Genomic DNA, 70,376 nt, shown 5'->3' with positions numbered 1-70,376 from the left:
TTGTTAGTGTATTTTGTTAGTTTTTTTCTGTTGTATGTTTTGCTCAAAGTGCCAGTAATCCTTGTGTTTGATATAGAGTGTATACACTATTAGGGCAATTCCGCGGTTAGTAACGTTACATTTGAACAAATTTAGATATTTGTTTTTACTACAAAATTACCATTTATTCATTTCAAGTCAAAATTATGTCAAAAACATATTCATCCTACCCATGTTTATGATACAGAAAAGAATGAATACAATCCAAGAAATATTAGAATTGCTATGGCAACTTAAAGGGCTGGTTAGTAACGTTACGAAAAAAGGACATGACAAAAAAATCAATGTCTTGTAACAAAAAGTGTGCAAAAATTCAAGTTACTTCAAACAAAGTGTTGCATTAATTTCAATTATTGCATCATGACAAATGTTCATGCAAATTTTTTTAGCAATTCCACCGATAATTTTTTAGTTAGACCCCCAAAAGCATGGTTAGTAACGTTACGGTTAGTAACGTTACATTTGTCCGGAGTAATTCCGCAGGTCATTTCATCCTTTTGTAATTGACAAAATGTCACATGACTTCTGGAGTATTTAAATGTATTCATCTTTTACCCTTTAGCAAAGCTTTGAGGAAAAAAATTCAAAGGAACCCACTGTAATTTGCATTTAAGTGAATTTCAGCATCCCCAGTCCCACATGTACATTTTAGATGATGGTTTTAGATCTCGCAAAATCAATGAATACGAAAAATAAAATCTACTGAATTTGAAAGACCTTAATGATTGATGAACATCCATGGCATTAGTTGATACCTAAATCAAGGAGTAAGATAAAGAGGCACATTTCAGTCAGTCCGCACCGCGAGCGAAAACGCACGTATTTATTCAAGTCGTATGCACGGCTGAGCGGTGCTTGCATACGTAATGAGCAGATACATGGTCATGAATAAATCCGTGTAGAACGAGTATTTCTTGTCAGTTTTCGACACTTTTAATATCGACAGAAAGAGGAAACATTAGCAAATATGCTCATGATCAAAATAAAACGGAAAAGAAGAATATAGAATATCAAAATCTCTCTCGAATTCGGTATTGTATTCAAAAATATTCCTTCACGTTTGACGGCAAAAAACTAACATGAAATCTTTCATGCCCCTCTAAAATATGGTGAAGACTATGTCCGCTAAAGTATATAGTATCACAATAAGGGCAAGTTTTCTCATCTTCATTTCAATACGGGTCAGGAACTAGCAAAATTCAGAGACATGTCTAGCGTCGAGTTTAAAAAGATTATCCTCGCGTTCACACCGGAATTCCGGGTCTGTGATTGGTCGAAATCTGTCGCAAGACGCGGCGTGTCGCATTGCGTAGTATCCATTGGCTGCTGACTCAATGCTGTGAGTTCAAAAATTATGTATCAGATAAAAGTGTCATTGATATGAGTAATAGCTGAATAGTGTACAACTGAGTAGGAGGTAATTTGAAAATGAGAGCCTATATCAGTGTTATGAAATCCATGATTTTTTTAAATGTTAGGTTCCAGATTGTGATCGAATTTTCACTCTCTATACAAAACTTGAACTTTACACAGGAACCAATGATGTGTATGTGAGTGTGCACTTACAATGACCCTGAACAATGGACCTGGCTACCATCTGTCCCGAGCTCTGCTGCAAGGCACATGAATGCTTTATCAATTATTCATGTGGATTGCCCTGAGTACTGCTAGTCTGAATTCTTGACACAGGGTGAAATGCATGCACATGAAAGAAGTAAGCACATGTTTCCATGTGCTTGCACACACCACATTTCAGAATGAACAAAGACTAGCTGCGATAGTGGAATTCCTCATGAAGCATTCCAATCCTGGTCATTGTCCACGACCATTGTCTGGGTATCAACAACACACTCCACGCGTGTTCATTCACTACCCCACTTCCGGTAAGAAAACATAATTTGCCTTGTTTTCAACAAGAAAATTCACAACCTTAAGAATGGTGCCCCTCTTCGTTTTTTAAATGATCATACTCGCTCAAGTTTCACGATTGTGAAATCGAAGAAATTACGGAGATCTATTTTCAATACCAGTCAGGAACTAGCAAAACATCAAACTATGATCTAAAAGCTTCTTGAACACTGGCAAAATAATCGTTTACTTTGATGCTAAAATGGACTACTATATTGAGATAAAAAATAGGGAAATTAGGTATCAAATTAATGAGCATTATCAGCTCTATAACCTACCCAACCATCCTGGGTCAAACAATGCACTGCGAAAGCTATGAAAGCTGTTGTTGCGACCTCTGCAAAAACTGTCGCAAAGTATCGCGAAATCTCGTCAGTCTCAAGGGCACAAACTGCACAAACGTGATTCTGAATAAAATTGTCGTTCGTGACTCATTATCGCACGCGCTGCGGACTGACTGATTTCTTTTATCCATGTCATGTCCACCTAACTGCGGAATTGCCCATTAAGTAGCTTGTAGAGACATATTGCTGTTTCCTTCACTGCCCCCTCCTCGTTCATCTATCCCCAGCCTGACAAAGTCTGCATCCAGAGGTTATTCAAGCCAGTCAGTGAGGAGGGAGAACCACTCACACTCCGTGCCTTGCTAGCTCACAGTGTACCGGACTTTTTTGGGGAAGGTGGTAAGTACTGACTCCTGATGTTTTCCTCAACTTTTACCTCCTCAGCAGAAGGTAGTGAAAAACTGTTGTGTCTCCAGACATGGTGACAGTTAAGTTTTCTGTTGACATATTGCCAGCCAAATCACGCTTTTGTTGTGGTTTCAATGGGAAGTACAGAAAAAAAGAAAAAGAAAAAAGAACTATGCTTAGAGTGACATTGGAAGAACAAAAGAAATAAGCAATGTTGGTATCAAATGTGTTATTGTGTCTGCTACATTCGCTTGTGTTGAGTTTTGTCACCAGTCAGCTCAGAACACACACACTCACGAACACGCAACAGTATGGCTTTGGTGGTTGAATTCTTCTTTGGAGGACAGGCAACATTTTGTCTTCAGATTTTCAGTCATGTAAATTATTGATTGCTAGGTGCAAAAGTGTAATAGATGCTTATGTATGTGTACAAAATAACACTGATACAAATATGGGTATATGAGAATAGTACCAATTATGAATGAAGAAAGTACAGTAATCAGTTGTCTCACGATGTGCAAACGTTCTTCATTCATTCTTCACCACGATGAACCTCTTCCAATCTATAGTACCAATTATGTTGTGGAATAAGAAAAAAAAAGAAGAAATCAGAAATACTTCCATGATGACTTTCCAGACAATTTTTTTTTGGCTTTAATGTGTGATTCAAATTGCAGAATTGCAGTTTTCTTTCATTATATTGAAATATCATTATAGCCAAATAGTAAAGTATGCAAAGATGTATAGATAATTTTGAGACCTGAATATTTACTTCGTTGTAACAAAAATGTCATTATAACCATGTTTGTTACAACAGGAGTACACTGCTTCACATCCATAATTTCCTTCAACTCCATGATTTTCTTGAGTGCAGATAATAAGGACTACAAGGTGCTTATCCATGGCATTGAGACGCCGCGGGACACACCGGTGCAGTGGCTTAGTGAACACCTGAGCTATCCGGACAATTTCCTTCACATGTGCATTCTGCCTACGCAACCTGAGAACGAGATTTGAGGATGTCTTTCCAAAATGCTTTCCGATGCAATATGCATGAATTGGACTCCAAAGAGAGAGGATGAATTTATGTTGGTGGTTGTCTGTCTTAGCTGATTTTTTTTTTTTTTTTTTTTTTTGGCGACTCCTGATTTGCACACAAGGGAATATGCAGTTGAATTCTGTTGTTCAGAAAAATCCAATACATTATTGCATCAGTCTTAGCAGTATTTCTAGATATGTATGTTTTGTATTGAGCATGCTTGTCTATGACCCACCTCACATGTAACAAGCCTGTTGTAAAAACACACAGCATGATACTATCTACGACTGCGAGAGGATTTCATGAGCAAAAGAGTCAGTATTTACTCGTAGCGCTATTCCATGACAAGATTAAAAACCGGGAAAAAAAGAACAATTGTATTGCTTGTTTCACAATATGTGCCAGAAGGATTTGCCACCAAGTGCACATCTTGTAAACATTGATACACACAATCATGTTCCACACATTGCACTCTCATCTCACACAAAGAATGGGAAATATATGTGACCCGCTACAACAAAAGGATTCGAAAGTCGGGGAAGGACAATTTTCTGAAAATGGCATGACATTATTCCCTTACCCTTCTACTTTAATTTCATATATAGCACAACACATAAAAGTACTCGGTTGTGGAGATATCGATGATTTTAATAGTACATGTCAAGTAGTTGAGGAAATCAGAGTTTCGAGAAAAACGGCTTCAAAGTTTTCCTTCCGACGCTTTCATGATCAAGGGGAGGCAAGACAGTTTTCACCACTTGACAATAGAAGACATGCTCCTAGCGACTTCCGTGATGTTCATTCAGGCCTGTCGCCAGCGGTCTACGCACAACCAATCAGTAATAAAGATGCCACGCACTGACCAATAAGGTCACTCCCTCGTTGCTAGGGGCAGAGTTTAGCTGCGGCGCTAAATCCAAATGTTCGGACTTGTTTCTGTTACGTTGAAAGTCGGAAAATCATGGCCCAGAAAAATGCTGATTTCTTGCCTTTCCTTTGATCATTTAGCTTCAAAATTTCGGCAGATGATAGACAAAACATTAAGCTACAAAATTATGCCAAAAACAGAAATCCGATTGTTTCGACCGATTTTGATGATGTGACCTCAAACTCGACTTTCTCGGCTCCGCCGTTAGCGACTTTAGGATCCTTTTGTTGTAGCGGGTCATATTTGTACCATGGTATTACAGAATCAACAAGTACCACTCGCTGCACACCAGGTACTCTACACAAGAGCAGTTGGAGGCAATATGGCATATCTGTCATTATTTATGTGCAGTGATAGGAAGGGTTTTACCCAAACTCTGTTGTAAACACAAGTTTCATATTACAATTGGATTTGCCTGTCTTTGCAAAGGTACCTGAATTTGAGGTGGGTATGTTTAGTATTGTACAGAGTGTTGCCTGACATGTGCTGCAGCTGGGGGCTTTCCATCATCTAGTGAAAACATTTTGAGTTATTGTCATTTGAGGGTTGTTCTTATTGAATATGCTCTATTAAAACTGCTTTCAACCTGCAATACCAAAGCAGCTATTTAAGCAGAGCTAGATACCAATCATGATTATTTTGTAGCCACTCGATGAAAGTACAGTGTTGATGTAAATGCTGGTAAAGAATGGGATATCAGACTCCTATTGTTATCATGTTTGGGTGGATAGTGAAACAAGGAAGGATGGCTCTTCTGGAGTCTAAAGATGATAACATTTCATGAAATGACGTGTTATAGACCAATCATTTATCTATCGGAAATCACCAGCACCGTTTCCTTGCAAAGGCCACCATTTGTTTGTTTTCCATCGCCTGCCATTTGGATCATGTAAAAGAAAGTCATCGCTTTTTTGAGGTTGATAGAAAAGATCTGTAGTGCTATGTCAACCTCCCTTAATCCAAGGAGAAAGATTTTTTCATCAGTTTTGGCTCTTTTTAATCTGCCTTTTAAGGAATGGCGTGTCACCTACACAATGTAAGCAGTGTCTGACTTATGCCAAATGGTGTATCAAGGGTGGATGTTTAAGGCCTCAGTACAGGATAAAACACAGATCTCACAGCTCTATTTTTTTTTTTTTTTTTACATGTATGCATACTGTATCTATTGATAGGTCCAGAAATGTTTAGCAGTGCTGCAACATGTGAAAAGAGTATTATGTATACACTGTACATACATACAATGTACGTCTTCATGTAATCACATGCAAATTACCATATTTCTCTCATTAACACTACCTCCTCAGCTGTCCATAATGTTGGTTACCATCTTCCATCTAGAAGTGATCTTTGAAAGAGCTAGTAAAAAATGCCAAAAGGGGTCTGGTTACAGAATGGCAGTGGTGCAGATTGCCAGGAGATGTAAATACTTGATAGATGTACTAGCAGTGCAATTGCAAACATATTGGGCTGTACATGTTTCCAGTCAAATACAAAATGTACATCAAAACTGCTAAATGTTGAAAAGTCACCAGCAAATGTGAGGATATCATCTCTCACTTGTCTTTAGCAAGATGTACATCAATAGTGGTACATGTGTCTTCTTATTCTTATGAACTCCATGGGGACAAGTGGAATTCTAATTATGTTGTTTTTGTTTTATATTTGTCTTATATTTGTTTTTGTATTTTCTGCAGAGGAGTGTGGCTGCCGTCTGTAAAAAGCACACTGTATGGCAGTTGTCTGGTGCAGTGCACTCCCGATATAACGAACACGGTTAAAATGAAATTCTTGTTTCAATGAAGTAAAAAATCAGGTCGCAAAATTATCCTCTGTATACCTTTATATACACTACTGTTTGGGTATGACAAAATCTTGATATAAAACCGCTGGTCCCTGATCACTTTGTTATAACGGGAGTGCACTGTACAGGGGAACCTTGTTATAATGAGCTGCCTGGGACCATTGAAATGCCCTCCTTATACACTGTATTGGGTATCTTGTTATATTTAGGATACAAACAAGAATATAAAGGAAATTGGGCAAGCAAACTTACCTCGTTATGTCGGGTATTTCATTCTATCCAACCTCCTTATAACAAGATTCCACTGTACAATGTACAAAGAAATTTGCCATATCAGAGTTCTCTACTTTGAATAAATGGTATTTAACTTCGGATTCAATGCAATAGTGTTATCTACTTTGTCATGTACAGCAGGTGGCTTAGTAACATGACCAACACAGCCGCGTTGAATGAGCCTGTATCCTGTGTGTATTTATGAGCATTATACATGATGTATGTATATAACGACATGAAAAAAGAAAAGAAAAAAGAAATAAGCAAATATATAGAGGTGTATTGATATAACAAGCACTCACAACAAAATAATGAGGCTTCACCTTTCATTTCATGATTGTCATGTTGTCTGATTGATACATTTATTGCCATTTCCATGTATTTCTTTTTGTTTTATTCCCTCTTACTTTCATCTTTCCATTTCTGTCCCCGCGTTCACATTAGACCCCACGATCTTATCTTTTTCACGACTGACCGTGCACACTGCTATCTCTACTATCCACAAGCTGCAGGGGCAATTGAGCTAGGGGTGAGCTCTGCCACTCGAAACCAGACATCGCGCATGCGCACATTTGGTGTATACAGCTGGATGCTTTCAATTACGCCCCAAGGTCGCTCTCCCCTCCACATCTCGTCCCTGGACGCAACTTGCTTCGTGGGGACGAGGGGACAAGTCCTAGCAAGCGTTCACATTATGGTTTTCGAGGAGAAAGTCCCACAGCACGGGACTTTCCCCGCATCACGGGGACTAATGTGAATGCAGGGTGTAATTACTGCCACTGAGTAGCATGGTACTTATGAAATGTGCTTGTGGAACAGTGAAAGAGAACATATCATTCATTCATTCTTCTTCAAGGAGCAACATAAAAAAAATCCTGGAGGACTTGTATCTCCTTTGTTTTAAAAAAGTATCAAAAGATTAAATTTCTCAAAACAGACAAAGGCATAATACTGTATTCAACGAAACCATTTACATTTGTTTGACTATAGGTAATGCCCCATTGGAATACATTATTGAAAAGCTGAATATTAAAAATTTGTTAGTTTTCCCTCGATAATATACAGAAAGGAAATATAAACATAAAGCCATCTTAGAATTATTAATTGTTAAAAAAGAAAGAAGTTAAATTTAGGAAAGAGATTATTGGCAGACAACACGAGTGTGATCCTTTTCGAATGGCCGAGTCTGAGTACAGAATCATAGGTAGATTGTAACACATATGGCAGCTGCGTCATCCTTAGTTACTGGTCAGTATTCACCATTCTTTTACATTATATTGTACTAACCCATGCCATGTGACACAATGTGGCAAACACGCTCTTCGTTCAATATTGCTGTGATTCAGAGTAGCACAATGATCACTGCTTCCATGAATGATGACAACATGCAAACTTCATTCAGACATGGCCTGCTATACTAGAAACTGGTACCGTACTGGGAAACCTGTTGTAACAAGCTCGCTTTATTTGAGGTGCTGCTTTTGATGTGGTGAATTTGGCAGTCCCGACTTTCCATTACAGAATTTCGCTGGTCACTTTTTTCAGTACCAGTTATAACGAAGTAAACTTGGCAGTCCAAGCGGGGCTTCCCTGTACATGAATTTTTTTTTCTCCATACTTGGAAGTACCACAGTAAGAAACAATAAAAACACCTTGAATCATCTACTGTGTAAACTCATTCCTGATCTCAGAGATAGACTGTCATTGATATACACACATAAATTCCTGTATGAAGAAGTGGATATAATAAAGTCAATACAACCCGCGATAATTCTGAAGTTCTAAACTTCCCAGAAGTACAGTTTCAACAGTTTATTTTTAATGTCATGCAGGCATTGCGCAGATATTGCATAAAGGTAAAACAGTTCTGGTGCACCTGCAGAATCGTAAAATTTCGCTCCAAAATGTACACGAACTGCGTGTAAATTGTCTGAAATAGGGCCGAGTTGTCCAAGACCAAGCTTGTTAGCCTGGATCCTTCTGGAATAAAAGTCGGTAAAAAACTCCAAAACAACTCATCATCCCGGCAAATCGCATCAGCCAGGTAAGTTTCTTGGCAGATTCTTTCAATAAATTACAAGCAAATACATGCATGAAATGGTGCAAGACGGGTTCTCAAACCCTTGCCAGAACTATGTTTTCACTTTAATTTCTGGCTAATTGTAAGATCATGGAAAGCTCATCTTTGGCTCAAATCTCTCACACACCATTTGTTCAAAGGAAGGTGTCTCCCACACTATTTTACATATTTTTCTGGTGCTACACAGTCATAATTGCACACAATAACATTTTCAATGTTCAGCTCAGCTTTATGATAGTGTCACTGCAAGGGAAGAGGTTGATATGACAGGATCCCCCCCCCCCCCCCAGTAAAAAGAATAACTCAAACAACCTTGATGAATAAGAAGCCCTAGAAAGGCAAAACATGCACAGTTGTGCAGTATGGCCCCACTGCATAAGTAGTTTCAATCAATAGCAGATCTGTTTTATGCACTAGGGTCCTTATGTAATGAATTTTAATGCTTGTATATTTTGCATGCCGTTATCTTCCTGCATTTTTCTCTAATTTGTACAGATTAGATAAAAGTCTGCTGCAGTAATATCAATGGCCCCCAAATTGCTACATTTATAAACGATCCTAAAATTGGCAACAAATGTGAGAGTGTAAAAATTTCTCTCAAAGTGGCAATTTTTTCTGATTTGGGGGAGATTTAATGAATTAAGTCAGTTCCATCTACTCTTTCTCCAATACAGGATATGCATTAAAGGTAGGGAATCCCATTTGCATGCCTTAAATGAAGAGTTGTATAAACACAGTGGTATGTTGAAGAGAGTATCATTTTAGAAACTCCCATAAAGTATTGAAAGTGGAAGGTAACATTTAGTACATTTTTATTGACCGTTAGATTTTGAATTGAATTCTTTTCGGGGCTCACCGTAAATTCCAGTACATTACTAGGCTACCTTTGCAGACCCATGCACTGCATGTGTGTCCATCATGTATATTTTGTGAATAAAGTTCATCAAAACATTTCTATATACATTCTTGCCACACACTCTATATGTTATTACGTCAGCTCTTATACTTTTAGATTTGTGTTTATAGATAAAAAATACAGAAGACTGCAACAAAAAGGCTTAAGTGTGGCTGACACACAGAACTACTGAGTAGTTGAGTTTTGTGCATTATTCAAATTGTAGATAACTGTTGACTTCCAAATTTCTAAGCAGTGGCCTAAACAAGTCCCCTGAGGTTCATATCTAATGTTTTGCTGCATTTTGGGAGTTCTGTAAAAGGTATCCCCTACCTTTAAATTACAAAGTTGCTAATTCAATGAGGAAAATATGATAATTTCTGCAGTATAATTACCCCATGGCTTGATAGGTTAAAGGTCACAGCAAGACATAGTTTGGTAATACAATTGTATGTGTCCATGGCCATATAAGGGATAGCACACAGAAAGTACATACAAGTAAACAGTACATCAATTACCCCCAGATACACCGTGCTGGGTAAGATAAACAAGCCAGTATTTTGATTTGTGGTGCAAGAGTAGAAAGTGAAATGCAAGTCCACATACCAGCGTACAATACCACCAACAGTCCCACATGTGTTCACCTGAGTTAGTTTTCTGTGTCGAGTGCTTACAGATAAATGGTGATTGATGACTGCCACCTAATGATAATGGCCAGATATAGTTGCCATGATCAATTCCAAATCATGAACACTCATTTTAAGTGTCTGACTTGCATAATTAAAGCTTTGTAAGCATCTCAATATAATATAAAAATATAATTATGATCTCTGACTGAAATTTGATTTGACATGAGATCATTGCCCTTCCTTTTCCATGTCAAGTTTTAGCTTGGCCAGAGCCGCGAGTCGCGCATCCCTCCACTTCCGACGTTCCTCCAGTTTATCCAGCGGCATGAGGGCATTCATCTCAGCCACAATCTGCTCTACACCCTTGCCGCTGTAGGTTGGATTTGGCCCAATAGTTGAGAGGACCTCACGCATGCTTGGAGCATAGCGATCCATGTAGCTTTGCATACCTTTGAATTGGAGAAAACACATATTTTACAGTTACTCACTAGATGAAGTTACTGATGAAAATTTTTGTTTTTTAGCTCAGTAACCTTTGATCTCGAAGAATATGGCAAAAAATCTCTTCAGTCCATCTAGCATACCTTGGCCAGCAATGAGAAATTTCATGCAAAGGTTTTCTAGAGTTGTGTTAACAAGTTATGGGTAGGTTGGACAAAATGGACAGACAACCCAAAAAGTAATCAACAAAACTAGAAAGAAACAAAACTCTCCACTCCGATGCTTTTTGTTGATGATGAATCTTTAATATAAGGTCAAAAGAAATAAATATTCTACTCTAACATACATGAGTTTGATGAAAGTTGACTATAACATCAATATATATATATATATATATATATATATATATATATATATATATATAATATACAGTCAACCTTGCCTAAGTCGAATCTGTTTGGACTGAAGAAATAGCTTTGACTCATAGAAAATTTGACCTAGTGTATGAGGCATTAAAATCAATAGAACATAAAGAGAAGAGGACTTGAAAAGACATTCGACTTGGGCAATTATTCGACGTACTGTATGTGAGGTCAACTTAAGCAAGGTTAACTGTATGTATGCAATGGAAGCGCAATACTAAAACATATCACAGAAATTTGTTTTACCAGAACTGACCAAAACAGCATTCATGCTTGCAAATATGCGAGTGTATATCTATCTCCACCAAGTCATGACAGATTATGTAAGGAAATGTCATATTTGCAGGGACAAATAGGATTTTAACCTTTGCTGTGGTCTGTTCATCGATTGGCAGAAATGTTTGGAAACTAACTACCAATGAATAGATGTAATCTAATCACTCTCATCCACACTGTGTCACCATAGCCTTCATGTTGGACTGGGGTGCATTGCCAGTGGCGGATCCAGAGGGGGGGTGCAACCGGCGCACGCCCCCCCCCCCATTCATTAATTTTTGTTAAAAACAAAGAAAATAAAAAGAAAAAAATGAAATGAAACCCAGAAGTGGCACCAGAAATATTAGTCACACCCCCCCCCCCCCCCTCCTTTACAGAATTCCTGGATCTGCCCCTGATTGCTACTCCTGAGTTGGCTTGCTAACTTAACAACTATGCCAAGTTTGAATGGATCACTGAGTGCTGATGAAAAACCTTAGCAAGTTATTAAAGCTGAGTGCCTGAGCACGAAAAGGGTTATGGACACACACATATATACCTTTAATACTGGTGTTCAGAAAAAGCTCACAGACAGAACAGAAAATAAGAGTACTTAAAACAAGAATACTACCATCTTACACACATACAAAAACACACACATACCACATGTAAAACAGAAGGAAACAAGTTGTAGTACTTACCGTCTGCATTGAGGTGCATGACTCCCAAGGGGCCAAGGAAGGCATAGCGGAGACCAAGTCCCTCACTCATCACCTTATCCACATCTTCAGCTGACAGCACTCCATCCTAGTGCATCATAGAAAAGATTGAAGGCAACATATGAATCTTTGGGCAAGAATTCTAACAGGTCGGTCTTACACAGTTACGAGACATGCTTGTACAGTGCACTCCCATTATTACGAACACGGTTATAACGAAATTCTAGTTAAAACGAAGTCAAAATTCAGGCCACAACATTATTCACTATATGTATTTTTATTGTTTATTTGTTCGGTTATAACGAAATTTTGATGTAACGAAAGAAAACTGCCGGTCCCAAGGACTTCGTTATAACGGGAGTCCACTGTACTTTTACTGCAAAGAGATTCCAAAGAATTCCCCAACAGATACACAAGACTGCACGTGAAAAGTATTTGCACTTGTAAAATTTGGTTTATGATTGCTTTTGTTTACAATTTTTGTTTTAGTGAGTTAAGTGTTTTGTAGTTATCAATGTCTTAATACTTTCAGCATGTTGTCTTTACACATTTCTGAAATCACTAATGCCATGAATATACATTGTATCTAGATAGACTGCCAGAGACTATGAATAGCTTGCTGCATGGGGTTATGAAGCATTTACAAGATCTTTAGATTGTTAGAAATCCAGAACAACATCCACTCTGTCCCTGTGTTTGTACCATCACACACTTGAGATGGCATTTGACTGACTGGGACAGAGATTTCCTACCTCGACCAGTCTCCACGTCTCAGCGATGAGGCAGTACTGGATTCGGTTGATGGCAAAACCGGGGACCTCCTTCTTCAGGGTCACTGGTGCCTGTCCCAGACTGCTCAGGATGGCCCTGGTCCGGTCAACGATTGACTGGTCAGTCCAGGGGGCAGGGATAACCTCCACAAGAGGTGCATAGTAGGGAGGGTTGATCTGGAAAGAAAAGGCAATGTGGAGCATGCATCTCCATTTATTACACCATCATTTGCAACTTACCTCTTTCAGTGGGCAGAGGGAATATTACCCTTGACATGTCAGTAATAAGTGGAAGGAATGTGTACTTTTCAGTAAAGAATTACATTCTGTTGAATTCTTTTTGTGTTTTTGTATCACTGTCCTTCTGTGACATCAAAAATTTTTGCAGTCTTCCTATCCAGCAATGACAGTACTGAAACTTTCCAACCTTTGAACAGATTGTCTGATTTTCCTCAAATTTCACTAGTGTTTTTTCACTAATATTTCTGCATTCATTCAATCCACATATGTGTTTCAGTTTCATTCCCCTATAGATTGTAAGAGAAAAAACTAATTTTCCTAGAAATGTTTCTGCAAAGTTGGTAGAAATCAAACCATGAGTTGTTGGTTTTTTTTTTTTTTGGTTTGTTTTGTTTTTGTTTTTGTTTTTTTTTTGGGGGGTGATAAACAAGACTACAAATTACAATGATGTAATTGCTCATCACACAATGGATGAAAAGCAATAACAGCAGCTTACTGGAGCATTATTGTGCAATTAACGGAAAAGAGCGAGAGCCACTCACAGGGTGGGAGACGATGCACTGATTGCGGCGCTTCAAACCCTCAGTGAACTTGGACGGCAGGATACAGGAGGTAGAGCTACTGAGGATGGTGTTGTCTCCAACACACTCCTCCATCTGACTGAACACCTTCTTCTTGACCTCGATGTCTTCGAAAACACATTCCTGGTGGAATAAGACACAAAGCCACTTTGCTTACCGAAAATGTTTGTTTCAGACTACTTTCTTACCATTCATTACCTGGTGGTATGCAACATAAGTGGTATATTTGAGCATTACAAAAGTAATTTCTTCCTTTTGATTATGTGGGCATTCTGGCAAGGACTATTAAACAGACATGAAATAGGCAAGTGATGATTTTCATTATATGCACTCATCAATGAATTTCAACAGTCCAAGACAAGCAAGTAAGTGAGTTTATAGTAACTTGAATTTGGGGAGATTGTAAGCCTGGCAGGTTCTGACAAGTTGATTACTTTTGCCCATAAATGTGAGCCAAAGAAGAAAGGTGATTATAGAGTATTACAGTCCATTCTCTATACATTCATCCATTAATCTATGTTTATTATGAACATCACTAGAAAACAGTAAACACTCCTGAAAGAAGTGTAAGTACTTATGACGATATGCAGCACACAATTAGTACCCAATAGGATGAACGGTTGGTACATTGTAGGCAAAAATAATATATGGCACTAGTAATTCATCAATAAAATGTTTTAACACTATCAATAACAATTATCTGTAAACTCGAGTCCTTGAATCTCGAGGATTGACCCCTGCTACATATTGTTTTCAGGCTTTGCATGTTATGCATCTTCTTCAACATATTCTAACTCCCTTGTAGTACATATCAACCTAAAAGATGGATGACACGCATGCACAATCCACAATTACATAATCTTCCAGCCCTATGGGCCCTAGCCTGTAATGTCCTTACTGAATTACCTGGACAAAGGTGGCTTCTGCTAGGGCCTCTGGCATACTGCTACTCCCCTTGATAAGGGCAAACTGTTCCTCTGGCGACAGACTTCCCCGCAGCATGCCCGACTTGGACAAGTCCTCCAGCCGACCCTTGATGACGGTCAGGGCATCCTCCACCTGGAATAGCAAAGACAGTGATACAGTGATACTCCAACATTACCTGGGTGTTTTCTAGATGCATGCCTTTGAAGGGTGGAGTGACTTTCACAAATAATACCCAGCCACATGAGTGAGGAAATACATTCAAAATATCGTCTGCCCTGACTCAGCAAATATGTGTAGTTGGGAAAAGGAAGAACAAAGAAATAAAAATCTTTTCAAGATGTTTGAAGGAATTAAGAATTTACATTCTCGGTGAGATTAAACTTTTCCAGTCCTTTTTAATTTGTTTTGATATTGGGGGGGGGGGGTGTTGTTGTTGTTGTTGTTGTTGTAGCTTGACTGAATGCTATTAATGAATTCAAATAAACAATCTAAGAAAAAATACACTTCTCATGGCTTATTATTTCCTTTGATATTCTGTTTTGTTTGGGGGAGCAATAGCTTGAATAAGGCATTTCAACTGTACTAACATTCAATAGGTAACAATTTCAGCTATCCTGCACAGCTGTTTGTCCTATACATCCTGCACCTACATTCCTTGTGTCTATACAATAATATCAGAGGCATCCATCATGATCAAGCCATAATTTTAAATGGTAGTCTCCTATAGTTTCTAGCAGAAAACCAGTATTTCCCTTTGTGAACAAATTATATCAAACATGTTCACAAAATTACACTGCTTAGAAATTGGCAATGTGAGCAAGATTAAAATTGCATTCTTTAGTACATAGTGCTTTAGTGTGCTTGTTTATGCTACTGAGTGTTCAAAAAATGCACAAATTACACTCAAATGATACTTCACATAGTGGATACAAACTCTGAATCATAGCATTATGTATGTGTAAATGTTGTTCTCAGAATCAGAATGCATAAAATCATCTTAAAAATCCATGTCTTTATCAAATAATCAAATTACAATGTATGTTACCATATATTGCAAGAAAAATCTTACCTGAGATGGCTTGATATCATAGACAGTGACCTGATATCCTCCACTTGCAAATATCATGGCCCAGCTTCTTCCAATCAAGCCGCTAATGAATAAAGTTACAAACACACAAACAGGGAAAATTACATGAAGACATCAAGGATAAACTGGATGTTATTCCAACATCGATGACCTCCAGATATTGATCACATTCCCATTTCTTCTTCTTTTTTCTTCTTAGAGAATAATGGGTTCTCGTTTGATTTAAAAGGTAGGGGTGGAGCACAACTTACAAGCACCATTGGAAAGCTAGTTAACTTGTGCTTTAAAATGCTAACCTCATTCTGTACTGGTTGCAGCAATTACTCTCTGCTACCCCCTTGACTTTCACCAAAAATGATGTGCTTAATCTGAGATGAAAAGTAAAACTTATCAGACAGGACTCTAATTGTCTCAATGTCTTTCAAGTTGTCCCGCATTCATTGCACAGCCTGGGTGTTAACTGCGACCAGCCCAAACGCTAATCATTGGGCTCCCACAGTATAATTGTGTACAAGGAGCACCCCTGGTTACCTAGGTGTGTGATATACAGCATTCACCAAAGGGGGCAGTTGGAGTTAACACTGGGGAGCCGGATATGGGAGCTGGAAAACACAAGTGACAGTCTTGTAGTAGCTCTTGCATCAATTTTCCCCAGTATCTGTCTTGCTGGGTGGGCTTTGGGTTACAGTGAAGTGCCCTAGTTGGCGTGGGCGTGGCCCTAATTTGTTTGTCTTTCTGTCATCTATTCATGCTTTCATTCCCTTGTCTGTAACAACAGAGCAAGCTGCAACTACCCACACCATGTTGATCAGCTGTGGTCATAAAATAGATGCATGAACATATGCACTCTAAGTCTCACACCTGTTTACAAATTCCCACGGACATGTGGTGGAAATGATATTGGATAAAATGATCTTATAAAAATCATTTTTATTTTTAAAGGACAAGTCTACCTTCGATAGACATTAACTGCGAAGCCCCAACGTGCAGCGTTAGGGCTGTGCCGTTTTCGCATTCAGATCGAGGAGTTGTACAAAACGGTGCCGTTTCGGCGCTATATTTCCTTAATTTTTCAACAAAAACTACAGTAGGAATACTTACATGGGTCGATTAAACCTAAATGATTAATTTCGGCGACTGTTTGATGCATTTCATCGCTTATGATGCAGAAAATGTTGTCTTATAACGCGAATATCTTCAGCTCACCGATGCTCACTGAAACTCACAATCACTCGCACAGGCGCACAGCATGCATGCAGTGCAGTGCATTGACAGCATGCGTAATGCGTACTAATGGATATAGCAGCAAGTCTCTCCACTGTTGCACTAGGGCAGGCCGCTTATCACTCCTAAAAAATGTAGAAAATTTTGCAGTTTCAGATAAATGGGTGAGAAAAACCAAGTTGAAAAGGTAATGTATATTTCATTTTTTATTGTCACTGTGTTTATGATAGAAATTTAGCCGTGCTTTATTTGTGAAGTCGCCGTGAATGTGGCAATGGAATTATTCGTGATTTTTGCTCCCGCTCAACTGTGAGGTAGCCGCCAGGACCGTGCCTTGCGGCGCGGTCTCTGGGGCTACATAGACATGTGCTGAAATGTATTATCAATGAACATTATAGCCTGACCAGACGATGTGCGATTGCATTTTCACAGCGACTAGATCTAGACGTCTGTGTATCGGTGCAGTTAAAATGAGAGGTCTTGTTTTGTTTTTTTCAACAAACTTCATTCACATGTACTCAAAGGAAGACAAGATTTTCACCTCTCAAAAAGACAACTCTCAAAAAAGATACACATTTTGAATTTAGAATCGTTGACACACAGGCTGGCAAATGCTACATATCACTCACTGGGTTTAAATCTATACAATCGCCAATTAATGTCAAATGACGTAGACGCAATACAATGCATCATGAACACAAAACCACACAAAGGGCTGAAGATGACACCTGAACAGCTAGCGGCAGCTAACAAAAATTTTTAACTGCGTAATATAGACCTAGAACTATAGAAGTAGGAACAGCGACTCTGACGTGTTATGTTCTCAAACCCGATTGTGAACGGATGGGACTGAGATTAAGAATACCAATCGTGTCCGTTTCTATCGACTGTCACCTGCGGTTCAAAACACATGATCATCATCACTACAACAGAAAAAAGGGCAAAATACACTGACATTACAAATTGTGTACCTTCCTATTATTCCAACTTTCTTGTCCTCGCTACTGGATGCCATTTTTGTTGATGTTTTCTAATCAAATGAACACTGCCCACGAATCGCCGCTGCGCTGCTATGCTGCGTGATATACCAGTACGGAGCACTATGCATGCAGAGTACACGAGCAGTGCAGGAGGTCGAGGCGGTACGATACCGCGATACGGTATGGTTGATGTGGGAACCTGGTCGACGAGTGGGCGTTACCGGTTGATTCCAGGTACCTGGCCCACGGGTTCTCCCAGGTCCCATCCGAAAAGTTTTTCACAGGAGGGATGCGTGCGCTAAACGGGAGGAGGGGGCGGGGGGCGTGTCAAGGTCAATGATTCCCCGGCCGATTCCCCCCCCCCCGCCCCCTCCTCACCCCCCCCCCCCCCCCCCGTTTAGCCGGAAGAATCTAAGGATCGATCTTACAACCTTGACTTTTCTTCACGACTCCCCCCCCCCCCTTTTTGACCAGCCCATCACTTTGGGGGTGGGGCCGCAGCCCCAAGCCGCCACAACCCCCCCCCCCGTTCCGCTTCCCGGCCTGTTGCCTTCAGCTACTAACAGTACAGGGCCCCGTCTTATAAAGCTTGACTTGTGATTGATTCAAATCAATCGTAACTTTATGATTGAATGCAAATTTATGAATGAAATTAAGACGGAGAACTGCAATCGATCACAGGTTGCGATTGATTGCAGCTTTCAAGAGATTTGTGATTGATTTTTATAAGACAAGGCCCAGCTAGTGCTCATCCTTTGCGCTACTGGGAGATGTGAGAGTGGATAATGTATTTTATAAAGTAGGCCTTACTTAAAGGGATCGTATAGTTTTGGTTGAGACCTAATTTCAGGTTTCTAACATTTTTGGTGAGATAATGAGAAACCTCTTATGAAATATGAAAGAGTATGTAATTCTATGAGGAATTCAATGTTTATTTGATGAAAATTGGTTTTGAAATAGCTGAGATTTCAAAAAAAAGGAGAGATTTGATAAAGTGTGGGACCCACACTTTATTACGATCGCTTTGTTTTACTTTGTTTTTGGATGTTTCAGTCATTCCAAACCCGATTTTCATCAAATAAACTTTAAATTGCTCTTAAAATTGTATGCTTTGTACTATGTCATAAGTGTTTTCTTGGTATCTCGCAAAAAGTTAAAAGCCCAATTCTCATCTCCACCGATACTGTACGATCCCTTTAAAGTAGTAGGGAGTGGTTGCGTAATGGACTGTTTATTGTAATTCAATGTGTAGGCCTACTAGTACTATATCACGCAGCCATTTATGATTTTCATGTCATCGACTACAAGGGGGAAGGTTCGTGGATATGCATCAGTGGATTCAACGGGTGCATACAGATGAGTGTAATAGAAGTTGTAGTTTGTGAAAATTTTAGCAAAATCGGACAATCCATCCTCAAGTTATTGGCTTTTAAAGTTTGGTTGATTTCATGACATGCATTCTCTATTGAAAATGGGATGAAATTCACAATGGTAGAACGGTATCATTTTAAAATATATATATATATATATATCAACGTATTCTTACTCATTTTCTGGGGAGAAGGTCGACTGTTGAACACTTGACCTTGCCCCTTCTCCCCTTCCCCCCCCCCCCCAAAAAAAAGGGATGGGAATAATATTTGCCAATAACAAGTAGAGAGGATTGGTAAACTTTTCATTTGAAATTAAAATGACATATTTAAAGCATCTTTGTCTAATTACTTTAACTTTCCACTACGTCTCACTGTCATTATTTTTCATGTTGCAATTAATCATGCTGGTTCCTCCAAACGGACTGGAAGAACAGTGCGCGTATGATGCGGCTCTGGGTTGTAAACGGGTGTGATTCCAACGGTAAACGCTCATCCTTGGACCATGGAGGTGATAGCTGAAGGACTGGATATATGTTTCATATCCAATTTGTGCAAAATGCGCAGACTCTATAATTCTATAGTATGACAACAATTAATGGAATGCTCAACATTAACTAGCTGTTCCATGCTCCAAGCCGCTCTTCCGTAGAGTTTTGATAATCATATAGACCATATTATAGGAGGTTCTTGATTACTTCTTCTTCTTCCTCATCTCCTTCTAGTTAAGTCTGCCTCATTCAATAAACTGGAGGTTCTTGCAGACTGTGTTATTTACATTATAATACAGTTTATTTACAGATATACAAACACATAACAAATACGAAGAACAAAGATTAGTCACTGTGATCAACCGTTAGTCGGTTACGGAATGCTCCCACAGATGGCGCTGCAACAATTTCCGAGTAGAGGGAATTCCAGCTCCTAAAGAACGAATGGCGATGCGGTTCAGTTCTCTAGTATGGTATATCTGATAGGAATGTGGTTGGATGGCTCTCGTCAAATGAGTAAAGGGGCTATCTCACCGGGCTTGAAACCAGTCGTGTGCTAGTTCGCGACTAGTTCGCGACTCCAGATTTTGCTAGTTGCAGAGACGTCTCCTGAAAATTACAGAGTTTCCATGGAGTCGCAAGAAATTTAAACATGTTCGATTTTTCGCGAAGTCTCCGAGACGTCTCCGAGACGTCTCCACCAGTTGCGAAAACGTCGCGGAGACGTCGCGGAGACTATTATATCCGCGACTGCTGAGACGTCTCCGCGATGTCTCCGCGACGTCTCAGAGACGTCTCAGAGACGTCTCAGAGACGTCGCCGAGACCTGCTGGAGACCAGAAAAACTGGTGAGAGGTCGCGGAGACGTCTCCGCGACTCTATTTGACGCTGTCCTGTGCCAAAAGATGAGCAAGATTATTGTGTATTTTGTACATCATGGGTAGCCTGTTAAATCTCTGCGCACATCCAGAGTGGTCCAATAAAACAGCAGAATAGATGTTGACAAGTTGAAATACTGTATGGAACTTTTTGGTTATAATATGTTACGGAACAAATTCTTTTAGTTTTTTTTTTCAAATGTTTTTTTGCTATATTTACCCCAAGACTGAAAAAGGAACATTAGTATCGCATGAAAAGTTAGCATTTAACCATTTTGCGCACGTTTTTGTGCATATAAATTTTGTTTGCCAGAGTACCTGGATGTGAAATCTTTCGGACTTAATGATTGGCAAATATACGCACGTGTTTCCGCGTGTTTGATAGCATTTTACAGTTGAAGAAGTGTTTTTTTTAACTATTTTTTTTTTGTTCACGTGTCCTTTTCTGTACACACTAAATAATTGTTGCCACAAATATTCTTCAAGGGACAGCGAACTGCTGCTGGGGTTATTGCTGTGAATGAGGGATCAATAATTAATTATGCTGCACGTCTTTTATTTTTTAGAAGCAATTCATCACCAGAGATAGAGCTCATAACTTCTTCGCGGCACCGAACATGGGTACAAAGCTAGGAGAGATTCTTGTTTTTCTCCTTCTCTAACACCTCCCTACTTGGACATTTACTGTGCCGCTTATAAACAACTATGCTGGAAATTTAAATCGCATTAGTTTTATTTGTCGGGGGGGGGACAATAATTGGAAAAGTGATAAAATGATATCGACTTTCAATGACTCTTCTAACAAACAGCTGTGATTTGTAAGCACTTTTGCACATGTTGCTGGACGGTATTGGATTTTGTAGGTGAGATTTTTCATCTCATAAAGAACAGTCAAAGAAGCCAATACCCTTCATTCTTATTCTAGAATTAAAGATTACTCTTCAGATTACACAGAAAGATGGCGGCATCAAACCTCGATAGGAAATCTGATAAAGGCACAAAAGTGCACTTGTATTTTTTTTTTCATCTCTCTCTATAGGCCTAATCCTCTAGAGTTTCTACGCGAACATATACAGTACCAATAGTTTGCGAAGTTCGGTCGAATAATATTGCGCAACTTCCCTCGTGTAAACAAGTACATGTACTATGAGCCAGGGTCACCGGAAGTTATTTATTATGCAGTTGTGAAATCATTTTTATGTTATCGATTGATTGTGTGTCGTGATGCTGCGTAAATTTAGTGCTTCGGCCCTAAATGATCCACCTCTTTCGTAGACAGCTCGCCCTCGCTCGTCCCTTGTAGTGCAAACATCGCCCGACTCGATACTGTAGTCTAGCTATGTTAGATGTTTCGTATACTAGTAGTAGATCTACTGCCTTATCAAAAGCTTGATTACCAATATGACTGTCTCTCCCTCTATCGTTTGACCCTCCTCAACAATATGGCTTTGCTAAAAGTGTATAATTCTTATTTTTCAACGCTAGATCTTAAGAAAAAAACAACAACACACACACCTCTTCTTCTCTTCATTGGATCACGGTTATACTGTGGCGAGATGGTTGAAGGGGAGTCGAGTGTGATATGCATGCATTGGGCGAAATAAATCAGTCGATGTGCAAGGCTCGTTACTAAACGGACCCCTGTGCGACGACATTCCAGGCGTACGCACATACGTCGCGCGCTGCGTGCCCACTAAAATTCTAAATGGGTGTCATGGTGCACTGTGTGTATGCAATACTTGAATGTACACAAAGCAGCAACAGCTACTAAAGTCAGCGCAGCGGCAGCGCACCGGAACGGTCTGAGGAGACCGACCGTACCTGAGGAACGACCGTACCCAGCCGGCTACGCTTGAGGAGCTGCCGTAAGAAAAGCAGCCAGTCGCAGTCTAGCCAGCACCACACACTGCAGGTTGATTTTTTGTATTCTTTATGATCGCCTGGCTGGCTTCTTGCCTTCTGTAATTTAGATGTTGTCTAGGCACATTGTGGTAGTGCTCGAGGGGTTTCTTTGGTTCTAACGCTAAGCTACCTGAAATCGTAGCAGTATCGTGGTATTACCATTAACGTTAGAAATAGAACTCTAACGTTACTGCTTTTCAGGAAGGCATTCATGAATTTCACTCATCACTAATCAGCATTGATCAGTCCTTCCCGCTGGCTGGCTGGTGGCCTACCCTACGTACAGTTCACATAACGTTAAATTGGGTTAAAATAATTGAAGAATACATTTTTACGTGTGGGTCAGCGCAGCACTCGAACAACATTATTACGGGAAACACGGACCAACGTCAGAAGTATTCAGCTGAAGCTCAGGAACTCGGGTAATCTTTACATTCAAACTCAAAAATGTTTTCTAGAATTAGGTTGACCGACAAGTATGTCTAATTCCGCGAAAAACTTCTCATTTAACGTTATAATAATGACATTTGCTGGGTCAGTTTTTCGCTTCTTAAAAACTGACCCAGCAAATGCCATTATTATAAATGAGAAGTTTTTCGCGGAATTAGACATACTTGTCGGTCAAGGAATTAGGAATAGGGTGAACTAGGAGTAGGATCTAAAGTAGATTCTGATTTAGTGATTATGTCATGATTTTGTAATCTGTATACCTTGACTCTTGAGTTCGTTTAAAACCCCACAACTAAAATTTAACTGGAGACACCAGAGCAGAGGGCAGAGTCTGAGTCTAGACTGGTAGTGACGCCAGTGTCTTAATTATAGTGACGAGTGTCGTGAATAGTGTGTGTGAGTAGCCCGACCAGACGCTGTAAGTAGGCTGTGCGAATACAGCAAGAACCTATAGATTAATTCCAGGATATAACATTTACACGATAAAAAGCTTTTCTGTTTGTGAAAGAATCACAAGTATATCATGCCGTAAAACACCTGTCATGTGTGTAATTTGTAGTTAACAAATTTACAGCTATTTTTAAAAAGCACTTCAAGGTCAAGGGTATACATGTAACATTCACGATCAAATTGACACTAAATCTGAAAGAAGAGCACAAATAGTTTAGAACCTTAATAAAGTAGGCTGTCGGCTTTCATAATTCTTGAAATATTGCTCCGTGAAAAGTCTTTCAAAACACTATAATTTCGCAAATAGCACCTGACTCAAAAAATTCATGAAAATAAAAACCTTGCAACATATTTGGCGTATACAGTAACTTGATCATAAATCAAGCACCAATATGTACAGTGTACACTCCAGTTTTGTACTCCTAAGGCGTCTATTTCATACATGTATGTAACCCCGGCGCGGGGCGCTGTAATGTGTACATGTACGTATTGGGGTCGCTGCTGCGGTTTAAACATGTATGTCGTCCTGCGAGTGCACGTTCCCGAGTCCTAGGATCAAGGTTATAGGGTTTGTTGTTGCATAATGTATGAGAATGCTTATGGAGTAAGAAACTACATTATTATTAGCACCACTGCACTAATCATGGCAATGACCAAACTGCAAATGTTTTGATGGATTTGTCTTTTCTTTGTATTGATAATTCCCAATGTAAGTTTGTATGATATGGTAGATCATGGGCATTGTCTGATCAATTGTTAATGCAGTCTACATAAGTTACAAAAATGCTATAACTGATAGTTAATTCCAATTGCAGATTGTGTTTCCATTGTACAACTTGTGTTACACCTGTCAAAAAGTCTTCCTTTCCCAGTCCAGATTTGCAGATTTTTTCCTTTCTTTTCTTTTTTTTTAAAAACAGATTGTCATGACTGATATTTGTTCTGTTTCAAAATGTCACAGACATCCGTTATCTGTTAAGTGACCTGTTCATATAAATGATGAATTATAGAGTGTTGTGATGATAGAATTGTTTTGGTCCACTCTTTTTTCTTTTTTTTTTTGCTTTGCTTTGCTTTGCTTTGCTTTCCCATACCTGGTAGGTTCCTCGACTGAAGTAGGACTAGTTGCATAATAGTGCAAGGTAAACAGCACCGAAGGATAATAAACTAATATTTGTTCCTCACAATCATTTTCTTTGAATTCTTTTTATAGACACCTACAGCTGGGTATGCAAGGAAAGGAAACCATGAACCCCCAGGTGAGTCTGACGGTCCCCAAGCAGCAATTCCCTGCCATCAACTCCCCACAGAGGGCATCATCCTCTACATCGTCGTCATCGCTGCTCAGTCCTGCCTCGGCGGGGGCCAGTGGGTCTTCCAGTCGTGTGAAGGTTGCCCTCAAGCCTGGCCGCTCCCTCATGGACTGGGTGAGACTGGGCAAGCAGCAGGGCAAGAAGCTGAACGGCGTCCAGGGCAAGCGGATGGATGTGACCGAGGAAGAGCTGGCCAAGCATAATAAGATCCATGATGGCTGGCTGTCCATCAGAGGTCAGTAAGACTTGAGAAATGCTTGTTTCATATTTAGTGCCAGGCATGTTTCTTGTATTGAGCAGGGGAGCATGTTCAGCATATTCACATGCAATACCAAATTGTATTGTATGCTCCTCTCATCTCAACTTAAAACCATAATGCAAAATATCTTACCTGTAAAACTAACTTAGAAATAATCTGATGACTGTTTCTTAAGTGTTGTGTGAGAGTGAAAGATGTCCATATGTCAGTGGGACTCTTATTTTGTGTTGCAGCATAAAATCCATCTAGGAAAGACTGCTTTACCATAAATTGTGCACACTGATTATTGTCCCCGCCGAACGAGTTCGAGCAGGGGACTATGAAACGGGCTCCGTACGTGTGTGTGTCTGTCCGTCCGTCCGTCCGTCCGTCCGTGCGTCCGTCCGTGCGTCCGTGTGTGATCAAAATCTTCAATTTGCTACTTCTCTGTCATTTATGAGCCAATTTTGATTCTGTTTGCTTTATATGATAGCACTACATGGGAGCTTTGAAACTTCTACACAGAATTTCAGTCGTGACCTTTGACCTTGACCTTTGACCTATATTGTACATTTTGCTACAAAATGCTACTCCTTCGCCATTTCTAACCCGATTTCGATTCCGTTTGCTTTATATGATGGCACTAGGTGAGGGCTTCAAAACTTCTACACAGAATTTTGACCTTTGACTTCTTTGACCTTTGACCTTTGACTTCTTTGACCTTTGACCTTGATTTTTGACCTATATTGTACATTTTGCTACAAAATGCTACTCCTTCGCCATTTCTAACCCGATTTCGATTCCGTTTGCTTTATGTGATGGCACTAGGTGAGGGCTTCAAAACTTCTACACAGAATTTTGACCTTTGCCTTCTTTGACCTTTGACCTTGATTTTTGACGTATATTGTACATTTTGCTACAAAATGCTACTCCTTCGCCATTTCTAACCCGATTTCGATTCCGTTTACTTTATGTGATGGCACTAGGTGAGGGCTTCAAAACTTCTACACAGAATTTTGACCTTTGCCTTCTTTGACCTTTGACCGTGATTTTTGACCTATATTGTACATTTTGCTACAAAATGCTACTCCTTCGCCATTTCTAACCCGATTTCGATTCCGTTTGCTTTATGTGATGGCACTAGGTGAGGGCTTCAAAACTTCTACACAGAATTTTGACCTTTGCCTTCTTTGACCTTTGACCTTGATTTTTGACCTGTATTGTACATTGGCTACAAAATGCTACTCCTTCGCCATTTCTAACCCGATTTCGATTCCGTTTGCTTTATGTGATGGCACTAGGTGAGGGCTTCAAAACGTTACACAGAATTTTGACCTTTGCCTTCTTTGACCTTTGACCTTGATTTTTGACCTGTATTGTACATTGGCTATAAAATGCTACTCCTTCGCCATTTCTAACCCGATTTCGATTCCGTTTACTTTATGTGATGGCACTAGGTGAGGGCTTCAAAACTTTTACACAGAATTTTGACCTTTGACTTCTTTGACCTTTGACCTTGATTTTTTTACCTATATTGCACATTTTGCTACAAAATGCTACTTCCGGCGGGGACATATATTACGCACCGCGTAATTTCTACTTTTCCTTGTCTTAAAAATGGATGAGAGCCTGATGAAGATACAACACTGGTGTAGGGTCAGTTAGTGTAGAACACTATGGTCGTAACGCATTCGTGGCTTCGCCCATATATACACTCCTTCACAACCTCCTGTTGGGACATTTTCTGAGGGGTTTTGTTCGTGTGTTTGTGTGTTTGTTTATATGTTTGGTTGCTTGTTTTTTACCTGTCTGGGCATCTTTATGTGATTTGGTCATGCTTTGTTTCATTTGAAGTCCTCTATTCATAGTTTTGTGTTAGGAGTATTCTTGTAATGGTGTAAAAGGCACACCATCTGCGGTGTGAATTGATTTGTGTTATTGTTATGTCTGTGTATAGATTTTGAATTGTGCTGTGAGATTTCCCATGTGCCCGACATACTGTCCTTTCTGTTCATTAGTTACCACAGTGGAACTGTGGAATGAGGGACAAATATTTTTACCAATAATATTTCGCGCAGGTTGAAGTTGATAAAGCTTTGAATTCTGTGTGAGATTAGCACAGTGCCTCCATTGTACAAACCTCATTTTCCTGGAGGTTCAAATATGTGGACTTTGATCTCTCAAATTGTATTCCCGCTCCCTCAAAAATGCAGGTCAGTTTACTTACAGTCTCCTTCCCGTGCACCCATTCACAGATTCCCATTTTAATAGATGTGTGCACACCATTCTTATCTGGAAGTGATTCATACCTTTTAACCTTTTAACCCTCAAACACCTAGAGGTGTTATGCAATATAAATCCACTTCAGGTAATTTTAAGAAGCAGCACTATCTTTCACACTAATTTTCGCCAGTTTAAAAAAAAAATTGGTTTAAATACCATATTTTATTCCTGCTAATATTTGACTATTTTTACAGAGATAAATTCATTATCTACAGTAGGTGAGGAAAATGGAAGATAGTGCATTATCATTCACAGTTTGTTTTCTACTTCTAGTGACACTTGACCTTTAAAGAGTAAATGATTAGAATTGAGGTGCTGAAAGCTTAAAAGGGCCCTGAAATCCAAATGCATACATGATTTGTGTGGATTTACGTGTATGATGTACCTCAACATCACTTTTTCGGTAAAAGGAATATCTAGAAACATTTCATATATTTTTAACTATTTTTTCTTGTATTTTTCTTCAGATTACTTGGGAATGCCCACAAAAATCCGTCCAAACCAATATTCTTTCAAGAGATGACCTCATCTGTCAATCATTGCTATTACCAAGTACTGAAATGTTTAATAAAAGACATTGAAATGCACCTTCCCCCTCAACTCAGCATAACTTACATGTGTTGGATTGTTCCCTCGCCATGTCTTAGTCACATTAATATACAGAAACATCCAAGTTATGCATGTTACAGTATATGTAAGATGTTGGTGTCAATGGTAAAATGAGTACATTATTGTAAAATGTGTACTGGTAACAAAATATTCAAAACCTTGGCCTGATGTCAGGGTTAAGCATTCCAATTCATTATTCAAATGTGATAAGTTTATTTCAAGAAGAAAAACAATTGGAGCCAAACCGTGTACATAATATGATGAAATCATGGCCCAGGGAGTATCTGAATAGTGATCATACACTCTTGGCAGACTTGCCAAACTTGTATGCTAGAATCTGATTGTTATCAGTTATCTCTTTAGCAATTCCAGAGTATTTCAGTGCTTGAGAAAATTTCATCTCTAGATCATCTTTGATGACTATGGTATGATTCACTCTGAAGTAGTTTGGGGCAAAAGATCATACACACGTAAGTAATATGTTGGCCTTAGCCAATCTTGGAGTGAAATTAATGTTGATATCTCATTTCCAGATCTTAGAAGAGCTGTGGCAGGCGTTCTTTGTTGACACATGTCTCTCTAGTGTTTGTTTAACCCAAGTACCATTCAAAGGCCAAGGTAACTGATACCTTCAGAATCATGTATTGGAGAATTTGAGATGTTTGTATTGCATGAATTTGTAATGAAGTAATGCACTTGTGCTGAAGTTTGCTATAGGCAGTACCTATATTGATTAGTGCCGCACTAATCAATTGAATTAGTGGAAGTTGCAAATAATCCTTGCCCTTTGCCTGACTCATGAGCTCTCAAGATAGACATCTCGAAGAGAGCATGTGCCTTTTCATTTCTATCATTTTTCATGAAATGCTCTGTAGAGAGGTAAGCTGTAACTGTAGAGAGAAAGTTATATTTCAGTGGAAAGTGGTGATCATGACAGGTAGGCAGGATGAATTTACCTGCATGCTTGCCCTCTCTTTTCCCATTCAAGTTTGTACAGCATGAGCTCCACAGATATAGTGATATCATAGCAGTATTGATTTTTTTTTTAAAGAATAAATAAAGAAATCTGCTTAGTAGTTCCTCATAGTACATGTACACAGTTAACCCCAGTGCATCCGCATGTTTTTTCAAATACATTGTTATGTACAATGTATGTTCCATAATGTGAGAGTGGATAATTAGCAATTATTTAGCAATTATCAAATGAGCTCATTGTGTACATTTCCATAAGTGTTTTTCTTCATTAAGAAACCAGCATGATGCCAATAAGGCAGTCAGTAAACAGTACGTAATGTCAGTACTAGTATTTTGAAGATTAAGTAACTGTAATGTCCTTGTAGGTGATGTGCTTGTAAAGACACAGCTTCTTCACAGAAGAAGATCAGTGCAGACCATTGACATAATTGTGCTCACCTAGCTGCTTACCTAATCTCATATTGTGTAATTAATCATTGTGAAGCAGCCATTTATCAGAATATTTTATCTTGTATCAGGCATACATTGTACATTGCATTTTGCTGAATAAATTTCATTAGGTTTAGAGGAGCAGTGTTCATTCATAGTACACCTTCAGCTCATATCTGCAATACTAAATTTTTCATTTTGCATGATGTGAGCACAATCAGTTCTGCATAAGAAACTTGTATTTCATGAACAAGTAGCTTTAAACTCAATTGAAGGACATTAATGATTTATGCATCTGGACAGCACAAACCCTTCATGATGATCAGCATCAAACCTTCCTTCAGATGGAAAGATAATGGCTCCTGCAACTTTGTGTCATATCAGCCAGAGGTGAATTTCCAATGTAGTATGAACAAGAGATCTAGATCCGTCTATGAGATTCATCATCAGTATGCTTTGTCTGTTGTTTGTTCGCAATCGACAGGACAAGTATACAACGTCACCCCCTACATGGAGTACCACCCGGGTGGGGCAGAAGAGCTGGAGAGGGGACTGGGAAAGGATGCCACAGATCTCTTCAACCAGGTATTAAGCTGCTCATACTGAGACCAGGGGCCCGTTTCATAAAACTTGTCATCAGTGACAATTGCCACAGATCTATGACAAATTTGCCCTCAGCCAATCAGATGCAAGGATTTTGGTAGCTTGTCACATCTATGACAACTTGTCACTGATGACAAGTTTTATGAAACGGGCACCAGGTGTGCTGGGAGGTGTGGGTGGGAGGGGGCGAGGGGGGGGGGGGGAGTACCTTCAAGTAGTATGCCAAATACAGTGGGGTGTCCATTGCGATCAGGCATGCAAGTCAGTTTGTTAGCACCACATACACTGGCATTTTTATATTGTTTTATTTTTCTCATTCACAAAATTCTGTGTGAAAAACCTTCATGTGGTGACTGATCACAAATGCACAAAGAGTATCTCTCTGATTTTGCTCATGAGCATCAAAAAGAAAAGAAAAAAGACAAGCAAAAATACCAAAGCAGTATTATGAGGAATCAACGTACCATGGATGGTGCAACAGAGCTTGTCTCATCCTTCAGTAAATGAAGCAGTGATCTTAATGTTTTGTAAATCTTCTTTTTCATCCTGTTTTATCTGATTGTTCCTTGACTTGTTCATCTCTCTACCTCTGTACCTTTATTAACTATAATGATTGTCCTTCATGTATTTCAGTAATCATCTTTTTCATATAATCATTTTTCTTTGTGTAATCTCAGTTTTTAGTTGATCATAGTAATTCATCAATTTTATTGGTAACAAGTCATAAAGTCAGCCCTACTGTGATTCATATTTGCTATTCCAAATTTTCCCCATTTTTGGTTTTGAATGCCTTGTAAAGTACTTTTGTTTTTCTGCATTGCACTTAAAGACCCACTTACATGGGGGAAACATGGATGGTCCATTGAATCTATCTCCATTTGCTTCCCACCAGGATACTTATATTATATTGGATGGCTATGAATGGGATACCAGGGGATATTGCACGAGTTAAGGCCAATATTGCACGAATCGAAGATGAGTGCAATATTGACCCTAACGAGTGCAATATTCCCTGGTATTCCATGAATCAAGGCCATCCAATATAATTATTATCATCTATACAATCAAGCAGAGCAAGCATAAACTGCGCAAAATTACCCAGCTTCTACTCGTCTTTGAAGTTGACTCGGCAGTCCCATCCCAGCGCTGAAAAGGGGAAGCCCCTAAAACTGGGTATGAAACGAACAACTAGCAAGATGTTTGCGCGCTTGTGAAATGTAACAAAATGACGTGCACTAGTAGCAAGCGTTTGCGCATTCAGCAAGCGCTCACGCAATAAACAAGACAGAATTGAATATCGTGTGATCTTGAACGGCAAGTAACAACGGTAGCCTATGGGGAATTAATACGTTGGTCTATGCGATTCGTTCAATAAGCTCTGATATTGAACGGTAAAAATTGAGCGGACTATAATACGCGTTTTTAATGCGCCGCTAAAACGTCCTATATAAATGATAATATTAGTTACCCCCTGCTTGTTCTTATGAAATACGGGCAAATATATACAGTCTGGTGCCATATTCCATGAGGCCGGAGGCCAAATGGAACATGGCACCAGACCATAGATATTTCCCGTATTTCGTAAGAACAAACAGGGGGTAACAATTTTATCTTTTTAAGTGTAAGCGCTAACCTTCCTCTCGCTGATTTCGTCTCGTGAATGATGTTGAAATCGCCGGCTGTCAGCCATGTTGACTTGCGTCTCGCGAGCTGATTACTGTATGCGCGCATCATACACGCGCAGCTAGCTGTAAGACAGCGCGTCTCAGGCAAAGACGCACATCACCTGAGACGTGCTGACTTTGAAGTTGTTGTTATATGTTGTTTTTTATATCAAGCGTCTTTGAGTGGTCTCGGGTGATGTGCGTAATACGCTTGAGGACTGCGCGCTGCCCATTTGTTTTGTACAGGATTAGTGCGCACTTTCCTGTCTTTTCAGTTAAGCGTCTTTGCTGTGTAACCTGAAATATCATGATATCATATCATGGAATACGGAAAATATTCAGTGGTTGGTCCGAGTGTGATTGACCAATGAGATTACAGAATTCACGATCACTAAAAGATTTAAAATTCAAAAACCACAAATAGCACCCATCAGCAAATGTGTGTATTGTAACGTACACCCATAGGTAATGGTTGAGTCCATGCAGTCAAGATTCTTCAGTTGTATGGGTACTTTTGACATAGAGATGAGTGATAGAGCTGTGCACAATTTGTTATGGGGATTCTCAAATAAATTTGAGCCGGGCCAGCCTTTGCACTCGATGGTTATCACCACACTTCCTGTTTGATTTGATACAGATCCACCGATGGGTGAATGTGGAATCCATGCTGGAAAAATGTCACATTGGCCCGCTGCAGAAAAAAGACCCCATGGCTAGCTTCAAGATTCCAGGTGAGAACAGCACCAGTGACAACTTGTTGACAGCAATTCTGACGATTATGCAATAATGTCAGATACGAGTACTGCACATTGATATTATTTGCATCAAAATGGAGGTATCAAGACATTATTTATTGACAAGAGAATGGTTTTATTTCATCTGTCTGTTGTCGTCGTTAGTGCTCCTTCAAATGTTTGATGCATTACAAATGGGTTATTTTGCAAATAAATCGTTTTTTGCATAGGCACCTCTGCTATCTATTTGTACATTAATTTCTGTAGTATTTTGCATTGAACAAAGGGGGAAATGTTTTTTTTTTTTTAAGAATGAATGAAAAGATATTATTTTTGTGTGCCTGTGCTCATGAACATTGAGGGCACATTTTCAGGTCATCTATCCCTCTGTCTGCAGCAGAGCTTGATAACATGATTCAAGAATATCTCCATGACAGATTTTTTTTTTTTCTGCTACTTGGCCCAGATGTGGTAAATTTGTGCATGAGTAGTTGATGTGCTGATTTGTTTGGGGGCAAAAATCCTGCATGGTTTAAAAGGTCAGAGGTCAATCAACTCTGCCTTTAAATGCCATCATGTAACTGACATGATTTATTCAGGGCGTCCAGTGGTAGCATGATTTGTTGAGATGCATAAAAATAAGTTGACAATCTTGTTTGTGAAATTATGAATGGAATGGTCAAAAGTCAAAAGTCACTCAGTTCTGACTAAGAATGACTTGAGCTAAGAAGGTCCCTAGGCAACATGCTTGGTAGGAAGAAAAGAAATGTATATATTACAAGTACTTTAATGATATGGAGGGGATGAGGGATTAGAGATTGAAATTGAAGGACACTGATAATGTAATAGTATGTAACAAAGGATATGAATTACTCAGGAAGGGGTTAAAGGCAAATACTCAAGGTGAAAGGTCAAGATCAAAGAACTTTGTCTAAATGAAAGTAAAGGGCCTTACCTTTGGATGAATAATGTAACTGCATTTAAGAAAGCACAGGCATCACATTTGATTGCACTCTGCAGGTTGAGCTGCATTAATTTTTCATCCAAATTAGTCATAAAACAAATATTTAGACAAGCACAATGGTTGTTTACTTTTTTGTTTGCTTTTCTGGGGGAGGGGGGTATTTTTTCCTGCTCTGATTTCACCCAGCCTTTGGATAGTAGATGAAATTGAACTTTAAATCGTAACAAGATTGTTCAGTCTATGTTATGGAAGAGCAGAAAGAGAGGTTTAAAAACAAAAGCAAAATCAGACACTAAAAGGTATTGTATATCAATCATTATGTCTCTACGTTGTTGAATTTTGTAGGCACCCTATATCATGCCTATTTTGGTCTGTCTCAGTCAAACTCGGTCAGCTGTTTCACAGCAGTACCAACAAGATTTTGGGGCTGTGCCCCTCAAAAGCTTATGGGAAAGAGAAGGGTCAAGGCTCAAGGATCAACAATTCACTACTATACCTTTAGGTATTTTTGACCATCAAGAGTCTATGTAATGGCTGGGTTCACAGTAGAGGGAATGACAGACTACTTCCTCATGTATCATGGCTTTAAATAACCCTTTCTGTGCCAGAGACTTTGGACAGTGTGTACAGTGCTACGGGGGTTTTCTGTGGCAGTCTGCGCTCAAAGCATACAAAGGGTTAAATCTGCTTATGCCAAGTCCTTTGAGAGATGAAATCCCATCTACTCAATACGAGGCACATTCTAGTATCAAGCCGCTGATTGTATGTTCATGCATACAATGTGGGAAATTTTTGTGCACAGCGTGGATTCACAAGAAAAGTTTGAATCTAATGTTTAACTGCCAAATGGACCACATACCTGGCTCTATCCCATAGTTTGAGCACATTGTTCGCTCATCCATTGTCAAAGTCAATACAAGGGTGCTTACGCTCTCTTTGGCATGAATGTCATGTTCCCTTGGGCGTCATGGGTGATTTGTGTGAGAGTACATTAATAGCATTGTGGAACCGATTGGTCTCACCTTTTACGTGTTGCTATCAGTAACTGAGTAAGCTTGAATTGGGGCAGAAATAGAAACTGCCCTAGATATGCAAACTCTGAAATGCAGATGCACACCTTGGGAACGCTGCCCTGCCTCTACAAGGTATGTGCGGTCTAGACGGTCTCAGCTAGTCACACACATTGTCCACATGGAGTTTATTTGTTTCCCCAATTGAGGTCTACACAAAACACTCATCATTAATAGTTGAAGCTACATTTGTGAGCAAAATGTTTGCTCATCAGTGTAGTGCCATTTTGACTGTAGATATAAGGCTGATAGTGACTTTATTATTATTATTATCATTATTTATTCGGCATTTGCAAAACGATACAAGTTATAACAGAGAAACAGAATAAACAAACAAAACACAAGAAAACAAAGTGTCAAGCTTTCCCTGTTGAGCTTCCCGAAGGAGCCGGGTTGGAAAAAAGCAATCAAAATCACTATGACCCTTGGGCCTCTCCAACCAACTTAAGGAAGCACATCGGGAGTTGTTGAACATAAAAGAAAAGAAATAATACAATTTTGAATTAAGCGTGTACACCAGATGGATTTTTTTTTTTCATACAAGCTAAAAATATCATTGTGGCAAATAGGTATTCATTCCACCCCCCCCCCCCCCCCCCGTAAAAAAAGAAATTGATAATTTATATTTAATTTTATAATACATGGAGATGACTACCGGTATTATATGTAACAAATAACCATAACTTCTCTTGACCAGGCGAGGTGCTAACCACTCACAGCCACTCCTACATTCTCTTCGTAATGACAAGCATGAAATTCAATTCTTAAGTCATGTGCCTTGTCCCTATTTAGCATTAGTTTCCGATAAAAGGGGAGTAAAGTATATGATACTCTTATGTCTACAGCTGCCATTAATAGAAGAAATGCTGGATTGAAAGTCACGCAAATAGAAGCCTACATTCAAGGCAGTTCATGCTCCATTTCCACCCACCCTGATTTCATTTTGTAAACACATTTACACTATAACCTCATCTTTTCCTACAACTTCCAGATAGTACAAAAGGTGTAGACTCTACGTAGGGATTTTCTGCAGACTATTTGTATTCTTTTCATGAACAAATAATCTGAAACATTTAAGGCATACTAGTAGTGCAAACTCATCAGAATGTCCTTAACATGCAGGGAAATTTGGGTCAAACAGTTTCTCTTTTTGCATTTTGTTTAAGTGTATGATTGATGTGATTTTTCCTTTGCTATTCAAGTGCATTTTGTAATCTTAAAGTATGTTTGATCGAGAGTTGTGCTTTGTTGGTGGAATAACTGTAATAACAAGTAGATTATCATGTGTGTCCCAAAATGAGTATATATTTTCAGAGTTTTAGTGAAATTTGTCACATCTAATTATGTAAAGTAACTAATAATACAAAACTTGATAGTACATTTGAATGAAATTTGGCACTAACAAATTTTAACAGTATTTCTTTAGTTGAGCCTGTCTTTATTGTACGACCATGTTAAATTTCTTCAGTGGAGAGACCCATTCAGTGTATTGCTGAGAAAGAATGCATTTCACAAAGTCATAAGTGTATACATATTGTATGGAGCTGTTAGTGTATCAAGTTCATTAAAAACACAACAACTACAGTTCCTGTGTTTTTGTGTTTTGTCACTCTGTTAACCAGCAAATTGAAGACAAGACGTACATTGCCAGTAAATTTTAAAACAATATTTAACAACATATTTTGCTGTTATTGACAAATATAGGAAACAATAAAGGTATGAAATAATATTTTTTTAGTTACTTTCCTGAATAATGTACAAGGTTTTACAGACAATTCGGGATGCATGGTGAACATCTCTAAGATATAATTCCCCCTTGCCAATGTTTGCTTCAATATGTGTCTTCATGCAGGACAGAAACTGCCTCCCAAGGAGACCGAGACCAGCAATGACTCGACACTGAACTGGCCTGACACAGTGGAAGACATGCCCTGGTACATGTGCAAGCTCAGGAAGTGGAACCACACTAAAGCAAAGGCCAAGTGAGTAAGCCCCTTCCCTCCCCCTCCCACTCCAATCACAAATAGCTACCTCTGTTTTGTTTTCATTTTCTCTTTGCAGACATTGAAGCACATATGCATATATATTGGTTCATTTGACGAGATGGCAGGATGTAATCATTATACAGTGGTTGTTCCTTGGTGTGCATAAAATATGTTCAAATTTGACTATTAAGGGATCTACTACAACTCTTTTCAAGGACACTTAAATTTTAGAAAATGATCTTGTGTATCCAGGTGTCACATCAGTGAAAGACCCTTGCACTATGCACAGGTCAATAAACTTTGTCAATCTAAAAAATGAGAATGCAACACATGGGGTATGTTCAGGGCTATGTCAATGTCATATTCTCTTTAGTGTAGGATTTGCTCTGTCTATGGAATCTTTGCATTGAAATCAGTGAAGCAAAAGCAACTAAGTGTTCAAAGGACCTATGTATTGCGAATGCACATTGACTTGTTTTGATTCATGATACCTTCAACATCGCTTGTATGGCAAAATGAATATCTAAATACATTCCATATATTTCGTCATAATTTTTCTACTGGGTTTTTTTTTTCCCCACCAGACATGACTGGTATCAAGTGAATGACCAAGTAGTGATTTCAATATACGCCAAAAGTCAGGTGAGTACGTTGACATGCCTATATAATCTGAACCTGTGGTTTATAGAAGTACTTGTACTTAATACACGTACATGCAGGACAAACAGTTCTTATGAATAGATCTTTATTTACACAAAGTAATACGTTCATCCCAAAAGCAAGCAAAGGTCTTGGATTAGACTGGGTCCCTATTACATATCACTTTCATGAATCAGAAATGATTGTTCATTTTGTTCTTTTAGTTAATCTACATGTATTTGTAATCCTGGCAGTTTTTGCATGAGCCCCCATCCTTTTGTTGGTTGTACTTTGTACCCTTTTTGTTTTGCTTTTCCTTTTGTGCCTTTGATCATCACCAAATTGAAAGTAATTTTGTGTGAATTAAAGTGGTAGTAATGGCAAATTGAGAAATCAAGGCCACCTTTGCCTGTAGCCTGCTGGTCTTGTGCATGTGGAAACTCGCTTTTTACTTTTACTTCATGATCAACACTGGTATTTTGTTAAAGTGTTTTATAGTTTGTTTCTGTTTTATTTATTCTTTTGTTGTTGTTGTTGTGTTATTTCTGAACCCACATTGCCAAGTCAAGGGAAGAAATCAGGAACTGAGCTGTAGGAATTGTCAGAGTTGTTGTGGAAGTAAAGGTCAAAATGAATAACAAGTAAAAATAATGGTGTTATAAAGAGTCATGATTGGCATAATGATCTTTGAAGTATATCTTGATCAATGCCAGGTTTAAGCCATCATACAATTTCTGTTTCAGATGATGATGATGATGATGATGATAACTACTACTACAATTATTGTTAATTATTACTCCTAATACTTCTACTACTATTGCGAATGCCACAACTATTACATCTATTACATACATCTAGTATTACTACTACTACTGCCACTACTACTACTATATCAATGACTACTGATACTTCTACTGCTAATACCACTACTGCTAGTACATTGCACAATGTACTTCTATTTTGTGTTTTTTTTTCCCCCAGTTCTTTGTCCCAGAGTGCCTGGTAACTGACGTTGAGGACAGGAGGCTGCGAGTGACCGTCTACCTTGATAATATGCTGTTCACACTCCATCTGGGTAAGAATCTGTGTAGTCTAGAATATTCCATTAATTTTGGCAGGGTGCTCTTAAAAGGTCAGTCCTAATAATGGAAATGGTAACATCGGTAGATGAGCCATATCATTGTGGCACGTGAAATACTGGAACATGTGTGCAACAGAAAACATTTTTAAACATATGGGTAGAGTCTTGCCATCACCTCTAGTGAGAGGCAAAACACTCTTTCCCTCTAGTACAGACATATAGTGGAGGTCCAGTGTTACAGAGAGTCACTACCCACACGCTTAAAAAGATCCTGCTTCATTCGTTCATCGCAAAAGAACAGGGTGCAGAACCCAGTGAAGTAATTTGCCTCAAATACACACAGACTAGTCAGTCGGTACGAGTAGGATGATACACCAGGGTCCTGTTTCACAAAACTTGTTGTCAGTAACAACTGCCACATTTCTATGACAAATTTGCTCTAAGCCAATCAGATGTAAGGACTTCAATAGCATATAACAACTTCTACATCTTGTTATTGATAACAAGTTTTATGAAATGGGGGCCCTCAAGATGGACTGTACTCCAATCAGATGAAGAAGAAAAAAAAAAATTTGTGAATCGCTTCCATGCTTCTATTTTAAAACTTGCCTATCAGGCAAACAAAATCAAAGAAAACTAGTCTAATACTAATATTTCAGCAGGACCGTAAAGTTCCGTGTATAAGACGCACCCGTGTATAAGACGCATCCCTACTTTTGGACCTAAAATTTAAAAAAAAAAAAAAAAAAAAAAAATTTCCACGCAAATATTGCGTGTGTCATACATATTATTTCAGCTCAAAATTTCCTTAGAATGCAGCATGTATTTGCTCTGTTTTTTGTTTCCTTTTATGCTTTCTTTTAACGGTATTCATCGGACATCGGCAAAATATGGAAGACGCAAAATGCGAGACTTGTCTCGGTACTCACTTGCTATTGTTTCGCCTTTCGATCGTGGTACATGTATCATATCGTACTCATGAGTGTACAGTACGATCTTTGCTATCATACACAGCAGAGGGTGTCATTGACGCATGTCAGACTGGAAGGTTCATTACAAAAAAGAAGAAAAACATCAACAAGTGTAGCAGAGGGATCGTACGGCGAGACGTATGGTGCGCGTGTACTGTAATTACACTCACTGTTGTACGCCGCCCGGAGGGATTACCAGTAACATGTGTGTCTCTTGTACCATGTTTGTATGCACAGTGCTAGCCTTTTGCAAAAGGCAGCTCCCTATAATTTCAGCTCACGCACACAGAGAGCAATGGACTTGCACACACAGCGCGCAACGGGCAAGCGCGCTCCGATCCGAGTCCATTGCAAGAGCCTCTCTGCAGCTGCTGCCTTTGCACAAGGCTTGCTAGCTAGCTAGCTACCTACAGCGTAGCTATGCTATCCTACCTGTCCTCGTGAAGAGCATGCAAACGAACGCCATGGTCACATGCATGCATGCTTCACACATCGTTCATATTACGGTGACAAGTGTCGATTCTACTCCGTATTTTACAGCTTTTGCCTATGGCCATATTGATACTAGTACATTGATAAGTTTTATGGTATCGGTAATTTAGTAATGATACCTGTACATCGCGTATTTCAGCTACTAGGTTGGCTGTTGGTAGCTTGGTAGACTGATATGATACATCGGTAGCAGTACTGTTCCAGCTGTTGTCTATGGCCAGATTGATACATCGTTACTGCACAAGGCCGATGTAAGTTTAACCCGTATTTGCAGCTTTTGTGTGTGTCCAGATTGAAAGATCGCTCATTTATCCATAAGTTTTAGTGATTGCTTACCTTCCAAACGTCGATGGGCATACATAGCCCCAAGGTGACCTTACAAAATTGGGTGTATATGACAGATTTTTTTCCGTGATTAGACTGTACCCGTGTATACGACGCACCCCCGATTTTCAATGTTTTCCGACGAAAAAATAGTGCGTCTTATACACGGAACTTTACGGTATTCAACTTGGTGTGACATAAAACAAAATAGTCAACCTGTGAATTTGAGAGATACAACCTTAACCATGTGTCTACAGTCAGTGTGTTTTTAGTTATTTTTTGTAGGGCCGATAATATTCATTTATCATTTTTGTTCGTTGGTTGGTTTTTACGACAATTCTGACAGCCAATCCAAATCTTAGGTCCCGAATTTCAAGATAATATCAAAAGGAAAAAGGGTCAGAACTTTACTGGTTGTCGTATACTCTTCTTTTCCTGTAAGTTTTTGTGTGTAAAAGGACCAATATCTAGTAGTGCTTGAATGCAATGTGTGTTTCGTATGAATGTTTTAGATGCTTTAGATAGAACACAGATAAATGGCCTGTACAGTGCACTCTTGTTATAACAAACATGTTTATAAAAATATGTATATATATATCTTGTATTTCTTGTTATAACAGAGTAAAGATTCAGGTCCCATAATCATCATCCAGATATCTTCATGTATTTTTACTGTTCAGCAATAATTAAATTTTGATACAATGAAAGAAAACCGCCAGTCCTGAGGACTTTGTTAACTCTTTACGTGCCACGTTCGCACGTCCAGCTCAGTCAACAGTGTGCCAACTTCGCATATTCTGCTCAAATGCACAAACCCACCCAAACTGATAGATAAATGCCAAATACCACAGTACAATAAAAGCATTCCTAGTGATTCCATTCCTGTAGCATGTAGCTTGCATTTTATGTGGTGAATGACTATCAAGCAGTGTGTCCTACTGGATTTGCAAGTAAATTTTAAGTTTCTGTCACTGTTTTGTGTGCAAAAGTAATGCCTTTACAATGACGTAGCTACTGGTATTTTGAAAGACAACCAATCACAGATTTGTCAAAAGAATTCACATCAAAGCAATGCTTGGCCTTTATTCTACATCTTTGCTCATTATATGCCCAGGGTAACAAAAATCTATGAAAGTTACATAGATTTGAAAAACAGAACGTTTTTCGAAAGCATGCCCTACGTTGCTATCTCTGAATAATGTGGCACATAGGGGGTTTACACCATGGCACATAGAGAGTTAAAAAATGAGTGCACTGTATAATGAGATTGGGTTTCTTATGATGTTGTCCCTTTCAACATTCATTGTTATATTGATCTATTGTAATATTTGACCTATGATTTTTTTTTTCCTTTTGCTTCTATAGAATTACAAGAACATATTTTCCCAAGCATCAAGGGTGAGTATTCAAATATAGTGATTTTTTTTTTGATTTGCCAATTTTTTGAAAATGTAATCACATATTGTCCACATGTACTATCTAGACCTATTAGGAGAATCATGCATTATGGCGGAGGCATACCAGTCGCCATAGCGACATTTCTAGTTTTTTTTTAAATCTTGATATCAGAGATAAGAAAATATGAGCGTAACGATGTGTATTCCTTGTGTTACTTCTGTGGCAATTCTGACATGCTGTAAATATCCCCTGAAAAAAACAATGACACAGATCAAGAAAATGAATTTGTTAGGAAAACTGACACTTTCATTCGGTTGTCTTGTAATCTTAAAGTGAAAAGCTCCTCTCTCAGCCATTTGTTCTCCTGCATCAATGCTTTCTTTTTTTTCCCCCTTGCAGTGAAGATCACAAAGAACATGATTACCCGTTGTGACCTGTGGTTGAAGAAGAAGAATCCGAACATCAAATGGACAACGTTAGGGCTCCCTCTAGATGACCACAAACGACTGGACCCGATAACAGACATAGGTAGATTTCCTATTCCCATGATTCTTCAAACCTCAATTAGCCTTACTTCGTCACAGTTGTGTTACAGTAGTTGTGGCAGTAGTAACTGCATGGCATTTGCATTAATCGAAATTATTCTGGCTCAAGCCTGTCTACAGCATAGGCAACTGGTAGTTATTTGAAGGGATTTAACCCTAATCAGGCTGGGCTTTTTTGGCTATGCTATAGCTGGGGGGGGGGGGTTAGATCTCGCCTATGAAACGCATGATCGTGCCGAAAATCGGCACACGCGACGCCCGCGACGTATGCTATCAAAATGTATGGTTGCTTTCTCCGAAAAATTTTTCTTATATTTTATATTAATTGATTATTGTAATTTATGCATAAAATCAGTTTTGGGCTCTAAATCACTTATTAATGCTCTAATTAAGCTAATTTCTTTTTAAAAATGTTTCTTGTATCATTCTCCTGAGACAAAGGATAAAAAAAAATCTGTATCGAAATTAATTTCCTATGTATTTGATTGTTTTTTGAATTTCTTATGTATTTCTTTGTTTTTCGACCTTTTGTTTTTGTTTGTTTTTTGGCCAAAATTTGTCACAGACATTTTTTGAAGCTTTATTATGCTAAAATAAATTAATTTCGTCCATTCTAAGTCAAGATATGAATTTTTATGTGAATTTATTGAAAAAACACAATTTGCATTGGATTTGTACACAAAATCACGTTTTGGAGCAATTTTGGGGTTGACAAATTTTTTTCGAACGGGCGTCGCGTCAAAACGGTACGCGCGGGCGCAACAATTTTGGTCTCAAAAGTTGCGCGATACTTGAAAGAAAAAAGTCATGAAACATCGCGGCAGGAGCTTATCGCGCTGCGAAGATATTGCGCGAAATGTCGAGGGGGGGCGGCGGATTCCGCCGCCCCCCCCCCCCCCCCCCGTCCCCAGCCTGATTAGGGTTAATGATTAGTTAGTACCATGAATGACTCTTTGCTCTACTGGATCGATAAATAGATAGATAGTTGGATGGATAGATGGATGGATAGATAGATAGATAGATAGATGGATAGATGGATAGATGGATAGATGGATAGATAGATAGATAGATAGATAGCATAGGCAACTGGTGATTATTTGAAGGGATGGGGTGATTAGTTAGTACCATGAATGACTCTTTGGATTACTAGGTAGATAGATAGATAGATAGATAGATAGATAGATAGATAGATAGATAGATTAACAGATAGATAGATAGATAGATAGATAGATAAATACATGAATGAATAAATAAATAAATATGTCTGTGTGGTTTATATACATATATGTGTGTGTTGCAACATATGGTAAAATTGAATCATGATGTGCATGTAATTATTTGGCACACCTTGAATATCAGGATGGCTGCTGCATGTGGTTGTCATAATGACCACTTACCTTTAGTGACCACATCTCATGTATTCCCAGAGGAGTCATTATACTTAACCCTAACTTACCTGGGGGGGGGGGGGGGGGGGGGGGGGGGGGGAGGCCATAATGGCCGTAATGGCCATAATGGCCATAAGTCTCGCGCAACTTTTGAGACCAAAGTTGTTGCAACCGGGCATACCGTTCCGAAGCCACGCCCCTTCAAAAAATTTTCGTCCACCCCAAAATTGCTCAAAAACGTGATTTTGTGTACAAAGTCAATACAAATTGTGTTTTTTCAATTAATTCATATAAAGATTCATATTTTTAATTTTAATGGCTGAAATAAATTTATTTTAGTATAATTATGCTTCTAAAGATGTGTATGACAAATTCTGCTGAAAAAAACAACAAAAACAAAAGTTCGAAAAAACAAAGAAATACATTTAAAAAATGATAAAACAATAAAAAACATAAGAAATTAATTTTGATACTGAATTTTTTTTTACGCACAAATTTTCGGAATGTCACTAGGAATATTCACAACAAAAGTCAGCATTCCATAAGCTTTTATAAGCCAATTACAGACGAAAATGAGGTTTTTTGCATATATTTGCATAATTAATTAATTTAAAATAAAAAATGCAAATTTTTTGAAAATTTAACTTAACAGTCTTGTAGATTACATCCAGCTTTATGTTCATGCAAAATTTTGCAGCGATCGCGCGATCAATGGCCGAGATCTGAAGGGGGGGCCATAATGCCCCCCCAGGAATTCAAGCTTGCTAAATAGCCCAGGTAAGTTAGGGTTAAGTCTCTTCTTTACAAGTCTTGACTTTGTCTATATCTTATCCTCCAGCAGCCCGTTGTCATCATTTCTTTTTCATGCTCATTCTATGCTTTCTCCCATTTATTTTACAGAGCCGTTCTTCCGACGCTGCACGCTGAGAAAGCGGGTGAAGGTGACGCACGACACGTACCTCTTCACCTTTGAGTTTCCCGAGGGGGTCCGATTTGGTGTACCCATCGCTCACCACATCCACCTGCAAGCCACAATCAATGGTCTGAATTTTTTTGTATAGTTTTATACTTTACCATTTTTTTTTGGAATATATAATTATGTAATTTCAGAGGTCAAAGGTCAGCAAATATCTGTCAGAAATACTTCTGTGACACACCATTTTCTTGATTAAGTGTGTAGGCTTTCAAATAAACATAACTTACAACAGACAAAAATAAACATGCAGTGTACTATTTCAATTCATTTAGAAAGCTATTGAAATGAGAGTAATATTGCTGTACATTCTGGGGAACCATAGGCTATCATGTACAGGATCTTCTGTTGCTAATGGGTTAAAAGTGATGATAGAACTTTCTTATAAAGTACACCATAAGAAGACAAAAATCACCAGTCACTCAAAGCCTGATAGAATGTTAAAAGAAAAATAAATAAATAAAATGAAAGTATTTAGTGGTTTTGTGTGTAGATTTATAACTTGAAGTCAGTCACATGCCAGCATATAAAGAGATCATATAAAGTCAAACAGATGTAGAGAGCATAACATAGTTCCATTTTCTTATTTTATTGACACTAATAGTGATCTGAATGTATTGCCCACATTGATTGGTTTCTAACTCTACACACACCCATGTGAGTGTGTGCAGGCATGTGTGTATGTGTATGTGTGCACTTACCCATGGTGGAAAACGAGGACACACACACAAACTTTACATTTAAACTGAGGATACACAGACAACCGAGGACGTCCTTGGTTTGCAGACCATTCCAAACAGTCTGCTTTTGCATGTAGGGGTACATGTTTGTAGGTCCTCGATTAGCATTATTGTAATAAGTCCACGGTTATATGGCAATATACGAATGAGTCCTACGTGTAAGTTGACAAGAGTCCTACTTACATACAGGTCCTCAGTTATGTGGTAAAATTCTTGTGGGTAAAACAGGTCCTTGGTTTCCACCATAGATGCGTATGTGTGTGTTTGTATGTGTATGAGGATCTTATGTTGTTTTGCTCATTTCTTTGTTTTCACTTTTCTGTATCCCTTCCAGGGGAGGAAGTGAGCAGGCAGTACACCCCTGTGGTTCCCAGCCTGCTGGAGCCCCTGGATGAACCCACTGACAACCAGTCACAGTCCACCGTCCACCTCATGATAAAGATCTACCCCCAGGGAGTGTTCACCCAGCACTTAGCGACACTCAGAGAGGGTAAAGCCATCTACCATACATTCACACTTTTACACAGTGATGATGACTTAAATTTGGGTGCACATTTTATTGATATGGATACATCATATGCTGTTTTTGGGAGTAGACTGATATAGGATGGGAGTACAGCAATATTGATTATGCTTTTTCTCTTTCTTTCTTTCTTTCTTTTTTTCGTGAGTCATAGTCCTCTGTTCAACTAATGATTAAGATCTTCTCCCGGGGGATGTTCATTCAGTACTTAGCAACACTCTGAGGGGGTAACCATCTACCATCCATTTACATAGTCAGTGTAGTGTATTTTGTGACTCTCCTGGGATATATGCACATCTTTCTTATGGTAGTTTTGCTGTTTGAAAAAAAAGAAGAAGAAGAAGATAAGTGTACCTAATAATCTCAAAGCCTGAAAAGCCTGAAAAAAAGAGAAAAATATAAACAAGAAACCATCAAGCTGTTATAATGTTATGTTGGATGTTATGCTTTTGTTGCCAGGAGATGAGATCCTGATGAGTAACTATGAAGGAACTGTGAAAGATGAGTGCTCCTTCAAAAAGGTCCACACAGCATACTTCATTGCTGCCGGGACAGGAATAACACCAATGATCAAGCTCATCAGGAAAGGGTTAATGGAGGAAGACACTTCAAGGTCAGTGACCTCCTCAAATATGTGTGTTTTTGTTGAGCCCACCGGAGGTGAGGGGAGACTAAGGAATCACCTGCGGCGTCCGTCCATCCATCCGTCCGTCCGTCCGTAACGCTATAAAAACTTGAATAACTCAGGAAGGAAGAGTGGTCATACAAAGTTTTACCTTTTACCAAGTATGAAGGTCACCTCAAGCTTAAAGGTCACAGGCAGGGGTCAATGAACTTTTAGGGCCCAATGTTAATTTTTTAGGGCGCGTTTCGATTATGGGTCAAAAATTTTAATCCATAAGTCCGTTTGTGACTAAACTTGGGTGGTAGATGTCCCTTGGGGAGTTGATGATCACCACAAGGTCAAAGGTCACAGGCAGGGGTCAATGAACATTTAGGGTCCAATGTACTGTGCAGTTAATTATGACTCCTAACTTTTGATCCATAGGTCCATTTGTGAACACAAAAAAAAAAAAAGTGTTGTACATTTGTGGGCGAGACACATTACGGCACTTGCCTTGTTGAATCTTTTTTTGTTATGCATTTGACTTAGTTGAAATTCCATACTGTCAAATTCAAGCCATGGATGTACAGTAGCAGGCCTTTGACATAACAAGTAAGAGCAATGCACACAATTCCAAGTACATTACAATGAGAATGCATATATGACAAACTTTGTGACTAATAAACTTTGTGGTGTAGTCAGTACCCAGTAGGTGATACAGGAAATTTTCAGGCTCTGAAATCAAGAAAATGAATATGATGGTGGTAGTTCATTCTTGTCAGGACGATTACAGGGACAATTTTCCTGTCTTTTTGCATGTCAAGGTCTTTGTCACTCAAAGGCAAATTGAGATAATTTTACAATTACTTTTGATTTGTGTCATAAACTTCCTATTCTTGGATGAAACTTGCAAAATGAAGCTATTCAATACCATATAAAAGCAGTCTAATCTCACAATTGTATCCACCTGTTTCAAATATGAAGAGAATGTCTTTAGCATTACCTCGTTTCTGTAGGCCATAGTAGCAACACCTACAAGTATAGCTGTAGAACCCCTTTCCATAAACCAGCCCTTGTATTCCCCCCTCAACTTTATATAAAGCATGTGGCAGCAAGAGCTTACACTAAATCTTTTTAACTCATTTAAACAGCACATTTGACATCAGGTAATTAAAAGCTTTACTCCAAATTTCCACTAACCTTCTCTGGGCGTTCAAGCCATACTTTAGTTTCCTTTAAAGTTAAAATCCTATTTCTTCTTGTTAAATTAAACCACAATTAAAAGGTTTCGACGTCGCATAAATTTTCATTATAGCACACACTGTTAGCCTGGTATGCTCTAAAAACAGACTGTTGTGAAAAGTATATCCTCCTTCATTTACAATTTTTTTGTCCCCGCCGAACGAGTTCGAGCAGGGGACTATGAAACGGGCTCCGTACGTGTGTGTGTCTGTGTGCCTGTCTGTCTGTCTGTCTGTGCATCCGTGTGTGATCAAAATCTTCAATTTGCTACTTCTCTGTCATTTATGAGCCAATTTTGATTCTGTTTGCTTTATATGATAGCACTACATGGGAGATCTGAAACTTCTACACAGAATTTCAGTTGTGACCTTTGACATATATTGTACATTTTGCTACAAAAGGCTACTCCTTCGCCATTTCTAACCCGATTTCGATTCCGTTTGCTTTATGTGATGGCAGTAGGTGAGGTCTTCAAAACTTGTATACAGAATTTTGACCTTTGACTTCTTTGACCTTTGACCTTGATTTTTGACCTATATTGTACATTTTGCTAAAAAATGCTACTCCTTCGCCATTTCTAACCCGATTTCGATTCCGTTTGCTTTATGTCATGGCACTAAGTGAGGGCTTCAAAACTTTTACACAGAATTTTGACCTTTGACTTCTTTGACCTTTGACCTTGATTTTTGACCTATATTGTACATTGGCTACAAAATTCTACTCCTTCACCATTTCTAACCCGATTTTGATTCCGTTTGCTTTATGTGATGGCTCTAGGTGAGGGCTTCAAAACTGCTACACAGAATTTTGACCTTTGACTTCTTTGACCTTTGACCTTGATTTTTGACCTGTATTGTACATTTTGCTACAAAACGCTACTCATTCGCCATTTCTAACCCGATTTCGATTCCGTTTGCTTTATGTCATGGCACTAGGTGAGGGCTTCAAAACTTTAAGACAGAATTTTGACCTTTGACCTTGATTTTTGACCTATATTGTACATTGGCTACAAAATGCTACTCCTTCGCCATTTCTAACCCGATTTTGATTCTGTTTGCTTTATGTGATGGCACTAGGTGAGGGCTTCAAAACTTCTACACAGAATTTTGACCTTTGACTTCTTTGACCTTTGACCTTGATTTCTGACCTATATTGTATATTTTGCTACAAAATGCTACTCCTTCGCCATTTCTAACCCGATTTCGATTCCGTTTGCTTTATGTGATGGCTCTAGGTGAGGGCTTCAAAACTTCTACACAGAAATTTGACCTTTGACTTCTTTGACCTTTGACCTTGATTTTTGACCTATACTGTACATTGGCTACAAATGCTACTTTCGGCGGGGACATATATTACGCACCGCGTAATTTCTACTTTTCCTTGTTTATCTTTGTGAATGGTGTTTGGTTTGGCAGTAAACTCAAGCTGCTGCTGTTCAACAAGACAGAGAAGGACATCATGTGGCGGGAAGACCTGGACAAGTGTGTGGAGAAGAGCAATGGCAGGTCAGTTTTCCCATAGACCTGTTTTGATGTACTCATATTAGTGGAAAAATGAGCAAAGAAAATGGGATTCCATCAGGATTTGACTAATAAATTATATTCATTTCTGGTCAGTTTTCTTCTGTTTGCGTTTGATGTACACATATTTATGTGAATGTCAGGACTCATTTTGTTAATTCGTTTGTGATTTTACCACTTTATTTATATGTTCATTTGTTTATAAACCACTGATCAACCCCCAGGAAGTGCGAAGTACACTTTATCAATTTACAACTTGTGGTAAAGTTTGAAGTTTGATTCAAAATGTCAGCGAGCTACTACACTTTCTGACCGATCTCAACACATGTCCTGGCCAGGTTCGAGGTGACCCACATCCTGTCGGCTGAGACCTCTCCGACTTGGAAGGGCCGGCGGGGCCGCATCAGTGAGCAGCTGGTGTCCGATCTGATCCAGGTGCCCAAGGCCAAGGAGAAGTCTGGCTGTGCCATCTGCGGACCCATCCCTTTCATGAATGCAGCTTACCAGTGAGTTGGACCCTACACTTCTTAATCTCACACATCCTTATTTTCCATTTGACGAGCACATGCAATGTCTTCATAAACTCCTTAATCCCCACTCGAGGCCTTGCTCATCGTATGAAAATGAGCTATTAATGCCATGAGTTCAAAGTAATACCGAGAAGCTCATTGATGTGGCAATGTTTTAAGCCATTACACTCAAATTTTGTTAAACTCTGTTTCTTTCTTTCTTTGCAAATGAAGTCTCCTGAATCGTGAGCATCATCAGACGCATATCATACTCACTAAATAAGAAATTGAATAGCTTTTTTGTTTGTGAGTAGCTTTTTTGTTTGTGAGAACATCTGTGTTTGAAGATATCGTAGCAATGACTAGAAGCAAGGTATATGTCATTGAAATATTTTAGCTCTTCCTGTCCTTTTTCACTGGTTTTACAAAGCCTCATTTTTTCCACCCAGAAGAGGAGGGTAAGCAGTGCCATGAAAATCCTCACTTGTTTTGTTTTGCAGGTTGTTGCACACTGCTGGCTTCGAAGAAGAATGTCTCCTCATGTTCTCCGGATGATTACGGGTGGTGAGGCGGTAATCCCCATCCTCCTGCAAAGCTGTCTCGTGTCCCTGTTCCAGTGTTTAACTCTGTCATTCCCAATGGCAACCTGTTAGTGTACAATGTCTACGGCATTTTTAGGGTGTTGGTCCTGTATTAAGGTTTAACCAGGCTGTGTGGATGAGAATGTGGAGGATTGAGGTCTTGGTAGCTCTCCAAGGGTGCGGTGACAACTTACCGTTAGATGACAAGTAAGAGATGCTTAAGGGACTCGAAATATATAAGAGCAATCACCGTGGTAACTGCCGGTGGCGTACAAGTCTTGCCTGCGTAATCACAGCACGTCAGAAGCTGCCTCTAAGAAAGGTCTTTCACATGTCACACGTGGACACTCACTATACCTCCTCAATATTGGATGCTTCCTTCACACATTTTTCTCATTTTTTTTTCACCATTTTTGAGAATATACCATGAGTGGTGTACAACATATATCGCTGTTTGGGCGACAAAACCTCATATACATCTCAAAAATGTCAAATGTACAGGAGAGCAACAGAATATTGCAGCCAAAGCACTATTACGGATAGGATGGCCATTCCTTTGACATGCCATGGAGGTGTCATTCTGGGGGCAAGACAGCTAGGATTTGGACAGGACATCTCTGAACTTACTATCTGACAATTGATTAAAAAAAAATAAAAAAAAAAGATTTTCACCAAAATTTTGAGATACAAGGTCTTGTCACCCCAGCGATGATATGCTCTTTTATTACATGTGAATTCTTTTCGTATTGTCATTTTGGATATTTGTATATCTATGGGAAGGTCATCTGCAGTGAGGTATATGTAGGAGCTCTTTGCTTACAGATCTATGACCTGCTTCACTAACAAACTTTTAATATTTGTGAGTGACAGTAATTTCAATTGCTGTAGCAACAATAAAACTGCTGGTAGATAAGGCTAATATTTGGGGTGTTTGTTTTATTGCCTAGTTGTTGTCAATGAAACTAGGAGTACTGTAAGTCACAGGTGTTTCCACACCAGTCCTGTTCTGTGCATGTTTTTCCACCAAAGCTAGTCGTGATGTTCAGGGATCTCTCAAAATAGAGTCTCGGCAACTCTCACTTGTAGGTCCTATTAATATATATTTCTTTAAAATTGTTTTGTAACAGAATGGCAGTTATAAAATCTAGTTCAAACTGCTCTTTCTGGTAAAAGATAACATTGTGAGAGGGATAGGTGTCCCTTAAATCTCTGTTCCAAGTTCTGTTCAAATGATCCTTAAAGCTAGAAGGCCCATTGGGGGGCTGTTATCATGAACATCAGCTAGCTACAATTTAACTTGAAGTTAGGTCAGAACCCAACTTATGTTGCTATGTTTTTTCCTGAGAATTGTTCATACGCCATGATATCATTCCTTGTGAGGCTGGACATTTCTGATTTAAATTTTTTGCTTGATCATGCAGTCTGTGTGAGGACAAGATTTTGTCAGATTTCATCAATTTTTGGGTGTGTGTTTCTTCCATGAGCTTTTCATTCCGGTTTGTAAAAGTAGTTGAAATCAATGCAACTCTGGAGACTCAAATGCATAAAGTTGGCATGAATGATATGCATGCTCAAGTAGAGTTACATTGTTTTTTTCATTAAGCAAGAGTAGGGTTTACATGTGGTATGATATTCCTCTTTTTCTCTCGGTCAACTCAGTATGTCCTGATTACCACACTGTTTCTAAAGCAGAAGTGGTACAGTTTGAATGTCAGTATTTCATCTTGCTTATCATAATGTAGCAAAGAAAAAATACCAAAAACAATCACAAAATGTATATATATATATATCTTTATTCATGTAGGTTATGACATTTCTTGCATAGTACTTTCACTAGCTTGTTTTAAAAAAGAAGTAAGTGTGTTTTGTGACCCCGATGATAATTCTAAGAACTAAGATTCTAAGATCAGTCTGAACATGATAAAAAAAGAAATAATGTCTTTGATATGTTGCTGGCAGATTGAAGTAATTTTTTTTTAACTAATGATGTAACTTGTTTCATGTGGAGATGAATTTAAAAAAAAATGGGGGATAAAGGAGGCAGATGATTTCATTGTCATGACAGTCATGTGGCACTCGAAGTTTCACAGAAAAGTTTCACAGAAATATTGTCTTTTCTTCACTGCTGTCGTTAAAAGTAGCTTCGTTGGTGGCGTAACGTGCCGATTAAAGGGTTTATCTCACTGGAAGAGACATCGTCATGACTTGTGCAACTCAAAAGACAGGGAAAAAAAATATGGCTTGTGCTCTCACCAAGGAGCCGACTCCAGGGTTACTTCTGAGATGTCTCCAAATGAGATGATAACCTATTCGCCTGGTAACTTTGGAGACATCATGAACAAAATTAGTCTCTGCAGCTGAGCCGCAGCTAAGGAGATGCCACTAGGGCGGAGAAAGTCTCCAAAAAATTTAACCTGTTAAATTCTCTCGGTACTCCCTGGAGACCAGGCTCATTTCTGCGACCAGCGAGACTCGAGTTGCCACCAGGTCGCCAATTAAGTCTCCAACCCAGTGAGATATGCACTAGAGTCTCCATCTGTGTATGATGACTCCAACTGTCTACAACTTTATGTGAAGCATTTTGAATGCAGGGTGACTGTTATAGCTTCTTCTTTTCATTCACACTTCCAGAGAAGGTTGTGTGGTTGCACTGTGGCCAGTCACCAACCAACCAGTATTTGTGTAGACCATTCAGTATCATTAATTATAGCATTATATCACACAATGCATGATATGATGTCCAGTTATTTCCACTTCAAGTTACCACCTTGGCATACTTGAAACCACTTGGAACCACATGTTTTTATACGTCATGCCACTCTATGTATATTCACGCTTTTGTTTATTCTCATCACGGCCAATTGATACACCTTACTGATCATTTTATTACCCGTAACTCCTTACACCCTTTCACTTTGTAACTTTTATTATCATTAAAAGCTAGCACTCTGCAACATCTGGACATATTATCTCAAATCTTTTCCCATCTACACTGCAAAGTTGAAAGGACTAAGGTGTATTGATTCGAGCTTTAATTGTACTTTATCTCATTTTAGTTCAAATGTAAGTATTGTGCTGTTTTACCAATGCTATAAATGTATGTGCATCATGCTTTGTTAAATCACTTGCAATTCAGCCTCGGGCTGCAAAGAATGATTGAAATTAAATGTATAAAATCTACCATTGACACAAATATTTAGTGCTAATGAACTGATGTAAATTTCAATGATATTTTGAACCCTATGACTGAAAGACAACATTTGTGAATGAAAAAAAAAAAAGACCTGTGACAATAAAGCAGTGATACGAAGTCCTCAGTGAGACATGTGCTTCTTATAAAGGAGCAAGTGCAGTCTTCAAATTGATAAAATTTGTCTGTCAGTTGCAAGTGTAGTCTTGATTAGATATGTATGTAAGGGTGCATAGACCCGGTAGTTGCAGGGGTGCTGTTGGATGATAGTGCCAATCACCGTTAGCATTGAAACAAAGATTGCCGAAGTTGAGCTGTCATCAAGAGCAAAGTGCGTAGGTGTTGCTAGGTAACGTTGCCTTCGTTGTCTTCTCTGTGCATCACTTATTATGTAGTGATGCCAGGGTGCGTGCTTATGTGCTTCTTAGTATGACGTCACAAAAGAAGCTTGCTAAAGCTGTCATCATCAGCCGAATCATGAGCCGAACTGTGATTAAACCACTAACTACAGTGGATTGGACTTCTACGGACTCATGGAAATGGGTCAAAGCGTAGGTGCTGAAGAGGAGTCGATAGCGTTACCTGTCTCTATAGGATATTGCACAGTGCGCCCGCATACGCATTCGACTAAATCACTTGGTCTATGTACCTTTAAGTACTATCATGTTGCAAGCTGTTGCTGGTATTAGCTGTGCAGCAGTTTTTCAGATTTTGACCTCATGTTTGTGTGGTACTATTGTCATACAAATCCTGCAGCACCCCAGCAGTATTTCCTTTTCTCTCTCTGATTATGGGGTTTAATCATTCTTTGGGTCAACTAGTCAAAATGTTTTGAATTGTGTATTCATGCATTATCCCAGGAATCATGTCCTTTTTTTTTCTCTCTCTGTATGTATATATTAGTTTGCAAGGTTTGTATATTTATGTTATAACATTTCTCCCGTGTAATTGATCCTCATTGTGAAGAATGTGTTCATATATAATACCTTGCCGGTATATTGTCATGTATACACAGTAGTATGAAATATGGATGAATGAAAAATATTCGCATGCAGAAGTGTACATTGTACCTTGCCTTAGCAGTATCTTGTAGATGCAGATAGTGTGAAATAGTTACAAGAGCAAATTGATTTTAAAGCGCTGTTGTGTTATCATGCACTCATGTTTAAACTGGACAAAGGGAGATCGGATGGTGGAAATGCCGAAAACCAATTAACCGATTGCAGACTAGTCGTAGGTATTGTTGGGCTTGGGTAAATGCGAAATGCGTGTTATAGGAAAATCAGTCTGTCTTCAATGGTTTAAAAACTGCTGATGGAAGGACATGGAATTTAACCCATGAGATACCAGAATCATATTTCTGCTGTTTGGTGCTGTATCTTTTTATTATGATTTTTAATATTCATTGATAGGATATCATCAGGTAGAATAGATACTTCTCTTTTGATTGAGCCCTGTTTTGGTCATGTACCATTGTTTCTTTTGATTGCACGCTTATCAAAAGCCTCTATAAGGTGGGACTGAATTCATATCTGGTTTTTAAATTGGCAACACATTTTATAATGGATTAAGCCAATATTTCTCCCTCAAATTGGCACATTCTTGTAATTTTATTTCATTTTATTTTCTAATTTTGTGCATAATTTCATGACTTTGATGTACTCATTCTCCAATATAGCATGCACATTAAAATTAAGAGTTGCCAACCTAATGAGGACATAATGATAATTTTTCTTCTGCCACAATATTACCTCAAGACTTAATTGGTTAATATTGCAGGTGCAAATACATATTTGTATATATCTTGCAGGCATATCACAAATATTTGTTAAGATGACATAGGTGCAGGTTTACGTAGCCGTAGAGTAAAATGTGACTCTCTTGACTGCTGTAGTGTTAAAATTGGTGCAAATTTCCAGACTGTGAAATGTTCTTCATTGTCAGCATCCATTCAGTAGTGAGAGAAAAAAAAAATGTTACAAAGAATACAGTGGAAACAGATAATACTTTGAATGACAAAGTAAATATTAGCTGATTTCCTGTCTATTTTGTGTAATGTCTGTAGAAAGATATTTCTTGTGACATTTTGTTTACTGACTTTGTATATCAAACCCACACCTTGATGATTATATTGTTGATAGATGAGATAATACAGTCCCACCTTGTTTACGTGGCCACCAACCATCCAGAACTTGTGAGTCGCAGGAAGTGCAGTATGCATTGTGCGACCTTTTTGTTACCTCTGCCTTAAAGTTTCTGCTGAAAACTTGTGAAATGTAACAATGATTTTTGGTTAGTGTATGTATCCATTCCCCTGAGAGTGTAGCCTTTTGCAAAGGCAGCTCACTATAATTTCAGCACACGCACACAAAGAGCAATGGACTCGCACACACAGTGTGCCACCGGCGAGCTGCGAGGGTAGCGAGTCGCTCCAATCTGATCGCTGTGTGCTTGCGAGTCCATTGCGAGCTGCCTTTCAAAAGGCTGCTGAGAGTGCTGTGTTGTGACACATTTAAGTTTTGAGATCTAGTGTCAGTTGACCTTTTCATGTGTATGTGGATATTGGTCAGTTACATACATGTACATAATGCATATCAAAACACAAATGCACAAACATGACCTGCTGATGAACCTGTATGTAATGTCATATACACATGGTTGGTCGACATGTTGAGCATGAATGACAAGCACACTGACAAATTTCAAGTTGTCAAAAGGTTTCAAGTTATGTGGGTAAACAAGAATGGACTGTTCTGAAGGTATCACATTATGTGTTTTGTGACACTGATTGCACAGGACTGCAACATTTTATCAGTATGAGAGTTTGTGACAGTTCATTTTATCTGAAGAGTTATCTTCCAGAAATTATATATTCCTATTTTAACCATTTTCTTTGTGTGTATGTGTGTGTGTGTTTGTGTTGATGGATCGGCACTTATTAGGCCAAATGAATTATTAATGTTGGTGAGAAGAATATTTCATATAATGTGGTGAATGTGTGACAAATGTGTTGAATTGTAGAATATGAGATCATTCTGGGGAAAAATAATGAAATTCCACAGGAAAAAAAAAAGTGTACATACACTAATCTGTGCTGCAGGTAGTAAGTGGGTTCACTATCTGGAATTACGTCAATGTGTAAGGCAAATGTTCAACAAAGACATACAATCCATCAAGTTGTTTTGATAGTTGTAGAGTTTGTCTGGTTTACTGTTAGTACTCACTTGGGCTGCCCGGCATGGTGGCTGTCTGAAGTCGGCAATCAGGGAACATGGTAATTTTACATACTTTTCCAGCAGAAATATGAATTCATCTCATAAAGAATGAGGTATATGTATACACATGATCAGTGTCTGACCAGCGGAGAAGGGATTATCAGAGATTCGCAGAAAATGAAATGATGTGGCTCTTTGGATCCTCTGTTGAGATTGTGTATTTTATTGATCTTCTGAAAACGGTGATTCTACTTTGAACAATGAAGTAGTTTGTTATAGGCAATGTTTATTTTTGATGGCTTTGAGTCCCAAACTAGTTATCATCTGTCAAGAGTGAAGAATTTAGAAATAATGATGGTAATGCAATACAGACTCCCATTTTAGTTTGTAGGTGAAGTAGTAGTTGGTGTATGAACATCGTATTTAGTATGTGGTGTGTGAAGTAGGCCTATGGTAGATTATGAATCATGTATATGAAGGAGCACCCTATCGTCATGTAGATACAATGGTATCCAATGTGAAGTACTGAAGAAAGGGCAGTTGATGAGATGTATAGAATTATTTTAAAGATGTATATATACAGATATTGTGTGTAGCATGGTGTGGCAGGAGAAATATTTTACAATAAATCCAAACCAGGAAAGTGAGGTTTGTCAAAATGTGTTGTGCAAGTTTTTCTGTACCCTCCATTTTTGGGTTTGTTGTGGGCTTTTGGTGTTGGGCTTTTGTGCATATCTTCATCCCCCATCCCCACCCCCACACCATTTTCTCTTGTTCTTTTTTTTTTTGTTTCTTTTTCTTAAGGGGATAGGTATTTTGGGTGGTATTCTGATAATCTTCCTAAGTTTCTTAATTCCAAGGTTCTTCCTAAGTCAGAAAGGTAGGAAGTGCTGAGTAAAGATAGAATTTGTATTCTGAAATTTCTTCCTAGGAACTTCTTAATGCAAATTAGGTCATCCTTATCCCCACCCCACCCACTGGTTCTTTCTAAGCCAATACGAAATGAAATGTATCATAAGGAACTAACCAATGGCAATCGTATATCATTATGATGTAGGGTTAAAAACGTGTTGTGCATGTGCCATTTTTCATACCCATTTTGTGCATAAGTACATACATGCATTGCGCACAGTTCAATGACAAGTGCCATGCACGTTTTGCCTCTTGCTATAGACCGATTCTGTGACTCGCTATGTGTATTTTTGGCATGGGCAGTGCCATTAACGAGGTGTCTTAGCCGACCCCCCCCCCCCCCCTCTCCCCCACCCCCTTCCGCGCGCGGAATGAAAAACTGATGCATGGTCGTTTTAGCCAATAAGCATCTCGTACTGAGTGCGCGAATGCTTGCTTAGTGCGCGAACCTTTGTTACATGTGTGCGATAAACATGTTGCCCATGGGGTGGGGGAGAGGAGGGGGGGTCGGCTAAGACACCTCAAAATGAGCTCATGGCTGCGCCCAGTGCCACAAATTGTCTGCTGCCCTCAACGAACCCGAATCGGTCTATACAGTATCTTATAACAACATACTTAGGGCAGGGTGAGGACTTTCCTAATAATCTTCCTAATTTCTTTTCCTAAGTGCGCTTTAGAATACCAACTTCTTCCAAAGCCAGAAAGTCAGTCATCTTCCTAGGATTCTTCGTCATTTGCATATTTTCCCCGAGTTTCTTCCAAAGTTTAGGAAAAAGGTTAGGAAGATTTTCAGAATACCACTGTTGGGAAAAAAAAAAAAAAATCCTGACTTGGGAAGAAAAATCTTCCGAGGAAGGATTTCAGAATACCACCCTTGGTACATGTATATGTATTTCATTGTATAAATCTTATTTTGTTAATTTACCTTCTCTTGTTCCTCTGCAACCTCGTGACAGTGATGAGCATTAGAATGGCGAAGGTAACATGCCACCTCCAAGGTAAATGTGGCAAGGCAGGTAATACATTGGACAGATGATTTATAATGACTACATTTTTTTTTTCCTCAATATGTAGCAAACATGAAGACCGATCAGTGATATTACATATTCTGTCTCATAAGAACAAGCGGGCGCAATATTCAAGTCTGTCTGTAAGTACCTACATGTGTGTATGTGTGTAAGTGTGAATTGTCAGTTACTCAGTGTGTGTGTTACAATATTGCTTTACGCATACATGGTTGTACATATCATGCACATCCTTTTTGCAATGTTATGTATGTACAGCACACGAGAATTTTGTCGACTGTCCACACACACACACACACACACACATTTAAAAACAAAAAACAAAAACAAAAACATGCCTACAACCAGCATAAATGCCCATACACTCACCAAAGCTACACACACTGTTTTGTGGGGAACTGTAGGCTTTCTGTTTTTGCCCTTTGTAATTCAAACCTCACAAACCAGACGGAATAAAGGTGATTATTGTACTCTATGTGACCCTGCATCACAAAACCAACCATAAGCCACCAGAAACAGATTTTTAATTAAGGGCACATTCCAAGAGAGCATGTATAACTCCATTCAAATGGACTCTGCAAACCTTTCTAAATATTGAAAAAAAAAGAAACACCACACACTCTGGAAAAGCATGTACTGAGATAAGAGGCTGTGAAGTACAGGGTCTATTCAAGCCTTTAATCTCAAGCTGTGCTCTGTGCAATTTAAAAAAAAAAAGCTGGATGTAAAACTTCTTTAATAGCATCAACAATGAAGGGATTATCAGATTAAGCTGGAATTGAACATGCTCTTGAGTATCAAAACATTCTATTGATGACAAACCCCAACTTAAAAAGCAGTAGCATCATTCTTTCAAATGTTATTAAAAGTGAAGAGTGTGTAAAGGGTCGTCAAGAAATGAAATGGGGACTCAAAAGACGTATCAAATATTACAACAAAGAAAGTTCTACATGTAGATTTGTTTCATGATTAAAACTCTGGGATAATGTAGAAGAGCTGCCCTTTCAGAAAATATGAAAAACTCAGACTTACTAGGTTGACCCCTTTCGCCCATCTTGAGTCTTCACGTAAAATCGGGGCGTGCAACTTTTTGTTGGTTTTGTGATGCACAGTCACATATTATGTTATGGTTCTCTCTACCCCACAAATGAATCTATGTATGGTATTAAAGTACACACATATACACAAACAAACAAAAATTATTACAAAAGTAATCAAATTGGAGGCTGCACCCATTTGTTCATGGCTTTCATTATCCAATTTATTCAAAAATTTCTGTATATTATGTAACAAAGGTGTATCAAATTGCGTCATTAACTTAGAGTGTCTATGTACACACAAAACCACTTACACGTATATCAGTGATCAATAATATATCAAAAAGTACAATGCCACTGTCAAAGACAAGAATTTACTGCTCAGTGCTACAACTTGTAAGCTTTTGATTTTCTACTACTCAATCTTCTTAACCAATGAAGAGGTTTTCACCATCATTAGGCAACATATGAGAAAAATAGGAAGACCAGATGATTGTATAAAGAGAATTAAGCTGCTATGGCATGGGTTTGCTACATAATCGAGTGCGAGGCCAAAACTGATCCACCAGGGAGGAGGGTGTGTATAAAGGAAGCATGGTCACCATGATAAGAATTGGGCATATTAACATTGCCGATCAGGCCAAAAAGAGCCTTACTGAAACCGAGATTTGTGCCTGCAACCATTGGCATCAGAGCCTCCTGGTGCAGTGGTTACAATAGGCAGTGCTCTTTGTGATCCCATGACACCGTTTCATGAAAGTTGTCAGCCCTGACAGGCAAGTTGTCAGTCTCTGACAAGCTCAGTAAAATCTTTGGTTTTGATTGGCTGAGAAGCCTCTGGTCACTGACTTTTACTATGGTAATTGTCACAGACTGACAACTTGTCAGGCCCAACAACTTTCATGAAACGGTGCCCAGGACTGGTTTCAAAAGAAGCAAGCAGCAGTAACCCATCAAGTGCTAGAAACCACATTTCTGTACTTTTGTGCTATATCTAAAAACTGCAATATTTATCACTCAATCTGACATAAGGTAGAGTAACAAACCAAAAAAAAATGCATATATATATCTTTGACTCGAGCCCTTTGTTGTTATTGTATATTGTTTTGGTTGCAGAATGTTTCTTCAGGCATGGATTTTGTAACCAACTCATAAACTTTAGAAGACTATAAAATTCTTGGATAACAACTGGCAATTTCTGTTCAATTTCTTTATACTTTTGAGACATTTGAATGAATTTAACCAGTTCCATATAATCTTTCTACAATACGAGATATATAGTAAAATTCAGAGTTGCCAATTCGATAATGACAAAACAATATTTCTGCAGCAAATTCCTTCAGGAATTACCCTCAAGACGGTAAGAGTACAGGATTTGCTTCTTTAGTCCTTTGATAAGCGATTCAGTCCATTTTCATCTGCATTTGCATACATCATCTGGATTTTTCCCTGAATATCATAAGCTACATATCTGAAAGAAAATGTACAGTCAACCTCGCTGAGGTGGACCTTGCACAAGTCAAAAAGATTGACTTAGACAAAGAAGATTCTACCCTAGATGGAGAAACGTGTTAGTTCAATCACGTAAGCAGATGGATTGTCTCCAATGCCTTTGGATTGTAATAGGCAAGGTTGATTGTACATGTTTATGTGGATAGCAGTCTTGTTTAATCAACTCTTAGAAACTAGTGACAATGAAGAGTTCACCCTATATGGGATTTAGTCTTCAAACTAGTCCCTCGTTGGCTATATTTGGGTTTGGATCTATTTGACACAGTCAGTAAGCTTGCAATAAACTGCTTATAGAAACAGGGGCACCAACACTGGGAGGGAGTGAGCGACCAAACCAGAAGGATCAAAGTGACGGTGGTGGGGGGTGGTGTGGATAGGGAGTGTCTCCCACCTCCCCCTCCTTTCAACTGGAGGGAGCTTTGACAATAATATGTTTTATACCTTAACCCTTACTGTACTGGGCTATTTGGCTCCATGAAAATACTGGGGGGGAGGGGGGGGGGGGGGCCTCCCAGGCCCCCCCCCATTGATCTCGGAAACGCAATGTCCGATGAACTTGAAAATTTGCATGCTGATAGATCTTCGCGTGCTGAATCTGATGGTGTAATTTATTTTGATCAATTATGCATTTTTTTGCATAATTAGCTAATTAATTATTCATAATGCATATTTTATCCATTTGGGGGATATTTTCATAATTTCAGCCTAAACAAGTACAAAATTACATGAAAACTGTGTAATTATGAAGAATAATGTTTCCCAAATGTGAAATAAATCAGAGAGAGAAAAAAAGAGAAAAAAAAACAACTTTTTGTTATGTTTTGTATTGTTTTTATGTCTTATGTTTTCTATTGTTTTCTATTCCTTATGTATATCATTGTTTCTAAATTTTGCCCAATTTATTTCAGAACAATATAGAAGCATGAACCAAGTGGAAAACCAATTCCTGAGCAAAATTTATAAAGTAATGCAAGCCATGGTCTATTGACAGTATGTAACTGTACACAAATATATGCAGCGATTAGCCGTTTTAATGACATGCGCATACTAATTGGCCCATAACACCTCCTAGGTAGGTCCGATATGGACAAATGTGGTATCAAAATGTGCGCAAGACTTCAGGGGAAAAAGTCATGAAGCGAGAATCCGAAATTCCCAGCGGTCGCGATGTAATCGCCAAAAGTATGGAGCCTCCCAGTGTGGAGCCTCCCTTCTTCAGATTATGGAGATGCTCGGATTCACCTGAGAGACCTCTTGGGAAAAGGAATCATCAGAGAGTCTGAGACCAGTTTGCTTCCCCAATTGTACTTGTCCCAAAGATGAGTAGTAGTATATGCCTGTGTCTGTAGATTAACGCAAGCTAAACAGGACAGTAAAAGACCACTATGCTATGCTATTCCATGTATTGAAGATCTCCTGCACGTGATGCATGGTGCCCAGTGGTTTTCATGTCTTGACTTGAAGTCAGGGTACTATGAAGTGGCACTAGCAGAAGAAGACAAGCAAGAGTCCACATTTTGGTGTTTCCCTTGGCTTCTATGAATTTAACAGAATGTCTCAAGGAGTCAGCAATGCACCAGCCATCTTCCAGAGGGTAATGGAGAGGTGTTTGGGAGACACACTGCAGGAGGTGTTCGTCTAACTCGATGACATCATTGTGTTTGTGAACACAGAGGAAAAACATGAGAGGTGACTTCTTTGTATCCTGGATCGCCTGAGGGACTATCATCTCAAGCTCAGTCCAGAGAAGTGCCAACTTTTCCAGTCGCAAGTCAAGTGCTTTGGCTACCTCATTTCAGTAGAGGGAGGGAGGACAGACCCCATTATAAGATCGCTGCTGTATGCTCCTGACCAGCACCTGACAATATTAAGGAGCTGAAGTCTTTTCTTGGTTTTACGGGTTACTATAGGAGATTCATCATAGCGCTGACCTGTGGCCTTGATGCTTTTTGTAGCTTGCCTATGTGGGGAAAAGATTTTGCCCTCTTGGAGGAGAGCTATAATACGACATTGGCCAGTTGAGATATGTTTTGTAGCGGTTGCTCTCATATATCCGACTGCCATAGTCCCTCACGTAGACGTCCCCCCCCCCCCCCCCAAACATATAAGGCCATACCCCAGCTGGCAGTGGACCCTATCTACTGATGATGACCAGCTGAAGGCATCGCTCTCCATCGCCTGAGGGAAGAACCTAACATCACAAGTACACTCCATATCTTCCATGCTTTAACACAAAATTGAATTCTGTAAGCCAATAAAATTCTCAACTTCCAAGGATCACATTATCTAACGACATCGTTGCTTGAGATAAGATCTGGAATTATCAGAACACACCATTGTTCCAGTGTTACATGATGTAAAATAACAAATTCCCCCCCCCCCCCCCCCCATAGTAATTTATACATGTCTTCATTGCCTTGTGTCTTTTGAAGTGTTTGCAGCTTTTGTATTATCCCTCGAGCTGCGTCTCGATATTTAGAGGTACACTTTCCGGCATTTCACAATTGTGTGAACACACTTTGTTACCGTTCACTATTACAATTTTACATTCCAGCTTAGTCAACACAGCTGGACTAAGTCCAATAAATTATTTATCTTCAACTGTAATTGGAGTGTTTATGTTCTTTTAACTGTTATAAAACCTCCAGTTTAATAAATAATCCCGAAATTGGCCAGGTTAGTTCAAAACCTGCGACACACAAAACAGAATACTCTTCACTGTTTGACAAACACAGTTGCCATTGAGACCTCTGAAGGCAGTAGTGTATGAAAATTACATACAATAACTTCATCGTTGAACAGTCGGGATTTCAGGTTGATTCCTTCCATACACAAAGCACAAAATTCTTATGTAGCAAATGGACAGAAAAAAAAGAAAGAAGCATATCTGGGAAAGACCTGCAGCCTGCCCTTTAATAATATTTAGCCAGTAAACTCCATTATTAATCTCTTAACCTTGATTTTCCCCCTTCAATTCCTTTCACTGCGGAGATTCCTTTTGAGCACTGAATATCAATTTTTGGTTATAAAAATATAATTTGTGATCGTCATTACTCCTTGAGAGAAAGACTAGCTGTATTGCAAACTTCTTGCTGTACATACATGTAGGAGTACTCACAAAAACATGGACATACCAGTATAGCAATGGTTATCATTTTGAAAATATTTTACATACACTCATTCATATACATTGTACACATTAACAAAACAATTTTTTTTTTCTCTCTCTCTCTCGATCAGGCACATATTCAAAAACATTTCAAGCATTCATACACTTTCTAACTGAATGGATCACGGTTTTAATCAACTACAGCAATATGGTGATCTTCTTTGGTGGATAAGAAAAAAATGAAAAACAAAATACTCTTTGGCTTTGACAGAGCACCACAAAATACTACATGTACAATGAAACACACACCCAGGGGTGGGGATATGTTCTTCAGAGAGAGAAGCATGTCCCAAAAATACTGACAATCATTGGTAAAAATATTTGAAGAAGAAATGATGTCTCTTTATAATATACATGTATGATGAAAAACATTTGGGTATAGCTAACATATAGAATAGTACTTTTCATACAGATATATAAAAAAAATTGCAAGTTAGAAAAGAATACTAGTCATACCAGGAATACACGTGCCCTCTGGAATGTAGGGCAATAAATACTAAGATTCAACCGTTGTGTACATTCAGCACAGTTTTCGCTGGATAGAGCAATCAATTTCTTTTTTTGGAGGGTTACAGTAGTGCGCCCACAGGTAGTCGTGCAAGTCCAGGTGGTGGATCACGTCCGCGAGGCGTTTGAAGGTTGCCTCCAGGCTCGCATCCTGGCACCACCCATGATCAAAGTTTCGGTAGAGGAGCAGCGAGAGCAGCGAGGCCTCGTACTGGTGGGTGTGGTCTGATGTCCCATTGCTCCGGGGGTCCAAGTTGACGGCGGTGGAGCCCTGCGGCGCGATGCACCGCCAGTTGCTGGCGCAGTCCATCATGGGCTTCCAGAAGCGCCGCTCCGTCTCCGAGTTGTTGACGGCGAGCCACATGTGTGGGACAGCGCTGTACGCCTCGGGATGCGACGCGACGAACCTTGCCGCCGAGGAGCGAAAGAAGCGGAAGAGGCCTGGGTGGCTGACCTCAACCGTCAGGTTGGCGGGGTTTGTTCTGGCAAGGATGCCGTGATGTTTCTTGAGGTAGGGGATGATAAAGTTGATGGGAGCACGAAACCGGACCTGGGGACTAGCGTAGAAAAAACCTCCATACTCCTTCATAACCTCCTGCACAGCAAAGTCAGATACACAGAGGTCAATGCAAACTGCCTATCTTTGCATCATGCTGATTCCATTATTGTAAACTAGTATATGCGGTACATGCACTATCATATATTACAACATGGTAACAATACCCATGGAACAATAGTGTGTAACAAAGTTCATATCACTGAAACTTCTAGCTACTTGATACTAGTGCAAATTTGACTTGTTTTAAATCAGCTCCTACTGTCTTTATCTAATGCATCACAAATTATTCAACTGTAAAACATTTTACAAAAAAAAAGAACAAGCATACCATCAGTACAATGGAGTAAGAGAAGAAAATTTCAAAGTTTGTGCATTTCTTCTGAAAAAGGGTAAACAATAAGGGGGCACCATGGCAGCCAATAAGTGCATTTTTTACAGCATCTCCAAATACTGAACATCTTACCCTAAGTGCAAAGATTTTCCAAGCTCCATTCTCAAGGCGAGAAACATGGCGAGGATACCGCGTGAAGTTGAAGCGTCTGACTTCCACATTGCACATTTGCTGCATCTGCAGAGTGGATCGTGCAGAGGTAAGAAAAAAACAACAACACCAAAATCACTTAAGTATCAATGAATGTCAAGTCCGCCACAGCTGAAAAGCTGCAACCATGCATGCATGCATTCTTGCAGTTTGTCGTAACTGCACACAGATGATCACTGTAAGGTGAGAGCTGAAGTGAATCATTTGGATAATGGGTTGTCAAGTCAAGTGCCGCCTTCCTCCACCTCCTCCTCTTCACTACTTACAACAAGCATGGTGCTAACATGGTAAAATAGTCCATCGCATACACAATGTACTCACAGGAAAACTGGGCAAGGGTTGCCGAAACCCTGTCGTTGTTAACACATGTGGCTGTTGCACTATTTAGTAAATGTCATCAACTGGGCATGTGGTGCCTTACAAGAAAGGGGCCATTCACAAGCCAACAAAATCAACTGAAAATTACAAGGAAAAAAATACCTGCTCCTACAGCTGTACTGCATAGTTGAAGAATATAACATCTTTTTAATTGTTTTTGTTTTTATAATTCTATCAAGATGGCTGGATAGCCCATATTCAGCTGCACTAGCTGATCTTCAATAGGGCCCAGTTTTTACGTAAACAAAGTGAACTACCTCATCCATACTCCACTGCTCTAGATTTGTCGTACTGAAAAGGAAACTGACCTGTTTCACAATTTTGGGATGAATGCCCAAGTTGTAGACAATGATCTTCTTGACAGGCATGTGGGCTTGAACGGAGGCTATCATGCCGAGTCCCACATAGGCCCTGGTCTGCTTAAAGCCAGTCACAACCACAATGTGCTTGTCAATCTCCTACAGGTAGGATAGTAGGGAGAAAACAACAACAGTTGAGCAAACATGTTTAATAAGCACAAGTAAGAGATTTCAAACATTGTGGTACATGCCAATTATTTTGATGTATCGCACTTGGGAGCGCAACACTCATGATAAGGCAGTGTATGGTAACTGACAAAATACGATTTACATTTGTGCAAACCCTAAAACGCTAAAAGACTTGTACTATCCACAACAGATCAGTACTTTCCTGAGGGTTACAACACATTGAGGTCTGATTTTCATATTTTTCAAATAGAGATGTATTAGTATGGTTGATAGATTTGTGGTTACCCTACATGCATCTTTCTCTTGATCATGATACATATTCTTCTTCTCCTCTAATGCATTATTATAATTGTTACTATCATCTCCACTATCATCATCATCATCATCATTCATATGGTCTTCAACACCATCACCAGTATCATTATCATAATTGTTATAATTTGTCCTATCCAATTATCATCATTATAATCAAGGTAGAAGATAATAGCCACACACAAAACAAGCCTAAGGGAAAGCACTACGATTCAAAAAAACTATTAGGTTTAAATTCAGAATCTTTAACAATGTTCAAAAGAAAAACTTAAAAGCAAAAGAAAAGACAGCACCCTCCATTGGGACAATTCTCACAGACTAGGACACTACTGATGAGACTATTGCCCCATTTATACAGGGTATTTTGAGCACTCCAAAAAACACTCCTGAACCCCTCTGAACTCTGTATGAAAAGAAAATCACGCCCCAGATCCGCCTAAAGCTATGCCCCTCTCAAGGCTAGGCTTAGGAGCGCTCCCAAAGCACTCTTGTCTAAACTGTCTAAACCAACATTTAGAGCGCTCCAGGGGTGGAATGTAGTGCACCCTGCATACAGTCTGTATGTGATAATTTCCTGCTCACTCCAAGGTCACCATGACAGTTACATTTGCATGCCCCTCTGAGCTGGTCTCAGCAAGCAGTGATTCCCTGTATGAACAAAGGGGCTTAAAGGGGAAATCCAGTCCAAATATAAGTTAGTCTGATAAGAAAGAGTAAATATTACAAGTTCAACAGTAAAATTTTGATAAAATCAGGTGAAAAATAAGGAAGTTATGACATTTTGAAGATTCATCAATTTTTCAGGAAACAGTTCTTGAACTGTCAATATGAACATGCAAATGGCAAAGTTAGCATGTCATACCCTCACGACTTCCATATAGTTTGTACATGAAATTTTGACATTTCCAGGTTTTCATTCAAATGTAATTATGCCTGAGGCTCAAATCCTGGTATATCCAACAGATCACTATTCTAAAGTTATTCAATCAGGAGTAATATCATGTTTCAGACTTCAATGACAGACACATTAAATTTTCGTCATTTTTTTTTACAGGATCAGTGGAAAACTGTGAGGTAATGACATGGTTAGCTCACTAATTTGCATATTTATATCCGCTGCACAAGAACTGCTTTGCATAATTTAGCAAAACTTCAAAATGCCATAATCATGTCCTTATTTTTCATCCAATTTCAGTCAAATTTTTACTGTTGAACTCGCAAGATTTTACTCTTTTTTATCAGACTAACTTACATTTGGACTGGATTTCCCCTTTAAAGTCAAAGCGCTTCAGGAGTGCTCCTGGGCCCAACTTTGTGTAGAAATGAGGTATTCATCTCATACCTGCCAGGGCGGCATCTCCACGGCGATGTCAATGGGCTCCTTGCTGGCGCTGACATTGTTTGTGATGGGGTAGTTGAAGTAGACCACTCGATTGGGATCCCTGGTCACTTGCTCAAGGAGGCGGCGTTCTCGGCTCCGCAGCTCGCCATCCTCAACATCTTCCTCCATGAAGGCTGCCATGGATGACGTGGATGACATTGATGATGATGATGGAAGCAAAAGTAATGATGATGCCAATGATGTTGATAATAATAACAATAATGGTGATGATAATGGTGATGATGATAATGATGATGATTACAACAATGATTATGGAGATAATTTCGACAAAAAAAGAGAAATTGACCATCATTACAAAACTTCAATTAAAGTGATAATAGTTTCAGCATGCATGTTTGAAGCAATACTCACATAATCATCCTCAGTAATCTACTTTATCTTGGCTTCATTTCTGATCTAACTTTTTAGCAAAATTGTCTTTCTAACTATGAAAAATATCACAGATCAGAACTGTGAGAAACCATTGAGGATTATTCTCAATTGGTTGCATAGAAGTAAGCACTGGGGAAAATGTTCACCATGTGAAAAGGCAAAATCTGGTTCTCCAAACCATCTTTTATCATGAGCTTGACCAGTGACAAACAGCAGAGAGACCGAGATAGCTCTCCCTCTTCAGATCTTAAAATCAGAAAAAATCCTCCACAAAAAAATAAGGACTGACCAGCGCACAACATAACTATGACGATAAAACTAAATGACTGCCACACTGCTGAATTGCATACTGTAAAAGTGGAAATTTTCGTGATATTGAAATTTTTGCGCATTTTGCGCAACCAGAAGCTAGCGTGAAAATAAAAAAATGTGAATATTTTTGTGTGCCATATGTTCCAGTAGTTGATGTCTCTGATTCTGCGGAATTAAAAACACGCAAAACTCTTCTTACCCAGCCAAGCGCGAAAAATTAGGTGCGCAAAAATATCCACTTTTACAGTATAAATCCAATTTTGACATCCTCTCCAATCATGCTTAATATAATCTGAACTTTTTGTAAACATTTTCAAAATAGAGATATATTTTTGGCATAATTATGCCATGCCTGCCTTACAAAATGCATGCACCTATCTCTCTTGCTTACAGGTATAAAATTTCTCTCTTTTTTTCCAATAACCAAGATAAGATTAGGATTTACTATGGTGGAATCAATAGGAAATGTATGAATACCATACCATAAACATACACCAGTACTCCCAACACTCCCAACACTGTGAGAAGAAGAAGACTTCTTGCTTTCAGCCTCATGGTTCTGCAATGTTAAAAAACAAACATAAGATAATGGTGTGAGTGCATAATTACTACTTTAAACCTATGCAGATTCTTAAAACTTACCTGACTGAATTTATATTGCTAAATGTGTCACTTTCTCACCTTAGATGCAAGCTCCTGCAAGTTTGTTACTAGTGATTGCTTATCCTGGGAATATTTCTTTCAAAATTAAATACACAACATGGGCACTAATTGTTTCATGACAGAGCAAGATAAAGAAGACTAAAAGGTTTCCCTGAATAGAAAGAAAGATCACAAACACAACATGAGAATATTTAATATTCATCAATTTGACACAAGGTTCATTTCTTGCAGAATAGACAGCAAATAAATTTTAAAGATCACTTGAGAAATTTCAGCACACAGATTTGAAGTACCATAGTTAAATGCCACAGCTAATGTCAACAGCCATATTTCAAAGGTAAACAGTCATTTCAGCACAGAGATAAGAATATTTGCACAACCAGACGGAGGTCATCTATCTCCTCATAGCTCAATTATATTCTATACGAAAGAAAGTTAGAACAGATTATGTGTGTGTGCATGTGTGTGTATGTGTATTTTCTAGTTTAGACCAAACCTATCGGGCTTGTATCATATGGCAGATGATCAAGACCCTTTGGCTTAATACATGTACTGGTTAGTGATAAGGTTAGAGTAAAGATGAAGTTTAAGGCTAGAGTTTGGGTTACTTGGGGTCAGGATTATGTTCAGGATTAGGATTAGGGTTAAGGTTAGGGTCAGGGGAAGGGTGCAGGGTAATTGCCCAAGGGGTAATTGCCCTAGACCCCTTTCCCACACAAGAGGCTATTATTGATTGCCCCATGCAGCAAAACAAATAGATTTGTTTTTTTACATATTCATGATTATGGAGGTAAGTGATAAAAAAGTTGTTCTCCTCAATGACAATGAGTAGACTCACATGTATGCTTTTTACACAAATGGAGTACAAATGGAGCATATCACATTTTCCATGAACTAAGACACTTTCAAACTTT

At 38.9% G+C, this 70,376-nt stretch overlaps 4 protein-coding genes across 4 annotated transcripts in view; 2 read left to right on the top strand and 2 right to left on the bottom strand.

Annotated features, from left to right (window-relative positions):
- The window catches only part of LOC139725619 (autophagy protein 5-like), a 16,307-nt gene extending 12,584 nt beyond the window's left edge, over nt 1–3,723 (top strand). Inside the window, exons 8-9 of the mRNA XM_071636708.1 lie at nt 2,519–2,630; nt 3,514–3,723. Of these exons, the coding sequence (XP_071492809.1) occupies nt 2,519–2,630; nt 3,514–3,656 (255 nt within the window). The 3' untranslated portion in view covers nt 3,657–3,723. The remainder of the gene's footprint in view (nt 1–2,518; nt 2,631–3,513) is intronic.
- A 6,446-nt stretch (nt 3,724–10,169) lies between these two features.
- On the bottom strand, nt 10,170–17,988 carry LOC139725618 (lambda-crystallin homolog). Its single transcript, XM_071636707.1, has 7 exons — nt 17,922–17,988; nt 15,709–15,790; nt 14,619–14,771; nt 13,674–13,835; nt 12,874–13,068; nt 12,104–12,209; nt 10,170–10,733 (listed from the first exon to the last, which is right to left on the bottom strand). The coding sequence occupies exons 1-7, from the start codon at nt 17,963–17,965 to the stop codon at nt 10,513–10,515; spliced, it is 963 nt and encodes a 320-aa protein (XP_071492808.1). The 5' UTR covers nt 17,966–17,988; the 3' UTR covers nt 10,170–10,512.
- A 4,822-nt stretch (nt 17,989–22,810) lies between these two features.
- Nucleotides 22,811–52,548, top strand: LOC139725617 (cytochrome b5 reductase 4-like). Its single transcript, XM_071636706.1, has 15 exons — nt 22,811–22,993; nt 24,685–25,019; nt 29,803–29,903; nt 32,223–32,316; nt 36,206–36,335; nt 36,923–36,980; nt 37,959–38,052; nt 41,211–41,243; nt 41,643–41,771; nt 44,077–44,217; nt 45,224–45,379; nt 45,872–46,025; nt 48,674–48,763; nt 49,117–49,284; nt 49,788–52,548. Exons 2-15 carry the CDS (start codon nt 24,701–24,703, stop codon nt 49,840–49,842), a joined length of 1,722 nt encoding a protein of 573 aa, XP_071492807.1. The 5' UTR covers nt 22,811–22,993; nt 24,685–24,700; the 3' UTR covers nt 49,843–52,548.
- An 11,121-nt stretch (nt 52,549–63,669) lies between these two features.
- On the bottom strand, nt 63,670–69,354 carry LOC139725615 (uncharacterized). Its single transcript, XM_071636705.1, has 5 exons — nt 69,282–69,354; nt 68,056–68,228; nt 66,222–66,371; nt 65,458–65,562; nt 63,670–65,030 (listed from the first exon to the last, which is right to left on the bottom strand). Exons 1-5 carry the CDS (start codon nt 69,352–69,354, stop codon nt 64,449–64,451), a joined length of 1,083 nt encoding a protein of 360 aa, XP_071492806.1. The 3' UTR covers nt 63,670–64,448.
- Nucleotides 69,355–70,376: the final 1,022 nt, after the last annotated feature.

This window comes from Diadema antillarum, unplaced genomic scaffold (assembly GCF_040938485.1).
Source record: "Diadema antillarum isolate AM-2024a unplaced genomic scaffold, OU_Dant_1.0 seq00000053_RagTag, whole genome shotgun sequence".
Lineage (NCBI taxonomy): Eukaryota > Metazoa > Echinodermata > Echinoidea > Diadematoida > Diadematidae > Diadema > Diadema antillarum.
The sequence above is the reverse complement of the archived record's forward strand: the minus strand, read 5'-3'. Positions and strand labels throughout refer to the sequence as shown.

Coding starts and splice junctions, on each gene's coding strand:
- LOC139725618 (XM_071636707.1), bottom strand. CDS start 17,965: ATGGCATCCAGTAGCGAGGACAAGAAAGTTGGAATAATAGGAAG. Junction 14,772..15,708: donor ATGATATCAAGCCATCTCAG/GTAAGATTTTTC, acceptor TTGCTATTCCAG/GTGGAGGATGCCCTGACCGT. Junction 13,836..14,618: donor CAGAAGCCACCTTTGTCCAG/GTAATTCAGTAA, acceptor TTATTCCACCAG/GAATGTGTTTTCGAAGACAT.
- LOC139725617 (XM_071636706.1), top strand. CDS start 24,701: ATGCAAGGAAAGGAAACCATGAACCCCCAGGTGAGTCTGACGGTCCCC. Junction 36,981..37,958: donor CAATATACGCCAAAAGTCAG/GTGAGTACGTTG, acceptor TTTTTCCCCCAG/TTCTTTGTCCCAGAGTGCCT. Junction 41,772..44,076: donor GGACCCGATAACAGACATAG/GTAGATTTCCTA, acceptor TTTATTTTACAG/AGCCGTTCTTCCGACGCTGC.
- LOC139725615 (XM_071636705.1), bottom strand. CDS start 69,354: ATGAGGCTGAAAGCAAGAAGTCTTCTTCTTCTCACAGTGTTGGGAGTG. Junction 68,229..69,281: donor AGTACTGGTGTATGTTTATG/GTATGGTATTCA, acceptor CATCCATGGCAG/CCTTCATGGAGGAAGATGTT. Junction 65,563..66,221: donor ATCCCAAAATTGTGAAACAG/GTCAGTTTCCTT, acceptor TCCACTCTGCAG/ATGCAGCAAATGTGCAATGT.